A 69,097-nucleotide genomic window follows, 5' to 3' on the forward strand; every position below is an offset into this window, starting at 1 on the left:
GACTAATATGGTAAATTGGTACTGGGAATGCGGCCCTGCTGAAAAGATACTTGAAAATGTGGAAGTGACTTTGGGACTGGGTAACAGGTGGAGTTTGGAACAGTTTGTAGGGCGCAGAAGAAGACAGAAAAACATGGGAAAGTTTGAAACTCCCTGGAGATTTGTTGAATGGCTTTGACCAAAATGCTGAAAATGGCATAGTCAATGAAATCCAGGCTGAGGTGGTCTCAGATGGAGATGAGAAATTTGTTAAGAACTGGAGCAAATGTGACTCTTGCTATGTTTTAGCAAAGAGATTTATGGTATTTTTCCCATGCTCTAGAGATTTGTGGAACTTTGAGAGACGATTTAGGGTATCTGGCAGAAGAAATGTTTAAGCAGCAAAGCATTCAAGATGTAACTTGGGTGCTGTTAACAACATAAGTTTTATAAGGGAAGCAGAGCATACAGTTTGGAAAATTTTCAGCATTACATTGTGATAGAAAAGAAAATCCCATTTTCTGAGGAGAAATTTAAGCTGGCTGCAGAAATTTGTACAAGTGATGAGAAGCCAAATATTAATCACCAAGACAAAGTGGAAAATGTCTCCTGGGCATGTCAGAGACCTTTGCAGCAGTCTTTCCCAACACAGGCCTGGAGGCCTAGAAGAAAAAAATAGGTTTCATGGGCCTGGCCCAGAGTTCCTCTGCTGTGTGCAGTCTAGGGACTTGGTTCCCTGCCTCACAGCTGCTCCAGCCATGACTAAAAGGGGCCAAGGTACAGCTCAGGCCACAGTTTCAGAGGGTGTGAGCCCAAGCCTTGGCAGCTTCCACATGGTGTTGAGCCTTCTGGTGCACAGAAGTCAAGAATTGGGGTTTGTGAACCTCTGCCTAGATTTCAGAGAATGTATGGAAATGCCTGGATGTCCAGGCAGAAGTTTGCTACAGGGTTGGAGCACTCATGGAGTACCTCTGCTAGGGCAGGGTAGAAGAAAAATGTGTGGTGGGAGCCCTGACACAGAATCCCTACTTGGGGGAGCTATGGAACTATAAGAAGAGGGCCACTGTCCTCAAGGCCCCAGGATGGTAGATCCACTGACAGCTTGCACCGTGTGCCTGGAAAACCTGCAGACATTCAACACCAGCCAGTGAAGGCAGCCAGGAAAGAGACCGTACCTAACAAAGCTGCCCAAGACCATGGGAACAGGGGTGGAGCTGCCCAAGACTATGGAAACCCACCTCTTGCATCAGCATGACCTAGATGTGAGACATGGAGTCAAAAGAGATCATTTTGGAGCTTTAAGATTTGACTGCCTTGCTGAATTTTGGACTTGCATGGGGCTTGTAACCCCTTTGTTTTGGCCAATTTCTCCCATTTGGATGGACTGTATTTACCCAAGGCTAACAGCAGAACAGGTGAAGCTGAGGAAATAATCTCAGAACTCAAAGACTGGCTTTTTGAAATAACTTAATCAGACAAACTGAAGAAAAAAAGAATTTAAAAAAATAGACAAAACTTCTGAGAAATTGGGATTATGTAAGGAGAACAAGTCTATGACTCACTGGCATCCCTGAAAGAGATGGGGAGAAAGGAAGCACCTTGGAAAACATATTTCAGGATGTACTTTATGAAAACTTTGCCAACATTGTTAGAGGGAAACACTCAAACTCAGTAAATGCAGAGAACTCATGTGAGATAACACACATGAAGAACATTCCCAAGGCACATAATAATCAGATTCTCCAAAGAGGAAATGAAAAAAAAATGTTAAAGGCAAGTATAGAGAAGGGGCAGGTCACATACAAAGGGAAATCCATTGCACTAATAGTGAACCTTCCAGCAGGAAACCATACAAGCCAGAAGAGAGGCCTCTATTCAGCATTCCTAAAGAAAAGAATTTCCAAACAAGAATGTCAGATCTGGCCAAATTAAGCTTGATAAGTGAAAAATAAAAACAAATTATTCTCAGAAAAGCAAATGCTGAGGAAATTTGTTACCACCAGACATGCCTTACAAGAGGTTCTGAAATGAGCACTAAATGTAGAGAGACTATTATAGCTACTACAAAAACACACTTGAGTACACAGACCAGTGACACTGTAAAGGAACCACACAAATGGAGCTGCTTAATAACCAACTAACAACACAGTGACAGGGTCAAATACCCACATGTCAATGCTAACCTGGAATGTAAATTGGCTAAATGCCCCAATTAAAAGGCACAGAGTGGAATGCTGGATTAAAAAAAAAACACACACACACAACAACAAAGAAAACAAAAAAAAACAAGATCCAATGTTATGCTGTCTTCAAGAGATCCATCTCATATGCAGTGATACCCAGAGAATCAAAGATATGGAGTAAAATCTGCAAAGCAAACTGAAAACAAAAAAAAGCAGGGGTTCTAATCCTAATTTAAGAAAAAATAGACTTTAAACCAACAGAGATCAAAAAGACAAAGAAGAGCATTGCATAATGGTAAAGGGTTCAATTCAACAAGATCTAACTATCCTAAATATATGTGCAGGGAACAATGATGCATGCAGATAAATAAAATAAGTTTCTAGAGACCTGCAAAGAGACTTAGGTTCCCACACAATGATAGTGGGAAACTTCAACAACCCTCTGACAGTATTAGATTATCAAAACAGAACACTAACAAAGATATTCAGGACCTGAACTGAATATCTTGACCAACTTGATCTAATAAATATCTACAGTATTCTCCAACACAAAACAACATAACATACATTCTTATCATCATATGGCACAAAATCTAAAAACCAACTGAACATACAACAACACTCAGCAATTCAATAAAACTGAAGTCATATCAACACACTTTCAGATTTTCTCAACAATAAGAAAATTACACAAACCTTACAATTAATGAAAATTAAACAATTTGCTTCTGAATGACTTTTGAGTAAATAAAGAAATTGAGGAAGAAATCAAGAAGATCTTTGAAATTAATTAGAAAAAAATACAATTTACAAAAATCTCTGGTACACAGCTAAGGCAGTGGCAAAAAGAGAAGTTTATTGCAATAAATTCTCTTCTCATTAGGTATGTTTGCCATACACAAAGCCTTAAGCTTTCCATTTCACTCTGGTGCCTTCTTTGAGCTGAGAATTTAAAATATATACTGATTAATCAGAAGCAAAGGAATCTCGTTTGTGCAACTTTGTGCTTTTTTAATAAGGGATTTGCTCTTTAATGTTACAGTGCTATTTTTTTTTGCACTTAATTATCCTAAAGTATTTGTCCAGGAGAAACTTCTAAAAATATAGAATGCCCTGGAAAGATCATGTGGAAGGGCTTGGTTCTCTGGGGCATGATTCCTCAGTGAATTAATTTGGAACAAGCAACCTTGGGGACAAGCCGAACAGCCCAGTGAAATATTTTGCTGTTCATTGTTGATTAAGTCATAGCTTCTCTTACCAGGGAGAAGATTTCTTGTCAGCTGTTAATGTTACTATCAAAATAGGAAATAAAAGCCAATACCAGATATAGGTGATGTGGGGATGAAGGCAGCAAACCACCTTGCCATGTATGTACCTATGCAACAATCCTGCATGATTTGCACACTTAGCACAGAACCTAAAGTACAATCAAAAAAAAACTTTAAAAAAAGCATTACCTTACTAGACACGAACAATACTAAAGCAGTAATATAAACATATGGGTCCTTTTAAAATATTCAAAACAAAGCCCAGTTTTTAGACTATTTTGTACACTATTGACTAAGAATGTTATAAAAAGTTCATTCAACGAATGACATCAGTAAACATAACAATGGGGTTTTAAATTTCTTTAATTTTAATATATATATATTCTCAATGACAACTTTCCAATTTGGTGATTTCTCAGTCGTATCAACTGTTTATTCCTGAAACCAACTCCTGATAACCCCATAATCCAAATGAAAATGTTTATGAAAGTTGAAGAAGATAACCACGCTTTGTTCAGGCAATACATCACTGTGTGACAAAGCATTTGCAGCTTCAGTGACCATGTGCCTTCTTTTCTTTGCAGTCACGCCTGTATTTATAGGGTTTCAATTCTGACTTATCTTCATCAAACTAGGCAGTAATTTTCTAGGAACAAAGAAAAACACTGCAGAACCCTGGATTTGGAGCAAGTGACCAAGGAGGACATAGAAAACCCAGGTAACAAATTTAAAAAGTTTTTCACTGCTGTTATGATAGAGGCAAAATAGACTTTATTTGAAAGAGTTATGTATGCTTCTTAAAAAGTAGATTTTATTATTTAATCTCAAGTATCTTATGCCAGAACCTTCAAGAATAAAACAGCATACACATTTTTTTTTTCATTTTATAGAATATTATTAGTATAAGTACAATGGTAATAATTTTCTCCAAATTTTTAATTAGAATTGTTTAATTATATATTGAAATAAAATGCATGGCACAACATAACAACATGACTATATTTAGTATTTACAGTAACTTCATTTAGATTATATAATTTAGAGAATACAATTATTTATCTTATATCTTAATACATTGATAATAACAGTAAGGATTACTATATTTCTTTTTTTTTTTTACCTTGTATAAAGTATTTTTAAATGTCCTGGTTCTGTGCTGATGTTTTATTTGTGTTGATTTTTTTATTATGATAAAATATACATAACACATTGTTATGCAATTATCATCACTGCCCATCTCCAAACCTTTTCATCGTTCTAAACTGAAATTCCATATTCATCAAACAATAATTTTTCCTCGCCCCCTCCTCTTCGTCCCTGGTAACCACTGTTGTACTTTCTATGTCTATGAATATGACTATTCTAGGTGCCTTATAAGAGTGAGATTACACCATATTTGTCATTTTGTGTTTAGCTTAGCATGTCTTCAAGGTTCACCCATGTTGTAGCATTGTATCACAACTTCATTGCTTTTTAAGGTTGAATAATATCCCTTTGTCTGTATATAATACAATTTGTTCATTCATTAATTGAGCATTTAAGTTGTTTCCATCTTTTGGCTATTGTGAATAATTCTGTCATGAACATCAGTATACAAATATTTGTTTCAGTCTGTGATTTCTGTTCTTTCGTGCATAGCCCTCAAATAACATTCACATTACCATGTAAGCATTCACTACCTGTCTTTCTCCATAGCTCATTCCCCTCTTTGATATTTATTATTAAAACTAATTTAATGAGATGCCTCTTTGTAGATTAGGGGATCAACTGGGTCCATAGCAGGTGTGTCCAGTTTTACTCACTACATTTTTAAAAACCTAAAAATAAGGACATATTTATGTAGTTAACTCACAGTCAGGAATTGATGTTGGCATTTTTCCTAGGTTTCTGTAGATCTTGTACCTAATGATATTTATAACTTCTGTTTCCGTGGACACTAAATTACCCTTTCTAACATGGTATATGTGTAGGTCCATAAATTTACCCAGTAACTAGACATTTTAGAACACGAGTTTTCATATTTTGTAAAGATTGCCATTGTGGGATACCTATCATAGATTCACATTTTTTGAGTATTTCTTTTTTCTTTTTATTATTATTTTTTTTTATTGCATTTTAGGTTTTGGGGAACATGTGAAGAACATGCAAGATTGTTGCATAGGTACACACATGGCAGTGTGATTTGCTGCCTTCCTCCCCATCACCTATATCTGGCATTTCTCCCCATGCTATCTCTCCCCAACTCCCCACTCCCCTCTGTCCCTCCCCTATTTCCCCCCAACAGACCCCAGATTTACTCAGTCTCATTTGAATATGTTAAGAAATTTGAAGAATCTTACTAATGTTTGAATCAAATATATATATTTTTCATGAAATATAATATTGATAAAATACAGAATTTGGAATCAATCTTTCAAAGTGATAATTTTCAATAGTTTAGAATAATAGTAATGCCTCTAAGAACATTTTAATAAGTGAAATATTTATTGAGTAATTGAAATACTGTAAACAAATATGTGTTATAAGTACAAAAAGGTCAACAAGAGAGACTGTCCTACTGGAAGTTATCTCTTGAAAGCTCAGACAGCTCCTATGAATTGTGAATACTCATTTTCTGTTATAAATGCAGAATAGTTTCATAATTGCCAGTACAGATATTTAATCATATATATATGCAACAAAATATCAGAAGTTCCGAACATGGAACTTCAAGGAAGCTGACCTTACCTACTGATCTAAAGTTTAAAATCGGATGTTTTCATTTTTCTTTGACCCAAATGTGTAAAGATTCCTCGAAGCAAGTGCTGCTACTGATGCTGAGTTACCTTCCAGGCCACCTCCTGATTGATAGCTCTGGGAATCTGATATCCTTCTGTTCTCAACTCATTCAGTTCCCTCAACCAAAATGCTTACCAATATTTCATTCAGCTTATGGCCTTTACTTATTTCCATCTGCCTTTGCTAAGTTATCTCTTATTTTGTTTATGTCTATGCTTTTACTCTCCCTCTGACACTTGAGTATGTCTTGGCTTGTCTTGACACATAAAAGATAGAATAATCTCCTTACCTTCACAAATGACAATTACTAATATAGACCACGTTTAAAATAATCCTGCTAATACAAACTTGCACACATTACACATAAAATTGGGCCTGGATCACATCTGAAGACCCAACAGATGATTTATTTTACTCAAGTGAGAATGAATATCTTGTATTTGAAATAAATTTATATAACCAAGAACTAATATGAAAAAACTCTCATGTATTGATTAATAATCAAATAACCTTTAGGACATACTAAGCCTGATTAACATAAAATGGTCTACCAGAAAAAATGTCATCATGTTGTTTAGGATAAATGTGTCAATGATAAGAATTCAGAAACTCGTTTATCTCGAAAGACCATTACATTTCAAATAAGGAATTATAAGGTGGGACATGATTTTTTCCAAGATAACTAAACAAAAAATCAATTATATTTTCAGATTTCTCGTATATAATTATTTCTACTACACCAAGATTTTGCTGGAGTCTTTATTTTTGGCATTCCAAATTCATCCATAATTAGCCATGATCAGTCTTAAACAAACGTAAAAAGTGGGGAAAATGTCTATGCAGTGCCCCTGCACTTTGATTTTTATTACCTATTTTTTTTCCCTCTAATGACCTAGGTTACAAAAGATGAAAATTCCGTGTGTGTGTGTGTGTGTGTGTGTGTGTGTGTGTGTGTGTTTGTGTGGTGTGTTTTCAAATAAAAAATTCCTTTCATTGGACCTTTATAGCTGGGAAGATTTTAATGCATTTATTTCCACCCACTTGCTCTCTGAACTTTGAAATTCATTTTAATTAAATAAAATTTAATAAACATTTAGTAAGCACTCACAATGTGTCCAGTTCTTTGAGTGAGTTATTCCTGGATCCTAGGAGCTCACAGTAGAGTGTTTCAGAATGGTAAATATCTGAACATTAGCCTGTAATTTTATGCTCCATATACTGGATACTATTTTACATAAACATATAAAAGTCAAGTCAACACATATGAGACTGTTTTGTTGATAGATCATGGAAGAACAAAATCTGTTCAAGGAAAAAAAAAGAGAAATACTATGTACATGTCAAAAATGCAGTCTTTTAAAGAGACATTCTCTAGAAAGCAGCTCTATTTTGATGTGTAATAGATTATCTTACGTATGTATCCACTCACACATAACTTCCAGTTAGAACCCTGAAGCCTCGTCATTGTGGTTAAAGCAATACATTTGTAAAAATAAAAAGGATAATTGTGGGAGGAGATTCTAGACACTCCTTTTCCAATGAGCTGCTTTATGTGAGGCCCTGGTTGGGGGAAACGTGGTTGAGGAAGGCATCACATTTTTGACATGGGGCTTGTGACAAATAATCTCAAATGTATCATTGATCCTTTTGTTTGTAGGCCCTGACACCTGAGTCCAATACTTTCAGAACACATGGAAAATAGGAACAATGTGACTGAATTTATCCTCTTGGGGCTCACACAGAATCCTGAGGGGCAAAAAGTTTTATTTGTCACATTCTTGCTCATCTACATTGTGACAATAATGGGCAACCTGCTTATCATAGTGACCATCATGACCAGCCAGTCCCTGGGTTCTCCCATGTACTTTTTTCTGGCTTCTTTATCATTTATTGATACTGTCTATTCTACTGCCATTGCTCCAAAAATGATTGTTGACTTGCTCTCTGAGAAAAAGACCATTTCCTTTCAGGGTTGTATGACTCAACTTTTTATGGATCATTTATTTGCTGGTGCTGAAGTCATTCTCCTGGTGGTGATGGCCTATGACCGATATGTGGCCATCTGTAAGCCTCTTCATTATTTGATCATCATGAATCGTCGAGTCTGTGTTCTCATGCTGTTGGTTGCCTGGATTGGAGGTTTTCTTCACTCATTGATTCAATTTCTCTTTATTTATCAGCTCCCTTTCTGTGGCCCCAATGTCATTGACAACTTCCTGTGTGATTTGTATCCCTTACTGAAACTTGCTTGCACCAATACCTATGTCATTGGACTTTCTATGATAGCAAATGGAGGAGCAATTTGTACTGTCACCTTCTTCACGCTCCTCCTTTCCTATGGGGCTATATTACACTCTCTTAAGACTCAGAGTTTGGAAGGGAAACACAAAGCTTTCTACACCTGTGCATCCCACATCACTGTGGTCATTTTGTTCTTTGTCCCCTGTATCTTCCTGTTTGCAAGGCCCAATTCCACCTTTCCCATTGATAAATCCATGACTGTGGTTTTAACTTTTATAACTCCAATGTTGAACCCACTAATCTATACCCTGAGGAATGCAGAAATGAAAAGTGCTATGAAGAAACTTTGGAGTAAAAAAGGAAACTTAGCTGGAAGAGGGCTGTATCCCTTATGAGAATGTGACATTCATTCTTTCACAGAAGCAAGGACTAATTTCACTATCCTACATAATTACATTTTGGTTATCATTCATTAGTTATTTAGCTTATTTATTCTGAAGCACTCATATAAAATAATATTTAAATGCAATGTTACACCCATTACAGACCAAGAGAATTGCATAGGTTTCACAGTGTATACTGTTTTTGTAATCATATTGTGTTAAGATTCTTTGGTAGATAACCATATTTAGTTTTATTTCAAGCTCTTTTTTATTTTAAAAATAACTTATTTATTTTTCTTTTTTATTTATTTTAAATTGACAATAATTGGGTATATTTACAAAGTACAATGTGATGGTTTGATATATGTATACATTACGGAAAAATTTAATCAGTCTAATGAATATATCACTTCTCCAATATCTTTTTTTTTTGTGGTGACAACATCAAAAATCTATTCTTGTTTGTGGGCTATGATACCTTCCTGGCACATATAAATGTGACCTATGAAAATTTGTTCCCTTTAGTCCAAGAGAATAATATTTTAAACTTGAAAATTCAGATTGTTAACAGAATGTTAATCTAACAGTAAAAATAAATGTTTTGGTCAAATTAATGAATTGAAAGTTTCATAGGTATATTAATAGCTGAAGCCAAACCTATGAGAAATAAACTTTGTTAATTTTGTACTGTGACAGGGTTAAGATGTCCAGATAGCACATAGTTGATTTTGTATATTTTGACCAACTTTTAAACAGAAAAATTGTTCAATCCCATACTGTATATCTAGGTCAATTGACCACCTCCAATAGTCAAAATATGTGTTTAAGTTACTTATGTAACAGTGGAGCCCACAGAATCTATCTACATTAAACTCTCAGAGTGTCCTTAAAAAATGCAATGAATGTTAAACATTTTGGGAATGGATTGTTTTGTTTTACACAATAAATGGCTTTCAGAATCTCTGTGGACTATATCTTCTCATTGACTGAAGTAATAAATCACAGATGTCTTCTCTGTTTACAGTTACTCTATGATAGGTTTAGAGTACTAGTAATACTGTATTACAAAGATAATTTTTAAAAGCTCTGTCATTACATATTGCCTTGTTGAAAAATCAACCTATAGCATCTATATTAAGGTAAAAAGTTGGTATTTTTTTCATTTTCCTTTTCTCAGTGTGTAATAGATTTACTTAATGCACTTAGCAATATTAATGCGTCCAGTTATTCAACACATATTGATTAAAAAGTAAGTCATGGAATTGTATTTATTCTTTAGTGAAGGAAGTAAAGGAGTTTTTTTTAAAAGATTTTTTTTTTTTTTTAGTAACAAAGGAATCAGAACTTCGTAATCATTGGAACTGGAGAATCTGGCATCTGGATACTGGAGGGAGCACATTTGGGATGAAGGATTCACCATCCAAGCTGTCATGCAGAGATAAGGATGCTAAGCTCAAAAAGGAACTCCTCTTGTCCTCTGCACATGCTTCTCAAAGTCCTTTCCTGCCTTGAGTTTTATATAAAGGTAATTTTCTCTAAAAATTTAAAGTTTTGTTCTTCACACTAACTTGTCTGGTCTCATTAATCCACATAAGGTTTGAATTTCCAGGTATGGTATGAGGTGGAAACTCACTTTGCTTTCTTATCATGGAAATAATTTTCCCATCACATTATTGAATAATCATTTAGTTGTCTACTAACTTGAAATACCAGAACTTTTATATATAAAATACAGATATAAAAGTTGTTCTATTTCCTAGTTTTCTAGTTTGTTCAATTAGTCTAATTGTCAATTCAAGAGCCAATACTACAGTGTCTAAACTATTGAGTGTTTCAGATACTATTACTATAAAATGAATCACCCAATATTAAGTGGTTATAACACTAACTATCGTTCAATTATTTCAGATGGTTCTGTGGGTCAGGAACTTGTTAGCAGCAGCTCAGCTGGATACTTTTAGCTCAGGGTGTCTCATGAGGTTGCAGTCAGATATTGGTTGGTGCTGAAGTCATATAAAACAGTTTCTTCAGTCACATGTCTGGTATGTAGGCCTGAAACTCTTGAACAGTGAGGGCTAAAATAGTTGGTACTTCTTGGGCATCTTCTCCTTTTTGTATGTAATTTTCCCATATGACCTCTCAAACATGCTGAATTCAGGGTAATGGGAACATTTTACATGGTAGTTCAGAGCTCTAAAAAGCGGGTGTCTCAAGAGAGTGAACCAGCCAGAAGCTGCGGTGTTTCCTTGACCTAAACTTAGAAGTCACTTAGAATGAGGCCGGGCGCGGTGGCTCAAGCCTGTAATCCCAGCACTTTGGGAGGCCGAGGCAGGTGGATCATGAGGTCAATAGATCGAGACCATCCTGGTCAACATGGTGAAACCCGTCTCTACTAAAAATACAAAAAATTAGCTGGGCATGGTGGTGCGTGCCTATAATCCCAGCGACTCAGGAGGCTGAGGCAGGAGAATTGCCTGAACCCAGGAGGCGGAGGTTGCGGTGAGCCGAGATCGCGCCATTGCACTCCAGCCTGGGTAACAAGAGCGAAACTCCGTCTCAAAAAAAAAAAAAAAAAAAAAAAAAGAATGATTCTGCCATATTTCATTAATCAAGATACTCATAAAGTCCCTCCTAAATGAAAACAGAGAGGACAGACTCCACCTCTTGGTTGGGAAATGGCAATGCCTGGAAGATCATATGCAACAGGACATACTGTTGTAGAAACACAATCTGTTACAGTCTGCCCCTGCTAGAAAACACACATCCTCCCATAAGCATTGTACATTCAACTTCCTTTTCTCTGGGCCCCCTTCCCAAGTCTCATTCACATACAGCATGAGGCTCAGGCTGAAGGTCAGGACCTCATCATCTAAACCATGTCCAACTGTGGTTTTAGAGGCTCCTGTGGTGTGGTTCCTCCTGCGGTGCAGTTCCGTGAGTACTATTTCTTTTGACTGAAATTTTCAATTGGAAGACCTTTGAACTAAAGACAGAGGTTATCTGCCCCTTCTCTTCTCATGCCACCAATGTACACTGGTGTGACAGATATGACATAACTTGTGTAGATACTTATGTTCAGGAAGGAGAGGAAAAAAAGTAATACAGTGGCTGTTCCACAGCAGTTCTGAAATTCATCTAGTTACATGTCTTTTCAGTTCTTTGATTATTGTCCAGCCTACTTATGGCAGTGATTTTTACATGCTCTTGTTTCTTCTCTTGGCTTTGAATTCTGTCTTCAAGCTATCTATTCTTTTCCATAATAAACCTGTATTCCATAAAAACCTGTGTTTGTAGATTAGTAGTTTTCTCAGCCTGCTTCTTATCTATAGAAGTTTGGTGGGCCAAAGTCCTTTGATCACTTCATTTTAAACTATCCCTTTTTGCCCAAACTGATATAATTCCTAATTTTTCTATAAATATTATAGGGGTCGATTTCATCAGACAAAAGCTACATACATAATTATCATTGAGATAGGTCTTTCTTTTCTGTGGGCTCCCTGTAAAGATGCTGTGAAACAGAACTTTTAAGATTCTTACAAGCCTTATTAATTAAAGTGAGAATCTGTCAGCATGTCCCTAGTATTTTTTTTTTTTTTCTGAGAAACAGGGTCTCACTTTGTCCCCCAGCCTGGAATGCAGTGGTATAGTCATGGCTTACTGTCCATTGACACTACAAAGAAACTGCATCAACTAATGGGCAAAATGACCAGCTAGAATAAAAATGGCAGGGTTAAATTCACACATAACAATATTAACCTTAAAGGTAAATGGGCTAAATGCCCCAATCAAAAGACATAGACTGGCAAATAGGATAAACAGTCAAGACCCATCGGTATGTTGAAGTCAGAAGACCCATCTCACATGCAAAGACAAACAGAAGCTCAAAACAAAGGGATGGAGGAAGATTTACCAAGCAAATGGAGAGAGAGAGAGAAAAAAAGCAGGGATTGCAATCCTAGTCTCTGATAAAACAGACTTTAAACCAACAAAGAAAAAAAGAGACAAACAAGGGCATTACATGATGATAAAGGGATCAATGCAAGTATTTTTGTTGTTTAAATACAAGTCCTGATTCTTTAATATTTAGTAATTCCTTCTTTAGCATTTCTCTTGAATTCTACTAGATGCAGTGAGAATAAGCTAGAAACACTTTCAAACTCCTGTGTAGAACCTGCGTAGGTCATCAGGTTCGTTAGGTATATTTCCTATTTTTTGTGTTTCCACAGGCAGCAACACTGCAAAACTTTTCACCACCACATCTGTAGGATGCTCTTTCCTCTGGCCTCCAATAGCCTTTTTCTCTCTTTTTTTTTCCCCTTTCTTTCTTTCTTTCTTTCTTTCTTTCTTTCTTTTTTGTTTAGAAGCTCATTTTTATTTTATGATTTAAAAATGAAATAATCTTGGATAGTCACTTACAACTCCGACTTTCATCACCCGATGAAACCCACCAGTTTTCTGCAGCCTCAGATCTCCATAAGGGTCTTCTTAAATTGGCTCCCCTCATTTCACCACCAGCTTTTGTGGGCCAAGGTCCTAAGATTCGGCTCTTGAGGCCAGGTTCCCACACTGATATGACCCCCGTTTACCACATGGGGATCAATCAGGCTAGGTGCTACGCAGATGACGAAGACAGTCCAGGCCTCCTGGGGCTTAGAGCTTGGGGGTGAGAGTAGGGGTGGCAAACGTTAACAAAATCACTCATGCAGTGTGATCAGGATGGAATCCTCTTTACTGAGAGCCATTGATACCACAAAGGTTGGTGGCCTGATTCTCATCTGCACCCATTGGTGGGACAGCTGGGGTTGCAGGATTGAGGAACCCTGCTAGCTGCTCTGCATCCCAAGCCTCTGAGGCTGAGGGAGTCATGTGTGAGGTGTTAAGTCCAAGCCAGCCCACCCTAAGTAGCAGGAATCTGGAACCTGAAGGAAGCTGGTGCAGTGTCCATCAAATCAGTTCCCACAAAGCCATTCCCTGTGCACTCTTCAGTTTCTATGAGGCCTTGTCCGAGGTATTTTAGAGACTTACAACGATTGGCTGGCATCAGATTCCCTGAGAAGCAGCAGTTAGGATGCATGGGTCCTCTAGAACTTAGATGGTTTTCTGAAAGCACTCAAGTATTTCCTCATAATCATGTTCATCATCATCTAGATCCTGTGTTTGGGGCTTCGTGGGCCTGTGGCCCTTCTTGTGGCCAGGAATCTTGCTGTACACACTGGAGCTACCTTTGGTGAACTCTAGCAAGGTCTTCGCCTTGGGTTTGGGTAGCAGAGGGGGTTGCTGCAATCCTAAGACTTGAGAAGACTTGATGCCTCCCTTCTCGCTGCTGTGTTTCCTCTGCCCGCTGAGGCCCTGACTTTTAGGGGGCCTTGGTGGAGGGGCTTGGATCTCACAGGCTGCTAACTTCTGAAGAGTGTAATAGAAGGTGTCTGGCAGCTCCTCCACTGTGGCTATGGGCACAGACCCCACCTGGCCGGTCTGGCTGCACCTCAGCCTCCACCACAGTCGGATCCAGCCACCGGGAAGGGATCTCGAAGTACATTCCAGGCTCAGAGTCCAGGCTGACCACCAAGAAGGGCTCTGTGATCTTCTCCTCCAGCTGCAGATCCAGTACAGCAGTCAGAGGGTCACTGGGGTAACTGGGATCCTTGACCATCACCCTGACCTCAAAAGGCAGTGAGAACTGGGCAATCAGATCTGCCAGGCTGTACCACCGGCTGTAACTCAACTCTTCCACGAAGCTGCCAGGGAAGTGGAGGGGCAGCAGGACCCGCTCTGGGCTCTCTGCCTCCTCATACTCATCTCTCAGCCGCTGACGAACCAAGACATCAATGACACTGCCCAGGGCCCCATGGGCCAGACCCCGCGGCAGTACCTCCAGCCTGTCACCCACAGTCAGGGATGTGAACTGAGGATTCTTCTCTCTCTCGCCCTCACAGTGCTTTGTGGCCACCACCTGGAGTGGCTGGCCCAGCTGGAATGCACCCAGGTGGTCATAAGCCATGGGGAACTCCCTTGGCCGCTGCCATATCTTGCTCTGGTAGGCCCCTGACACCAGGAAGTACCTGGGCTCTCTGCGGCCCTTGTTTGAGGCCAGGACCCACCAGGGTGGTAAGGCTAGGCCATAGATGCAAAACCTCTGGCCTCTCTTTAAGGAGCACACCCATGGGCTGAGGAAGATGTGGCGCCCTTCAGAAACCTTCAGGATCTCCATGGATGGGAGAAGGGGACTTCCCGGGCCAGGACCTCACTCAGCAGCAGTGGTTAGACGAAGTGGATGTGCTGCGAGGAGGCGGTGACGTCCTCCACGTCGACCTTAAGGTTGGAGGGGATCTTGACGACAGCCCTGTGCATATGCAGAATGGCTTCAATCTCTTACTTGGGCCTCAGGGTCACGTGGTCCCAGGGCAGGGCAGGGCAGGTGAAGAGATGGTCCTTCGGTTCTTGCAGGGCCTGGAGCAGAGTTTGAGGAGCACTGGGTTCCAATATCCTGAAGTCCCCCTCTGGTTTAGGGGCAGGTGTAGGATGACTCGCTCACCCTCCGTGACCAGGACACAGCAGGCACAGGTGTGGTGGTGCCACACCACAGCCTCAAAAATGAGGACCTGGTCATCAGTCACCACCCTGCCCTCTGTGAAAATCCTGCAGGTCGGCGTGATGTAAATGGGCAGCTGCTGCTTGGAGCTCCGATCTGTGTTAAAGACCAGCTCCTCCAGGGTTTCGTAGCTCTAAGAGGTCTTGAGGGAAACGAAGTGGCCCTGGAAGTTGGGGTTGATCATTCTGACCACCATTGTTATCTTCGGGTTCTCATAGATCACATACTGGAGGCGAACCTGGGTAATCTTGATCAGGTCCCCCTTGCAGAGCCAGCACTCTTTCCTCCCGATGTCATAGATGGATCTCGAATAGTAGTACCCCAGGAGATCCTCAGCATGTGTGGGAGGGAGGTAAGGTCCAGGGTGCACATGAAATCCTCCAGAGGCATAGGTTCCATGGTGCCTGTGGCTCTCTGAGCGCAGACTTTCTCCCTTTAACTCCCCCTAACTTAGCCACATTGTAGCCGACTGTAGCCATGAACATAAGCTTTAAGCTACTGAATTTTGGGTGGTTTCTTACTTGATAATGTTCTGGTAATACCTGTTATATAAAAAATAATTTGCAAATAGGATTATTTTTATAACTTGTTTATCAAAACTTCTGTTTTATTTCTGTTTCTTTTTTCAGATGAGGGTCTTCAATACAATGGAAAATAATGATGGGAGGTATACTAGTCTTGATCCCAACATTATCTGAAGTGATTTAAAGTGAAAAATTGCAAATAACATTTACTTAAAAAATATAGATATCTTTGTCAAGTTAAGACAATTCTCATTCATTTTAGTTATAAGGATATGAGACTCAATATCTGTGCCAAAATCTTTCTAGTTTTACTTCTTGCGTTTTAGTGAGTTAAAGCTAAAATGATATCCCTTAGGCTCTTTATAGATGGGTTAGCAATGGGATTTAAGTTTTAACAATAAGGTTCATTTGTATGAAGTCTGGAACGGACGTGAGTTGGAGGCTGTAATCTGTTACTTCTTCTGTTTTTGCTGGAAGTATGGATGTGAACATGTTTGATTTTCAAAAATATTCCTCAGAGAACTTAGCATCTGATGACTAGCTTTGTGGATATTGAGAAATACATGTAAAACATTCACTTTTTTGGTGCTATTCCATGTAGGTATTGTCTGTTTCTGGAACTGGCAAAAGTAGATGCAGCTTCCCAGTAATGTAGGTGGCTTCCTTCTCACAGAATAAACATATGAGTTATTCCTGAAAGACAACACTTTGCTTAGTCGGCTTACCCGAGATTCAGTAAGTCATATAATAACCTTCAGTAAATCCTCTTCTTATACACCCTAGAGTGTCTTCTGCAATTCATCACTGATTAATTCCATAACTGACATCAAGTGTGGTGGCATGGACAGACTTTAGAGTAAAAAAGGTTGAAAATATGTTTGCATTGTAAGACGGAGATAATCTGGTTAAGATTTAATGTTTTTTAGTCTATGGTAGAACTATGAACTATTAACAGGAATGAATTGTCTTTAACAAGTTGGTCATTAAAGAATGGAAGACAGCACATGTGTGGTTTACTCCAGGAAAGTGGGCAAAAACCACGAACATGTACTTCTCAAAAGAAGACACACAAGCAGTGAACAAACATATAAAAAATGTTCAATATCATCAATCAGCAAAGAAATGCAAATTAAAACTACAGTGAGATACCATCACATACCAGTCAGAATGGCTATGATCAAAAAGTAAAAAAGTAACATGTTGGCAAGGTTGCAGAGAAAAGGGAATGCTTATACACTGTTGGTGAGAATGTAAATTAGTTCAGCCCCCTTGGAAAGCAGTTTGGAGATTTCTCAAGAACTAAAAATAGGCTATGATCAAAAAGTAAAAAAATAACATGTTGGCAAGGTTGCAGAGAAAAGGGAATGCTTATACACTGTTGGTGAGAATGTAAATTAGTTCAGCCCCCTTGGAAAGCAGTTTGGAGATTTCTCAAGAACTAAAAATAGAACTACCATTTGATGCAGCAATCCCTTTACTGGGTGATATGGTTTGGCTGTGTCCCCACCCAAATCTCATCTTGAGTTATAGTCCCCAGAATCCCCACATGACATGGAAGAGACCTGGTGGGATATAATTGAATCATGGGGGTGGTTATCCCCATACATGCTGCGGTTCTTACGGTTTGAGTGAGTAAAGGTTTGATGGTTTTATAAAGGGATTTTACCCCTTTTGCTCAGCACTTCTCTTTCCTGCCACTATGTGAAGGAGGACATGTTTTCTGCTCCTTCCATCATGATTAGAAGTTTCCTGAGGACTCCCCAGCCATGTTGAACTGTGAGTCACTTCAACCTTTTTTCTTTATAAATACCCAGTTCCAGGTATGTCTTTAGCAGCAGTGTAAGAATGGACTAATCCAGTAAATTGGTACCAAGGGTAGTGGGGTGCTCCTGTAAAGATATCAAAAAATGTGAAAGTAACTTTGGAACTGGGTAACAGGCAGAGGTTGGATCAGTTTGAAGGGTTCAGAAGAAAACAGAAAAATGTGGGGATGTTTGAAACTGCTTAGAGACTTGGAAGGCTCAGAAGACAGGAAAATATGGGGAAGTTTAAAACTTCCTGGAGACTTGTTGGATGCTTTTGAACAAAACGCTGATAGAGATATGGACAATGAAGTCAAGCTGAGGTGGTCTCAGATGGAGATGAGAAACTTGTTGGAACTGGAGTAAAGGTCACTCTTGCTATGTAAAGAGACTGGCAGCATTTTTGCCCCTGCCCTAGAGATCTGTGGAACTTTGAACTTGAGAGAGATATTTAGGCTATATGGCAGAAGAAATTTCTAAGCAGTAAATCACTCAAGAGGAAACAGATCATAAAAAGTTGGAAAATTTGCAGCCAGACAATGCAATAGAAGAGAAAACCCCATTTTCTGAGGAGAAACTCAAGCTGGCTGCAGAAATTTGCATAAGAAACAAGGAGCCAAATGTTAATAGCCAAGACATTGGGAAAAAATCTTCAGATCATGTCAGAGACCTTCACAGAGTTTCCTTCCATCACAGGCCTGGAGATCTAGGAAGGAAAACTGGTTTCTGGGCTGGGCCCAGGGTCCCCCTTGCTTATTTGAAACACAAGGCATAGATTAGGGAAGAGAAAGATCCCTTGTATTGGAATGGGAGCAGAGTGAGTTTGAGTTCCCAAACTCTACTTGAGTTTCACCAACAGAAGCAGTTCTTCCTCCCTTAATGACAAACTGGGTCTTGCATTGTTTGAAATAACTGTTATGTTGGAAATGATTTTGTTCACTTGGTTCTTTGGACTGAATTGAAAACAAAAAAGCTTTTTGGATGTATAATTTAATGTGCCCAGCCTACTCATCTATTTCCTATGTCCACTCTGAAGGTCCAAAGAGAACTTTCTTGACTCAGAAATTAAGAAATTCAATAGTGAACAGACTACTAGCATCACTGAAAACTAATTGGGTGCTAACCTTTTGTAGGTGAGAAATGAACACATGCGACCTTCCATTGAAGTGGCCCCCTGATTTTAATGAGAATGACAGGATTTTGGAGTGTTTATACACAAAAATGTATAATTTAACCACTGACGATAAGGTAGGCATGCCATCACAATAATGCCAGAATTTAATCAGAATTGTTAAACCTAAAGGGACCTCTGGTGTTAAAAACTGGTCATGGAATCCTTTATGTTTTACCATATCTGAATGATGATGCTCATGGTTATGGGCTGAATTGTGTCATCCCCTAAATTCATTTGCTGAAGCTTTAAAATCCAATGTGCATGCTTGGGAGATAGGGCTTTAAAAAGGTAATTAATATTAAATAGGGTCATAAGGTGGGGGTAATCCATTAGAACTCATATCCTTATAAAAAGAGGAGATTCTGCCCTCCCATGGACACAGATAAAAAGCAATGTGAGAACACAGTAAGAAGGTGGCCACTGCAGGCCCAGAAGAGACCCCTAAAGCCCTCACCAGTAACCAATCATGCCAGGACATTGATCTTGGGCTTCCAGATTCCAGAACTATGAGAAAATAAATTTCTGTTGTTTAAGCCACCCAGCCTGTGGTCTTTTGTTATGATAGCCCCAGCAGACTAATACAATGATGATGATAACGGGGGTGATAATAATATGAAATCTAGGTTTGGTGAACAGAGGTCTGAGGTAATTCACCATGATGAAAAGTCATGGCTCCTCACCCAATCTCAGATGTGCAATTTTCAAATCCAAAACTTTTTGAATGAAGGTTCGAAAAGCTTAAATAAGAACGTTATGGAAAAGAAAAAAATAAAATAAAAAAGAACCCTGTGATATCATCAGAAAAAGGTGGTATAAATCTTTATTCTAAGCTTCCTCTGAGGAATCTGAGACCATTTACAAGAGTAATTTTGCTCCTGGAAAATAAAAATATGCAAATCTTTCTAGAGATGAATGGAAAAAAGGTCTGAGCTAAAATTCATTCTCAGGTGGAAAAAATGCGACTGTGGCCCACTGGCCAGAAAGCAGACTTGAAGGTGGAAGAATATTGGCTCAAAGCTCTCATGGTGTTGAATAGTTCTTGAATTCATAGACTTCATGAATTCTGCAGGATGTGTAAATATCCATATAGATTATCTGATCTCAGATGTAAAGTTACTTTAGTATGACGGACCAAGTAGAATTATTTGGAATGAACATTTTCTCACCAAATAGTAAGCAAAAAGCAGCACCATATCCTTGGGCTACTTGCAAAAGTTAGAGCTAACAAGAAATCTGACAGAAACAGATAGTGATTCTTACCACATTTCCACTTAATTTACTTGTTTATCTTAGGAATAAGATGGAGAGACAGGCTTAATCTGTGTGGAAGTGGAAGTTTAAAAATCTTGTATCATTAATCCTTACTTTTTGTGATTTGTCTTTATAATGGTCCCCTGATATAAGCAGGAGATACATTCCAAGACCCCCAGTGGATACCTGAAACTGAGGATAGTAATGAGCTCTATTACTATAAATCAGAATATGATAATGTTCATGTGTTCTACCTACGAACTTAATGTCTTTCCCATATTAACTAAGCACTTAGAGATACAGAAAGGCTGGGCTCCTGACTAAACCCTTACACCTGGAACTGCAGCCCTAAGTGAAAACAGCTGGCCCGTTTTTCCACCGAATCATTGTCTTTTTGGTTGCCCCACCCCTATTCTGTGCCCATAAAAGACTTGATCTGGCAGGGCAACACAAGCAGCTGAGCATGGGAAGATACAAGCAGCTGAGTGGTGAGCAGAGAAGCAACTGAGTGTTGGAGACTATGGATCGACGCGGCTAACTTCAGACGGTATGGCTTTAGAAAAAGATCACCTTCCCACACCCTTTCCAACCTCACTTTCCACTGAAAGCAACCCACCACTCAATAAAACCAAAAAGCAAAACCTAAACCAAACCAAATAAACCAAAACAAAAACCTCAGATAAGAGAGGACTACTATATATAACAAAACCCCAGAGGAAAGAGTCAAAAGATGTATTTGGTTGTAATTTCTCAGTATCTTCATTTCTCAAAAGGCATATCTCACTTGAAAAACAATGAGGCTAGTTGAAGCAATTATATAGATCAATTGAGCAAACAAAACGATGTCTTTTGTTTTGAATTACTCTAAAAGATTGGAACTCAGGAAACTTGAAATTTTTCTTATTTTTTTAATTGTCAAATAATAATTGTACATATTCATGGGGTACAAAGTATGGTTTCCATACATATAATGTATTGTACTTAGATCAGGGTAATTAGCATATTAAACATATCCGTCGTCTCAAACATTTATCATTTGTTTGTGTTGGGAATAGTCAATATTCTCCTAGCTATTTTGAACTATATAATTCACTGTTGTTAACTATGATCATCCTACAGTGGTATACAACACTAGAATTTATTCCTCCTATCTATCTGTAATTTTATAGCCTTTAGTGAATCCCTTGCTATCCCACCCTTCCCCCTGCCCTTCCCAGCCTCTAGTATCCTCTGTTCTACTTGTGATACCTATGAGATCAGCTCTTTTTAGCTTCCACATATGAGTGAGAATATGTGGAGTTTAACTTTCTGTTCCTGGCTTATTTCATTTAATTTCTTCCAGTTCCATCTACGTTGTAATGAAACTCTTTAGTTTAATTAGGTACCACTTGTTAATTTTTGTTTTTATTGCTTTTGGGGGCTTAGCCAATTTTTTTTCCCAAGGCTGATGTCAAGAAGAGTATTTCTTAGGTAGTCTTCCAGGATTTTTAGGGTTTGAGTTCTTTCATTTAAATCTTTAATCCACTTTCAGTTAGATTTTTGTATATAGTAAAATGCAGGAATCCAGCTTCTGCCTTCAGCATATGGCTAGCTAGTTATTCCAGCACCATTTATTGAATGGGGAGTTCTTTCTCTGGGGCTCATTTTTGCTGTCCTTATCAATGGATGTAGGTGTGCAGCTTTATTTTGGAGTTTTCTGTTCTGTTCCCTCGGTCTATGTGTCTGTTTTTGTATCTATACCACGTTGCTTTGGTTCCTGTGGCTTTGTAGTATAGCCAGAATCAATAGGAACTTAAACAAATTGACAAGCAAGAAACAACTCCAAATGGCCAAAGGACATAAACAGATACTTCTCAAAAGAAGATATACAGTGGCCAGAAAACAAACAAAATGCTCAGCATCACTAATCATCAGAGAAATGCAAATCACAGCCACAATGAGACACCATATCACACCACTCAGATGGCCATTATTAAAGGGTTGAAAAACAACAGATGCTGGTGAGGTTGCAGAAAAAAGGGGATGTTTATATACTGTTGGTAGGAATGTAAATTAATCCAGCCACTGTGGAAAGCATTCTGGAGATATTGCAGAAAACTTAAAACGGAGCTACAATTGGACCCAGCAATCCCAGCAATGCACTTGTGTGTTCATTTCTGTGCTATTCACAATAGCAAAGACATGGAATCAGTCCTTGTACCCATCAATGGCAGATTGGATAAAGAAAATATGAAATTTATACACCATGAAATACTATGCAGCCATGAAAAAGAATAAAATCATACGCTTTGCAGCAATATGGATGGAGCTGGAGGTCATATACCTAAGCAAATTAATGCAGGAGTAGAAAACCAAATACCAGATGTTCTCACTTTTTTTTAAATTATAATTTCTTTTTTTTTCTTTTTTTATTGCATTTTAGGTTTTGGGGTACATGTGAAGAACATGCAAGATTGTTGCATAGGTACACACATGTCAGTGTGGTTTTCTGCCTTCCGTCCCCTCGCCTTTATCTGTCCTTTCTCCCCATGCTATCTCTTCCCACCTCCCCACCCCCCGTCCCTCCCCCATTTCCCCCCAACGGACCCCAGTGTGTAGTGCTCCCCTCCCTGTGTCCATGTGTTCTCATTGTTCAACACCCGCCTATGAGTGAGAACATTCGGTGTTTGATTTTCTGCTCTTGTGTCAGTTTGCTGAGAATGATGGTTTCCAGGTTCATCCATGTCCCTACAAAGGATGTGAACTCATCGTTTTTGATGGCTGCGTAATATTCCATGGTGTATGTGTGCCACATTTTCCCTATCCAGTCTATCATCGTTGGGCATTTGGGTTGGTTCCAGGTCTTTGCTATTGTGAACAGTGCTGCAATGAACATTCGTGTGCATGTGTCCTTATAGTAGAATGATTTATAATCCTTTGGATATATACTCACTTTTAAGTGGGAGCTTAGCATTGAGCACACATAGACATAAATATGGGAACAAAAGACATTAATGACCACTAGAGGGTGATGGAGGGGAGTGAGTTAAAAAACTACATAACGAGTAAGAAAATACTTTTTGCTCACTACCTAGGCGATGGAATCTATACTCCAAAGCTCAACATCACACAATATTCCTATATAACAAATTTGTGAGTGTATTCCCTATATCTAAAAATTGAAACTAAATAAAAATCAACAAAAAATTAATTGCATTTAAACCTATGCAAAATTTTTAGTGTCTTTATATGATCACGACAGCCATGTAAAATTGAAATCTAATTTTCTTATTTTACAGAAGAAATAGAGGATCAGCAAGATTAAATAACTGAATCACAGAACATGTACATTGTCTTTGAGCCCAAATATTCTTACTCTGTATGCTGTGATACTTTCATTAGGCTGAATTCCTTGGGGCTAGTATTTGATTGTGGTGTAGTATATAAAACTATTTTTTGATACATATCATAAAAAATAAAAAGTATTAGATGAAAAATTATTAGTGTCAATAAATGAATATTTTTCAGCAGTACGTGGTAAAATATAACTATAAAACAATTTCAATATTAAAAAGCTGGCTTTAGGCTTAGCTCCTTGAATACAAAAACTGCTTTAGAAGATGGTTTATGAAGTATATGGAAAGAAAACAGGAGTCATTCGTGGTTGATGAACAAAATATTTCTCAGTTAAACAACTTACCTTTCAAGATTTTGTTAAGAATAACTTTTGGATCTTTTAATAATGCAGTCTGTTACCAAAATATAAATATATATCTCATAGATATGTTTATAGCTACCTCTATTGACAGATCCAGCCTCCTAACTCATGGTTACTATATGTTTTATTGAAAAAATCAGTCTGGCACAGAGCCAGATCAGAGAATTTGTATGTATTTACAAGGTCATCATGCCTAACCCAATAAAATACCAAACTCTATTCACGATGGCCATCCAGTCTCTACTTAAATAGCTAAGGGTGGTAATAGACAAGAGTTCTTTGGAATCCCTACACCTTTCTAGTCAAGCTTTGTGATGTGACAATATTTAGCAAGCATATTGTGATTGTGGAAACATGATGGAAACACCAGCTTCAGGATCAGGAGACATGAATTTATTTCTTACTGTTCCACTATGTTCATTCCATGACCTTAAATATTTCTATTTCTGCAAGTAGTTTACTTAGAACATTTGGAAGGTGCTTACAAGTTCTCTGATTATGTCCATAATAAGATATTTATTATCATATATATTGCTATATTTTCTTCTACAACTAGAAGAGGAAAAATTGGAAGTGTTTTGAGTAATTGTGTGTCTACAGTCCAGCATTGGAATACAATCCTAAACTTTTCAATTTTTAATAAACAACTTAGGAGATGTCCTCCTGGGATGAAAGTGTTTTTAGATTGGACAAATAAAATACATGCTCTGCCCTTGAGTGTTTTGTTGCTTTGATAATATGTTCCTGGGTCTATTGAAGTACATTAAACTGCCCCTAAGAACACTGTCAGACACTTTCTTTTTGTTTAATTAGCTCCTGACCTGGATCTGTCAAATGTTAAATTTACACCTCAACTGGTTTCTTACCAACTGTGATCTGATCCATATTGAATTTCTTTTTTTTTTCGATATTTCTGCAAATTAGATTTTTATTTTCTTCATATGAGTAGAATCACTTGGGAATATGTCCTGATAGATATAGGCCTTTAAAAATAATGATGAATAAGTGATGACAAATAAAAGCTAAATTAACAGGATAGACCAAATGAGCAGAATTATATTAGAAAAAAGCAGGAAAATGACCAATTTAGGTGCCTGCCCCGTGGGCTGTAATATGTCTAATGCTGTTGTTCACAGTGCTTCATGTGTTCCCGGTGGTCAGTGAAAGTTGAAAACACAATCAGAAACGAATTTCTTTGCTTATTCTGGTTTGCCTTTTTAGTTAGAAAAATCTGTGTTGCTGTCTCTTCAATGTTTTTCCCACTCACTTTTTGGACTTGGATTCTGGAAACAGACTTTTTCTTATAGCTCCAGGAACTCCTTTTTTGAAAGTTACCTTTATGTTCAACCCTCTTTGACTGGGACCTAGCTCTGTAGACTGTCCCTTCTTCACTCCATGCTACTCTGGGATCCGGGGAGCTTGACTAGAAAGGTGTAGGGATTCCAAAGAACTCTTGTCTATTACCACCCTTAGCTATTTAAGTAGAGACTGGATGGCCATCATGAATAGAGTTTGGTATTTTATTGGGTTAGGCATGATGACCTTGTAAATACATACAAATTCTCTGATCTGGCTCTGTGCTTTCACTCCAGACTTGAAAGACAGTTCAAGACATAGTCACAGATGACACCTTAGCAAAATCCACATTTATTATAGTTCTTTAGACAGTTTTAAGTCCTTATTCAAACTTTCTTTGTCACTTACCACCATAAATATTATCATGGCACTACACTGTCTAGTCAAACTAGGTTTGTCATGTGGTCCCAGTTTTTATAAACTATTTTATTTTACCGTGACCATGCTGTTCACTTTGACCACTTTCTTCCAAGCCAATCCAGAGTTATGAACAGTTAATTTTTTAATCTGATTTTGGAAAGCATATTTGAACATGGGTGAGTGAATGTGGTTCTACATAGGAATATTTCTGAATTGAATTTGAGCGGTTTTAAAAATATTTTCAAATATAGGTCAATGTTTCTACTAGCAGATAATTCTAGTATGCTTCACAGTTGGCAAGTTAGTTGTAAAATAATAATTTAAGACTAAGAATCCTGGCTCAGAATGTAGGAGGCTTGACTTGGCAGATGAGGATCTGATTCCTTGATTTAGTTTTCCATGTTGTAAAGTAGAAATACTGATGCCTATATCTTTCCCATGCCATAGGGATATTGTTAGATTAAATTTAAATGACTGAAATAAATAGATTTTACAATTCTGAATATAATTTAAGAATGTAATCATTTTCATAATTGTCCTGTTAATCTAATTATGGAATTAGCATGAGAAACAACTACTTTGAAGTATTGTAAGCTACAACTAATGTAAAGTACTGCTAATATAATAGAAGTCATTGCTGTCACTTAATTTTCATCTGAAAACAAATTAAATTTATGATAACCATGAAAGATAGGTTATTAAGGAAATATTCTAATAAAAAATGTAAAAGTCAGTTCCCACCTGAATGTTTAATTTATACGACACCAAATTAGACTCCCTACTAAGTTTATTTGATATATTATCAAATGTCCAAATTTATAAGTGGTCAACATTTTTTGTTTCGTTTTTTTTTTTTTTTTTACACAGTGATTAATCTTCATACAGACCTAAGCAAGGAGTTAAAACTAAAGCTAAATGCTTTAAGCATTCTCTAATGTTCAGTTTTAAGCAACATGAACTAATTGGGCTGTAGGCAAGGTCTGCTAATAATTGTGAAATACCCTTGAGATCTAATTAATCACAGCTAAGAAACTTTGCAGAATTTGCCTGCAAAGAGGATATGTGGTAGCCCTTCTAAGACTCAAGAGAAAGGTGCTATCTAAAGATGCCACTTATAAATCCACAAAGATCTACTGGAGCTGAGCTAGTTGGCATTTTTCTTCTTACAACTTCACTTCTTGATGAACTAACAGCTGCCTGGGGCTCTGTCCATGGAGCCGTGTCAGACAAGTTAATAGGTGAGATTTGTTTTTTAAGAAATCATATAAATATAGAATCTCAGGATTAAATGGACCTTCAAAATCACCCTTCTTCCCCAACAGCCTAAGGTTTAAGTCTCTTCTTCCTCATGTAAATTATCAAGAAAGACAGAATCAACTATAATCCCACCACTTTAGAAGTAAAAATATTTTAGGGTCTTTTATTTTTCCCTATTCATATATATTTGAATTAATTAGAATCACATTATGTATTCAAATTTGTATCCATATTTTCCCCACTTAATATTATAACATAAGAATTTTCCTATATTACATAAATTTTAAGAACATCATTGTTAAAAACTACACATTTTTCTAAGACATACACTATATTTTACTCCCCCACTTCTCGAATATGAGACATTCCTTGGAGTTTCTAATTTTCTGCAGCTCTTAATAATTTTGTTGAACATATTAGTAATGAATGATTTTTCTCTTTTTAAAATATTTTCCTTTAGGATTTATTCTTAGAAAAAACATTGTGAAGTTCAAGGAAAAAGATAGGGTGACTTTAATTTCTTCATAGTTATTTTTAGGTCATGTTTATTATGTCTTCTCTTACTTTACACACACCATACTCTTTCAGATCTGTTGGGAGTCGACCTCAGAATAAGAGAAAACGATAAAGCAGGTACACTTTGTTTTCACATATGTACACAATTTTTGTATTGGAAAATTAAAAAATAAACCCCTTTATCCACTTACTATTCAAAGGAAAAATATTTTTCATAAAATACATTTTGTTATATTTATGTTTTTGGTTTTCATATTTTGGGGAAATTTATGTCTCCAAACTGGGAGGAGTTTTCCTCTTCTATTAATACTGGAGTTTTCTCAAACCAAGAATGATGTACGATGGATATCAGGGAAGGGTGGGAGAAGCAGGCATGAGAACATATGCAACAGAAACAAAGTAGTAGAAGGGATTATTCATCATGTGAGCAGGTGGATTGTTACATGATAACAAAATGTCAGAGGAGGGCCTGCAAAAGGGCTCTGTGAGGAACATGTTTATGGTTTTATATGGGCAAACATTCATTAATATGTAGAGTGTCCAATAACTATTTGCTGAATGAGTGACTATGTAAGTCATAGATACCTACTTATAGGAACTTGTAGATGCTATAAGTACATGTTTGTGTATGTGTGTGTATATATCTATATAGTACTTTATCTTATCTAGCAGTCTATTTCTGTTCTCTACATTGAGTTTCTATTTTTAAAACTTTGAAAATGATAAGTTCTTTGACTTTGACAGATTATGGATGGAAAAACTTCTCCAAGACTTTTTTTTTTTTAAGTCCCCGTCTATTGAAGTTTTAAATTTACTGAGTTGGTACTGTGTTAAATTGTATGTGGAACATAATTTTGAGGAATAAACAATATTAATTAAAGAACATGTCTGAGCATGGTGGCTCATGCCTGTAATCCCAGCACTTTGGGAGGCTGAGGCAGGTGGATCACCTGAGGTCAGGAGTTCAAGACCAGCCTGGCCAACATGGCAAAACCCCATCTCTACTAAAACTACAAAAATTAGCTGAGCCTGGTGGTGTGCACCTGTAATCCCAGATACTCAGGAGGCTGAGGCAGGAGAATTGCTTGAATCTGGGAGGTGGAGGTTGCAGTGAGCTGAGATCATGCCACTGAACTCCAGCCTGGGTGACAGAATGAGACTCCATCTCAAAAAAAATGTATAATAATTATCCTGAAAGTAAAATTTCCCAGTAACGTAGTGTTTCCTGCAGGCAATTGATACGTCCATCCTCACTTTGCAATATAGGCTAGAAATTATTAAACTGGAATATCTCTTCCTTTCAAAAGTTTTTTTTTAAATGCTTTTCATAAGGTAGAGAGCCTGAATAAACAGAGTAGGAGAATAAGAGTACTTGAATTCCTAGGTTTATGGACTGGGGAAACACATACATCCTTACACATGGAGATGTCGGAAGGGAAGATGTAGGGGGGAATTCACAGCATGTATTCATTGCTTGATAGGTGCCAGGCACTGAAGATACTATGTCAAGCACCACATAGGCACAGTGAGAAAAGCAGCATGAATAGCATATTTGTTATGGTGGGTGCTAGGGAGAGTGTGTCTCTAATGACTTGTATGTTTCCCTAATCTGCCTGCTTATGATAGATATTTCTTCACCACGTCTTTCTTCCAGTTGGAGCTGTGGATTCAAATGTAAATTCTGTGAGAAGAGGGAATAACCCTTACCTGTGAGCAGCACTTTACAGCTTACAAAATCAATCTCACAGCTACAGTTTGTAAACTCACAGATGTGGAGGTAGGCTCAGAAGCATGGGACACTGGAATAATTTAGCAAAGTCACATGGAGTTGGAACAAGAGGAAGAATACAGATCTCATGTATAGCGTCAAGAATATTCTCTGCAATTACACAGGAACTGTTGCCTTATAGAGGTTTTACAGATGATAATACTAGATACCTAAAAAGTTTGAAAGCATCGTGGAGGAAGTGAAATTTAGGAATTTAAGTAATTACTGGGGTGAGGGAAGCCAAAGACATGCCCTGCAGTTAAATACCCTATCTCTATACTGTGAAATTCAGACTGTAATCCTTTTATGATGAATAGGTCATCTTTATCTCTTATAGGTAATTCAGATCCCTGGTCATCTTTCTTTATCACTTGTAGGTTACTCCCTGAATGGATCACCTCATGCCTCCCAACAATGTGACTGAATTCATTCTCTTGGGACTCACACAGAATCTACACTTGCAGAAAATACTCTTCATTGTTTTTTTATTTATTTTCCTGTTTACTGTGCTGGCCAATCTGTTCATTGTCATCACCATCTCCTCCAGCACCATGCTTTCATCACCCATGTACTTCTTTCTCACTTACTTGTCCTTTATAGATGCCTCCTACACCTCTGTCACCACCCCCAAAATGATCATCGACCTGCTTTACCAGAGAAGAACCATCTCCTTGGCTGGCTGCCTGACTCAGCTGTTCGTGGAGCACTTGCTGGGAGGATCAGAGATCATCCTCCTTGTTGTCATGGCGTACGACCGCTATGTGGCCATCTGCAAGCCCCTGCACTACACAGCCATCATGCGACAAGGGCTCTGCCACCTTCTGGTGGTGATAGCCTGGATTGGAGGCATCCTGCATGCCACTGTGCAGATTTTCTTCATGATCCACTTGCCCTTCTGTGGTCCTAACGTCATTGACCACTTTATGTGTGATCTCTTCCCATTGTTGAAACTTGCCTGCAGAGATACCTACAGACTTGGGATGGTGGTGGCAGCCAACAGTGGAGCCATGTGCTTGCTCATCTTTTCCATGCTCCTCATCTCCTACATAGTCATCCTGAGCTCCCTGAGATCCCATGGCTCTGAAGGATGGCACAAAGCCCTCTCCACCTGTGCCTCCCACTTTACTGTTGTGGTACTCTTTTTTGTGCCTTGCATATTCACCTACATGCGTCCCGTGGTCACCTACTCTGTGGACAAGTTGGTGACGGTCTTCTTTGCAATCCTCACCCCCATGTTAAATCCTATAATTTACACAGTGAGAAACACAGAGGTAAAAAACGCCATGAGGAGTTTGTTGAATAAGAGAGTAACTTAGTCTGTGCATAAAGGCAAGAAAGCAATTAAATGTATAAAGAGGGAGAAATATGTCTGTGGTAAATTGTGCAAGATAATTCAGATATTTTACAGATCATTGACAAAAACTAAGCAAACAAATATTTAAAAAAACAAACAAACCCAGAAACTAACATTTATTGAACACTTAACATTGGCTAGGTCTTTTGCTAGGTATTTTGATAGCTTTTAACATACTTTACCAAAGCTCTAATGTTCATGTACATTGATTCTGGATATTCCATGGAAAGAACAACTATAAATCCCTAGCTTGATAATTCTAGAGTATGTTTTTCTCTAGAGTCTCACTGTTACTTTGCTAAATTCTTCATACATATGTTACATACATGAAATTGGCTTTTGCACAGAATCTTGATCTCAGAACTTTGAAAATTTTGCTTGGCTCATGGTAAAGCAAAAAAAGAGGCTAGAAGTCCTTAGATATGGGTAGATGCAGGGTGACAATTGAGGAGTGAAAGAACCACCGGTGATTTTTTTCCTTTGTCCCTCCCTCCCTCCCTCCTTCCCTCCCTCCCTCCCTCCCTCCCTTTCTTCCTTCCTTTCTTTTTTCTCTTTTTCCTTTCTTTCTCTCTTTCTCTTTTTCTTTCTCTCTCTTTATTCTTTCCTTCCCTTCCTCCCTTCCTCCTTCTTTCTTCCTTCTCTCTCTTTCTCATTCGGAGTCTACTGAAAGCAAAGAGAGATGCCTACAAAAAAGAAAGACATAATTAATAACATCTTAAAATTTTTTTCCTCAGCACAAAAAATATGCTAGAACTTATGAGATTACTCTTAATTTGTTCTGATTTTCTTAAATCTCTTTATAGCTCACAGTTTTTCTTGAATATAAAGGACTTTGTTTTGTTTTCTTTGCCAATATTTGAGAAGCTATTTGAATCTGCAAAAGTAAACTTTCTTTTATTTAATCTCAATAAAAAGGCATATGCTAAGTTTCTAAAGTTATTGTTCATTATATGTGCCACATATATTTATAAATGAGTGTCTTTTTATTTATCAGACACATTCACTTCAGTTAGGTGACTTAAATCACACACTAAAATGCCAGTTTCAAGATTACTGTCCCCATTTTATAGAGAAGTGAATGAAAGCTAAGAGAGGTACATAGATTTTCTTGTCTCAGCTCATACCTCTGAATTTCAGCAACAAAATTTGAATCTAGGTCTTCCAAATCTGTCCTATTTCAAATAAAACAGTTGTTTATGGTAAGTTTATGTCCATAGATAAGAAATTTATATGTAATCTTGATGATTCACTTTGCCCTTCAAGAAAGATGACGCCAAATTTGTTGTGGCCATTTCTTACATATAGTATATAGTCTATATGTAGTTCCTATATGCACATGAATTATATATTCTTATATGCAGTATATATTTTACATGTAGTTCCTATATGCACATGGAAAATACCACATCATTCTATGTTACTACATAACATTTCATGAATCAAAGTTTCTCTGACAGTAACACAGTTACTTCTCACAAATGATTTTTTTTTCTTAAGCTCATTGATCATCTACAGCTATTTCTTCCATAATTTGAGCATATAGTAATGCCAGAACATGGGCTATTTGTTCTACCTGTTTTTTTTGTGGGAGGCAGGGCAGGGGATGACTGTATTTTAGCTTATGCACGAATGTTCACATTAATAAGAAATAGAACTTTTTCCTCACAAAATCTAAGCTTGAAAGATTATATAATAAGCACTTGATCTAATAAAAATAAATTTGCAATTGCTAGTGAAATTTAAATATTTCAACAGAATCTAGATGAAATAATTTGTGATTCGCTTTGCATTATGATTGTTAGATAGGAGATGAGGGTAAGCCAGGGACAGGGATAGAAAAAGTATTGAGAAATGTTATTTCTATTCTAAGACAAAAAGAAAGGTCTGAAGACAGAAACTAAGGGCAATGATTGTGTCTTAGGGGGTACACCAAGTACTCAGTGGAAGGGTGAGAAGATTAGTTAGACACAAATTATAAATGAGACATAAATTTTAAATTGTCAATAGCAAACCTGGAAGGTGTAGAACTGAAAGAAGACATGTAGTAAGCCTGGCATTCTCAGTGGGTGAAGTCCTGCTGGTTTGTAAACAATGTTTAAGAGTGTTAAGAAATTCTTTTGCACCCATCATCAAGAGTCTCTCATGAAGACCAACTTCAATCTGATTATTTCTGGTGCTTAAAAATAAAATGACCTAAAAGCAAGTATGCACATTTCCCCCTATAAATTAAACAGAAAAATAATATTTGGATCTGATGCATAAGAATGCTTTGGTTTAATCTGAATATTCAATTCAGTAAAAATACTAGGCAGTATTTAGGTAAGGGGAGTGATACTATTGTTAAGGCCAACTATGAAGCGCATGTATTGTTAGGTTTTTTACATATTTTGCCTTCTGCCATGATTGGAAGCTTCCCCAGACCTCCCCAGAAGCAGAAGCTGCTATGCTTCCTGTATAGCCTATAGAACTGTGAGCCAAGTAAATCTCTTTTCTTTATAAATTACCCAGTCTCAGATATTTATTTATAGTAGTGTGAGAACAGACTGATACAGATAAAATAAAATACATAAATTGGTAGATAGTATGTCTGTGGTGCTAAAATTTCAGGGGCAGGGTCATTAGGAGAATAAAAAACATCTAAAATGCCTCCTCAGAAGGAAAACAAAGAAGGAAAAAAGTTGAGGATCATTCCTGTTATCCATGTCTACATGGTTAGGTAAGAACACAGTTACCTGCTTTTAGTAACTTTAGAGAACTGAGCAGGTAGTTCAAGTGCAGAGGTCAGACCATCACCTGTGAGCCCAAATCCAGTAAAGTTGAGAGACTCTCCTTTCGCAAGATACTTTAAGGTATTCAGCCAAATATGTCAGTGAACCAGTTGTAATCTAGGAACTATATTGCAAATGTTGAATAATAATATTTCTTTTACTGAAGGTAGAAAAGGAATGAAGGTTATAGGCCAGACATGGTGGCTTACGACTGTAATCCCAGCACTCTGGGAGACGGAGGTGGGTAGATCCCTTGAACTCAAGAGTTCAAGACCGGCCTGGGCAACTTGGCAAAACCCTGTCTCTACTAAAAACACAAAAATTAGCTGGGCATGGTGGTGCCCGTCTGTAGTCCCAGCTACTCGGGAAGCTGAGGCAAGAGGATTGCTTGAGCTTTGGGAGGTCAAGGTTGCAGTGTGCCATGATCCTGGCACTGCACTTCAGCCTGGGTGACAGAGTGGGACCCGGCTTCTTCAAAAAAAGAAAAAAAAAAAAAGAATGAAGGCTATGATTCCAAATATTTTAAAAATTAAAGCCATACCATTTGACTTACTGGTTATGGAAGGAGAAATTTAGTCCTTAATATTTTTCTGGCTGAAGTTCATTAAAAAAATTTTTATTAATGGCAGCTATCCTGCAGTTAGATGTGACACAATTTCAAGAATAGTCTGAAAACATTAACAGAGTATCAGACGAGGTATTAAAAAATTCTGTCCTGACACTTGCTAGGTGGCCAAGAGAAGTCATACTCCCATTTCTTCATCTGTATTGTCAGGCAGAACAAGAACTGTGTGGCTATTCTGTTACTGAAGGACAGAATGTAGCTGAGGAGCAACTCATTGAATGGGGAACACAGTGATCTAGTTTTGCACTTGTGAAGCATCAGCTTGGCTTGACTCCAGCGAAGCTCTGCCCCTGGGAAAAACCCAGTCATTGCAGGGGTGAATGTACTGTGATTAGCTTTTCAGTCAGTAGAAACAGCCTCAAAGGGATGTGGTTGGAATGAGGCAAGCCTGCACATTGTGGAGTTCTGTGCTAGTTCACCACTCTTCCCTCCTGTAGCCCAGGCCCAGCACCCAAAGGAGGACATCTCATTAATGATGTTTCTTCTGAAACGTGGATTGGAAGCTGTTTACAAATCGAGCTCAAAGAGCAGCCACAAGGCAAGCACAGTCCCATGAATGATTCTGTAGACAGCTTAGCTGGCTACGTTTTTTGGTAAAACGTTTCCTATTTAGATAAAATTTACGCTTCTCTGCCAACCACAAATGTTGTTTCCCATTTAAGTTCTTGGACACTTAGAACAACTATTTTAAATATTTCTTTGAAATGCTTAGAAACTTAGCCCTATCACATCTCCATTAAATGATTATTTTTTCTGCAGGTCCTGATTTACTTTGACACTCTAATGTACCCTGGTTCCTAGCTCTTCTGAAGAAGAAAATTCATGTGAGTACTCCTGGATGAGGCCAGACTCTCGGTCCCTCTAACATGATCATAAGAAAATTTACTTGCATAATCTCTGCCTTTTACTTAGTGGGATCATCAGGTAACTGGCTTTTGGGGATCACAGAGATGACACCAAACACCAAATGAACTTTGGAGATAGCCTTAAATTTTTATTTGAGCATTAAACGTATTCCTATTAATTTGAGCTACTATTTTGAAACTGTTAAAATAATGGAATCACCTGATTACTTGCACTCTTATATTATGCTTAAGATGTCCATTAATTCACTTGTTTGTTTTATTTGTATATGCAAATTCTGCTCTCAGAATGGAGAGACTTGATTTGTTTTAATTCGTAGCTTGATTTGTTTTAATCTTTTTTGGCAAGTTTTCTGAAATTGTCTACTTTCTGACCTCTGTCCAGATAATTAAGATTAGAAAATAAAATAGTGTATTTATATTCTAGAGATGTACTCTTAGGAGAAGAGGAACCAGAATAACTGGTATGCCTCATATGGTATTCAGAGAAATCTTCTGTTTCTCTTCTTTCATTTGACTCTCTCTTTGTGTATATATATATATATATTATATGCATTTCTTCTTTTCTCTTGTTCCAACTTCATTTAATCTTTATTTTTCTACTAATCAGTTTTGAGAAAGAAATTACGTGATGTCTGTCTATTTTAGTTGGTTAATGATAATTCAAATTCAGGTTTTCATTTTTAATGAAAAGATAAATTGAGTTGTAAAAATTTATTAATATAAAAACATGCAGATTTATTTGTGAGCAGCCCTGCCCACAGACATGATGTCAGTGCTGAGGATGATGCTGGTGCTTTGTTTTGGAATGGGACAGTGACATCAAGAAAGCTTGTTTAGGGACTCAGTCCTCTTCCTCTGGAAGCATTCTAAGAAAACATCAACTTTTTATCTACAGTAGTATAGTAATTATCATCCTATAAAAGTGCTATTGTAGATAATTCTCTCTTCACTCATTTCTCAAGGAAAGAAAAGTGAATTAAGAAGATTTATTAAGAGTAATTGTCTTTCTTGATTTGGCTCTCTTTAAGTCTATTACTGGTGTATAGGAATGCTTGTGATTTTTGCACGTTGATTTTGTATCCTGAGACTTTGCTGAAGTTGTTTATCAGTTTCAGGAGATTTTGGGCTGAGATGATGGAGTCTTCCAAATATACAATCATGTCATCTGCAAATAGAGACAATCTGATTTCCTCCTTTCCAATTTGGATACCCTTTATTTCTTTTTCTTGCCTGATTGCTCTGGCTAGAACTTCCAGTACTATATTGAATAGGAGTGGTGAGAGAGGGCATCCTTGTCTAGTGCCAGATTTCAAAGGGAATGCTTCCAGTTTTTGCCCATTCAGTATGATATTGGCTGTTGGTTTGTCGTAAATAGCTTTTATTGTTTTGAGACACATTCCGTCAATACCTAGTTTATTGAGGGTTTTTAGCATAAAGTGCTATTGAATTTTGTCAAAAGCCTTCTCTGCATCAATTGAGATAATCATGTGGTTTTTGTCTTTGGTTCTGTTTATGTGGTGAATTACGTTTATGGACTTGCGTATGTTGAACCAGCCTTGCATCCCTGGGATGAATCCTACTTGATCATGGTGGATGAGCTTTTTGATATGCTGTTGCAATCGGTCTGCCAGTATTTTATTGAAGATTTTTGCATCTATGTTCATCATGGATATTGGCCTGAAATTTTCTTTTCTTGTTGAGTCTCTGCCGGGTTTTGGTATCAGGATGATGTTTGTCTCGTAAAATGATTTGGGAAGGATTCCCTCTTTTTGGATTGTCTGGAATAGTTTCAGAAGGAATGGTATCAGCTCCTCTTTGTATGTCTGGTAGAATTCAGCTGTGAACCCATACTGCCATTCACAATTGCTACAAAGAGAATAAAATACCTAGGAATACAACTAACAAGAAACATATAGGACCTCTTCAAGGAGAACTACAAGCCATTGCTCAACGAAATAAGAGAGGATACAAACAGATGGAGAAACATTCCATGTTCATGGTTAGGAATCAACATCATGAAAATGGCCATACTGCCCAAAGTAATTTACAGATTCAACGCTATTCCCATCAAGCTACCAATGACCTTCTTCACAGAACTGGAAAAAAGCACCTTAAACTTCATATGGAACCAAAAGAGAGCCCGCATAGCCAAGTCAATTCTAAGCAAAAAGAACAAAGCAGGAGGCATCACACTACCGGACTTCAAACTATACTACAAGGCTACAGTAATCAAAACAGCATGGTACTGGTACCAAAACAGAGATATAGACCAATGGAACAGAACAGAGGCCTCAGAGGAAATACAACATACCCACAACCATCTGATCTTCGACAAACCTGACAAAAACAAGCAATGGGGAAAGGACTTCCTGTTTAATAAATGGTGTTGGGAAAACTGGCTAGCCATGTGCAGAAAGCAGAAGCAGGACCCCTTCCTGACACCTTATACCAAAATCAACTCCAGATGGATTAAAGACTTAAACATCAGACCTAACACCATAAAAACCCTAGAAGAAAATGTAGGCAAAACCATTCAGGACATAGACATAGGCAAGGACTTCATGACCAAAATGCCTAAAGCAATGGCAACAAAAGCCAAAATAGACAAATGGGACCTAATCAAACTCCACAGCTTCTGCACGGCAAAAGAAACAGTCAGTAGAGTGAATCAGCAACCAACGGAATGGGAAAAAATTTTTGCAGTCTACCCATCTGACGAGGGGCTGATATCCAGAATTTACAAAGGACTAAAACAGATCTACAAGAAAACGCAAACAAGCCCATTCAAAAATGGGTGAAGGATATGAACAGACACTTTACCAAAGAAGACATACAGGAGGCCAACAAACATATGAAAAAATGCTCATCATCACTGGTCATTAGAGAAATGCAAATCAAAATCACATTGAGATACCATCTCACACCAGTTAGAATGGCAATCATTAAAAAATCTGGAGACGACAGATGCTGGAGAGGATGTGGAGAAATAGGAACACTTTTACACTGTTGGTGGGAGTGTAAATTAGTTCAACCATTGTGGAAGACAGTGTGGCGATTCCTCAAGGACCTAAAAATAGAAATTCCATTTGACCCAGCAATCCCATTACTTGGTATATATCCAAAGGATTATAAATCATTCTACTATAAGGACACATGCACACGAATGTTCATTGCAGCACTGTTTACAATAGCAAAGACCTGGAACCAACCCAAATGCATATCAATGATAGACTGGATAGGGAAAATGTGGTACATATACACCATGGAATATTACGCAGCCATCAAAAACGATGAGTTCACGTCCTTTGCAGGGACATGGATGAACCTGGAAACCATCATTCTCAGCAAACTGACACAAGAGCAGAAAATCAAACGCCGCATGTTCTCACTCATAGGCGGGTGTTGAACAATGAGAACACATGGACACAGGGAGGGGAGCACTACACACTGTGGTCCATTGGGGGGAAATGGGGGAGGAATGGGGGGTGGGGAGGTGGGAAGAGAGCACGGGGAGAAATGACAGATACAGGTGAGGGGAAGGAAGGCAGCAAACCACACTGCCATGTGTGTACCTATGCAACAATCTTTAATGTTCTTCATATGTACCCCCAAAACTAAAATGCAATAAAAAAAAAAGTTTGTTTCCTAATGCAGGGAATGCTGGCCTAGGGCACTGGGTGACAGCAGAGTTGATATCTTGCTTATCCACTTTTTTAAAACCAGTGACCGGCTGGGCACGGTGGCTCACGCATATAATCCCAGCACTTTGAGAGGCCGAGGCGAGTGGATCACGAGTTAAAAGATCGAGAATATCCTGCTCAACATGGTGAAACTCCGTCTCTACTAAAAATACAAAAATTAGCTGGGCATGGTGGTGCACACCTGTAGTCTCAGCTACTTGGGAGGCTGGAGAATTGCTTGCACCCAGGAGGCGGAGGTTGCGGTCATCCAAGATCACGCCATTGCACTCCAGCCTGGGTAACAAGAGTGAAACTCTGTCTCAAAAAAAAAAAAAAAAACCACAAAAACAAAAACAAAAACAACAACAACGAAAAAAAAACCAGTCGCATTATTTTTGATCCTTCTTGTTTTCTGTTATCCTCTCCAGCATCCATTTTATTTCTCCTCTTTTTTACCAGTACCTTTGGTGTGCCTGAAGTACCTAACATCTCCACACCCTTGTTCATATGTGGCTACTGGATATGAGAAGGGTTAACTTACTATAGGCTAAATAGAAAAAAAAAAAAAACAAAAGTTAAATCTGGTTAGCAAAAGAAGGGAATCTTTAGGGAATAATTCTCTCTAGGATACTAATCTCTTACGTCATTATGCATTAAACTATTCTCTCAAGGTTACAGAAAGAAACATTCAAAAAAAATTTACAGGAAGGCTAGTTTCAAAAAGGAATGGACAGACAACACTAAGGGACTCTCCTAACAGGTAAGATTATTTCCATCTTTGGGAGCTCAGAGAGTTATTACAGATTAATTCACAATAATTTCATATGTCTCATAACTATGCAGTTCTCACATTCTTCGAAAAAGAGAAAAAACCCAAATTTCTAAAACTTACTGTTAATATAGGAAATAAGTGGAATGAAATATCTCTGGAATAAAATGATCTTTTGAATTCAACAAATATTTTATGAGCACCAGCCATGTGAAAAGCCATGATTGTGTGGGGAGTAAAGGATGCATTTCATGTCATAAGTTTTATTACAGTTTCTTGAGATGGCAGAGTAAATAATGTTCACTGTTTTTTAAAAATGCAAGCCACTGGGGCAAGATAGTCTTCACTAAGAGTTGACAGGTCCTAGAAGCTTAGAAGAGATTATGTCTGATAAAGAATTAGAGAAAAGGTTAATAGAGAAAGTAACCTTGATAAAGTTTTTGGAGAATACCAGATTTTTCATCTCCAAATGACAGATTTGAAGAAAATATTGTCTATCACAGCATAGAATTGTTACTACTTGCTTGTTTTGAAAATATGATAAGAATATAATTTGAAATTGGTACACATCTGAGAGTTAGTATGAAAAGTTAAATAATCCTCAGAAAATGTTCAGAGTAAGCATGAAAACATGGAGGCTAAATTTTATGTATCAAAGGGAAAGATAATATGCTATATATGTGGTAGGGACATTGCTCAAAATACTTTGGGTAAAAAAAAAACTTCCCTCCTTTGCCCAACCTCCTTCCACATGCCATCTTATCTATCCTTGCCCCACCAGAATGCTCATGCTCTCTGTGTAGTATGATTTGGAAAGATGGACATTTAAATTTTAATTTCATGTCATTTGGGGCAACCAGATATAGGAAGCATAGATAATGCCTACTAAATATTATAATTTGATTCTATGGCCAGATTGTTTTAAAGAGCATTCCTTGATTGGGTAGCAGAAATCATGAGACTCAGTTATATATGGGAAGAAACTCAAGGAGAGTAGATTATAATACACTTGGATTTAAGAATTTGGAGGAATACAGCAGCTTGGAACAACCTGGTTTATTTACTGCAGAGAATGATAAATTATGCAAAGATATTAGTGAGGATGGGGATTCTCTTAAATATAGAAGTCAAGTATAACTGATTTAGGGAGAGTTGGGTGGTTTAAGAGATTTCTTTTTTTTCTGCTTTATTTTATTTTATTTTATTTTTATTTCTTTATTTTTTAGTTGTACTTTAGGTTCTGGGGTACATGTGCAGATCATGCGGGATTGTTGCATAGGTAATGCATGGCAAGGTGGTTTGCTAGCTTCATCCCCTTGTCACCTATACTATATCTCTATATCTGGTATTTCTCCCCACATTATCCCCCCCATCCTCCCCAGCCTCGCTGTCCCTCCCCTAGCACCCCCCAACTGACCGAAGTTGTGATGCTCCCTTCCCTGTGTCCATGTGTTCTAATTGTTCAACACCCACCTATGAGTGAGAACATGTGGTGTTTGGTTTTCTGTTCTTGTGTCAGTTTGCTGAGAATCATGGTTTCCAGATTAATCCATGTCCCTATGAAGGACATGAACTCATCATTTTTTATGGCCACATAGTATTTCATGGTATATATGTGCCACATTTTCTTTATTCAGTCTATTGTCATGGACATTTTGGTTGGTTCCAGGTCTTTGCTATTGTAAACAGTGCTGCAATGAACATAGGTGTGCATATGTCTTTATAATAGAAAAATTTAAAAGTCTTTGGGTATATACCCAGTAACGGGATTGCTAGGTTAAATGGTATTTCTATTTCTAGGTCCTTGAGGAATCGCCACACTGTCTTCCTCAACAGTTGCACTAATTTGCACTCCCACCAACAGTGTGAAAGTGTTCCTATTTCTCCACATCCATTTTTTAAGGAAAACAATGCTTCTCGTGTGGCCTCTGCAATACCACAAAGAAGCATAGGAGGAGCCTCCTAACCCTGGATTCCACTCCTATCTGTCCTTCAACACTTTCAGGTCACTTTTCTTTCAGCTATTCTCTGTTACCTCCAACATAACCACATTGTCTGTTTGCTATTGTTTTGATCACTGTATCCAGGCATCTAAAGTTGGCTTATCTTGTTTGAAGAGTTGTGGAGAGTGCAGGAGTTATAAGAACATGTGCTGTATTACCGGTGATGCTTTGTCTCCAGACCATTGTAACCCACTTTTGTGTCTTTTCCCTTGAGAATTTGATGACAGATGTTAACACTCCTCTGCCAAGAAAATGGATTTAGAGTCATACACATAGGCATACACAAAAGTGTGCAGCAGTATCAGAAGGCTATGTAAAACGTTAAGGCTCTCCTTGAATCTCTTAAGAGCCAAGGATTCATATAAAGAAAAATACCCAACAAATTCTTGAGATGATCCCTTTTATGGGAGTCAGAGTCCCCAAGTCTTTCTTAGCCGTGTGGTGCCTTGCAGAATACATCTTCTACTCCAAGTCATGGAGCTAATGCACGGAGTTATCTGAAATTGATCTCCGGCTTTTTTTTTTTTTTTTTGCTTTTTAATTGAGGAACATATTTGTCATTAATATGAGGAACATATTTGTCTCCCATTCATAATACATAGAAATCTCCAATAAGCCATGATGTGGATGTGTTTTGCCATCAGAATAGTACTAATTAGATACTATTAATACATTGTTAAAGGAAGAGAGAATGTTCAATTAGGAAACACTAAGCACCATTAGAAATAGCACAGCAATAGCACAGAAAACAAAACGCAACACTAAGCACCTACATTATAATGGAGATTGGGTTTGATACAGTGGAGAATAACATCCAGAGAACACATACCTTTCCAGTATTCTTATTCCAGAATGGAAGCTAGGCATACATAAATAGTTTAGTTTAAGCAATTATATATAATAGCATGAGAAAAGAATAAGGGAAGCCTTTAGAAATCTGCAGAGATTTATTACGAGGCAATGAAGGCTGCTTAGATGAAGTTATTTCGCAGTTGTATTTTGAAATGTTACAATAGTTGATGTAGGTAGAAATGGAAAGGAATTCCCGGGAAAAAGACATACTCTGATTATTGACTACTCTATTGACTAAATATTTGATGAAGACCTATAATTATTACCAAGTTAATTACATTATATATTTATAATCCTTAATTTATCTAAAAAACTTTATGTTCAAATATGTAAGGTAAATAATATAGACTATCTAGAAATGAAGTCTAATGGGATTGCTGATATACAGACCAAAGGCTATACCCTTAAAGAAGTGCTCAAAATCATAAAGTATTAGAGATTAAAAATATTTCTAAATTATCAGGCCTCCAAAGCCTACCACATTTTCAAGCATAAATACTTAATGATGAATTACCCTTTGAAATGAATAAAGGAAAAAATGAGCTTATTGTAATGATTAAAATACCAACTTAGTTCCCTTACAGTTTAGGATATGTTTCAAAGATTACATAGTCCAAAGAGTCCAAAGATACCAAAGATATACATATATGTGTGCATCCATATAGATAAATATGTGTGTTTTTTAGAGCTGCATTCTGCCTTCCCTGGACTGTACTTGAGAATAAATGTTACAGGTGTGTTACAGGAGTGTGTGTGTGTGTGTGTGTGTGTGTGTGTGTGTGTGTGTATACTGTTTTATTCTTAGCATGCCAAAGTGAATAACTTCATCAGATGTTTTCCTGGGGGTATTTTTTTTAATTTAGAGGAAGATAAGGGATATTTCAAATCTGGTGAGGAGAAGAAAATTCATCAGGGGAGAGAAAGTAATATATATAAAGGGAATTTTATGTCTATTTTGTCTATTGTATTCTGTTTTGGCCAACTTGTAACTCTCATCACAGTGTTTTGAAGGTATTCATGGGAATGTGGAGAAACACAATAGGCTTCCAGACTATATTTAAATAAATTACACTTTGGTTTATATATGCATATATGTACTGTCTAGTGTCACCTTGACAACAAAAATATAAAGAAAAAAATTTTTCTTTAATAAGAAGCCTTGTAATAATATTTGTTTCTATATTATTTTTTAAAAAACAAATCTTCATTGGCAAAAGCGACATTTCAAAGTTGAAGAAGGATTGACTTTTCCAGGACAGAAAATAAATTGAATGAAGAAGGCAGTTAATAACTACTCTCTCTTCTCTAAAATCACATCACCCTCTTTCTTCCAAATCTCTGCTCTGTTCCAGAAATGTGTGGTTTTTGAATGTCTGGATAATAAAAACGCTACTGGGCATTACAAACATGATCTGGTTCAATAATAACCCTTCAAACCACCACAGTTATAAAATACTTTCTTGTTTTCACGATTCAAGCTAAACACTTGAATCGTGAAAACAAACAATTGAGTAGTAATACTGTACTCAACCCTCATTTCATTTAAACATAACCTCAGGGATTCTGAGTGTTTTAGGGGTGCTTTTAATGAATTAGAGGAAGAAAATTAGAAATAGGGATATTAAAGAGATATCCAATTTTCTAAGAGCATTCATTTCTGTTTATCAGTGTATGTCAGTACTAAATATTATAAGGACACATCGATGTAGCAACAGATTATTTAGAGGCCATAAGTGTTTTACTTTTTGTAATCTGGGAGAAATTTTACAGAGAAGTGGAGCATACGAAGTATTCATAAATAGCATATTTATATAAATCTATACAATGAATATGTAATGTATAAACTATGTATTAATATTATCTACAGGGTGGTGGTGGTGTAGGTCTTTGTATCATGAAATTTCAAGAGCAGTCAAATATATATTAACTGATGCCAAAGCAAACCAAGACTTGCATTTGAAGAATGCTATAGCAAAGTATCATGTTCATAAGCACATTTGAGACTCATAATAACCCCATGAAGTGGCCATTAAAATTATGAAACAAAGTGTTGAAGTGACTTTTTAAGAAACCACTCACAGAATGTATCTGATAAGAAACACTTGATTTTGCATAAAACATTCCATAAAATCACATAGCACACTACAAATTAATTCCTTTATTTTTTGCAGGTAGACCATTTCACATTTATACTTCCCCTAACTCATGAGAACCATGCAACTGAATAATAATGTGACTGAGTTCATTCTGCTGGGATTGACACAGCATCCTTTTTGGAAGAAAATCGTGTTTGTTATTTTTTTGCTTCTCTACTTGGGCACATTGTTGGGTAATTTGCTAATTATTATTATCGTCAAGACCAGCCAGGCACTTAAGAACCCAATGTACTTCTTTCTTTTCTACTTATCTTTATCTGATACCTGCCTTTCTACTTCCATAGCCCCTAGAATGATTGCAGATACCCTTTTGAAGAAGACAACTGTCTCCTTTAGTGAGTGCATGATCCAAGTCTTTTCATCTCATTTCTTTGGCTGCCTGGAGATCTTCATCCTTATCCTTATGGCTGTTGACCGCTATGTGGCCATCTGTAAACCTCTGCACTACGTGGCCATCATGAACCACCAGGTCTGTGGTGTGTTGGTGGCTGCGGCCTGGGTGGGATCCTGCCTGCATTCTTTAGCTCAGATTTTTCTTGCCCTGAGTTTGCCTTTCTGTGGCCCCAATGTGATCGATCACTATTTCTGTGACTTGCAGCCCTTGTTGAAACTTGCCTGTTCAGACACCTATGTGGTCAACCTACTCCTGGTTTCCAACAGTGGGGCCATTTGTACAGTGAGTTTTGTCATGCTAATGTTCTCCTATGGCGTCATCCTGCATTCTCTGAGAAACCACAGTGCTGAAGGGAGAAAGAAAGCCCTTTCCACCTGTGTTTCCCACATCATTGTGATCATCTTGTTCTTTGGACCTTGCATATTTATATACACACGGCCTGCCACTACCTTCCCCATGGATAAGATGATAGCTGTGTTTTATACACTTGGAACACCTTTGCTCAACCCTCTGATTTATACCCTGAAGAACACAGAAGTGAAAAGTGCCATGAGGAAGCTATGGAGCAAGAAATTGATTTCAGATGACAAAAGATAAATGAAGATTTCAAATCCTTCTTCAAGTTTGGAGAGTGCCCTAGAAGAAATCAATAGAGCATATCATCTTATTGTTGATTTAATGTAATCTTGTCTTGGTGCATGAGGGTTAGTTCCTTTGGGAGAACAGACAGGGCGGATGAATAACACTGGTTAATGTTGAATTAGTTTTATGTGGCCAAAAAGGCAGCTTGCCATACGAACAGATATGTAAAGCTCATTGCCTTCACTGCTGTGTCTCTGGTACTCCTGGCTGCTTGGTGTCACTTGTGGTTTAGATCTGCAGTTTGCCTGTTCTTCTCCATGTTTACTTCTGGAATTCCCTGCTAATAGTTACCTATCTATATACCAACTGTTCAACAGGTTTTTCCTCTTCTTAATGGTTTTCTTTATTAGACATGTTAGATTCTTTATATCTCATGATCAACTTAGTTGTTCTTCCTGACTGAACAGAAAGTACCATATTTCAATAGTTGTAGAAGCTTTATGTTGTAAGGAATGGTATTCATGGCCTAGATAATCTCCCTTTCAATTCTTTGAGCTATATGCTAAAATCTTTCCATAAATTTACCTAGATACTTCTAGAATCATGACAGAACACAGAAAGTAAATTTACCCTTGATCTTAAGAAGACTCTCACTGAAAGAGTTCTTGATCTTAAGAAGACTGTCACTGTTGGGGTTGTAGTCATATAATTATTATTTTTATAAAATCACTTTTTGGTCCTAATTTGATCCCTTCTAATTTGGGGGACTATTAATGTTTCTCTTGAACCATAGTAACTACAGTATTTTGTTTATATTAGAAGGATATTATGACTATAGGATAAATAGTTCAAATTAAGGCAGAGATACTATGTGGGCTGGAAATAAAGGGTGTAACCAGTTGATTGTAGGAAATTTGAAAGTATCAACAGATTCAATAAAGTATCTGATAACCTAGAGGCATATTTTTGGAATTAGAAAAATAGTTTATCAAGATATAAATTATTGTAGTGAGATTTTTATACAATGGAGAAGAGAGGAACTTAGACAAGGTAGAGATGTTTGGATGAGAGGTATATTTCTGCAGTGGAAATTGCTATCACCTTTTGTCTCTTTTATTAACTTGTTTGTTTCATGCTAAAAGCACATGTTTTATGATGGAAAATAATGATGTCTCTATCAGTGCTCCTTTTCCTGAGTACTTTATATTCAATTTGATTATAGAAATGTCACTAGGTAAATGCATACTTCTCTCCCTTCATATAGAGAGGATAAAACAAGCTCACTTGTACATAACAAGTATAAGAGATACTGAGTGACTGACCAAGAATATTAAAAAAAACTTTTCAACCTCAACTGAAACCCATTATGGAATTGATATTGTTGAATTCAACAAGACTTAATTAAGTTCTTGAGGGTACACCAGCCAAAAGTGGTAAGACCCGGGACTGAGTGTGTCATAAGGCAAGAATACTTCATGAACAAATGGATGATTCTGATCCTATTACACTGTAACATGCTAAATCAATGCCCCTGTCTCAACTCACATGTATGGGCTCATTGGGAGTACTGTATAATCAACTGACAGAGAAGGAACTGATTTTGGTCTGGTTTTCAGACAAGTCACCTCAATTCATTGACATCAACTGTATAGAACAGCTGCCCTTCCCAGAGCAATTCCAAGGAAGTCTCACAGGTAAGAAGCATAGGGAAATTATGCTAGTGGACAAAGACCTGACAAACTCTTTTTCTGCTTTGTATATAGGGAGAAATATCCTAAATTAACAATATACATTGACTCAAGGGTAGCAGCAAATAACCTGGGTTTTTTTTTTTAATCCAACTGGAAGATGAAAACACTGGGCAAGGTAGTCTATGAAACATTTGTGTGAACAGACCTATTGGAGTGGGAACTAACTAGAAAGTTGTAGAAGAGAAAAGGCTTTAACTAGCCAGGTGATCAGAGTGAACTGTGTTCTATCTATCCAGCCTAAGGCTATCCAAATGATAGCACATGAGCAGAGTGTCTGTAGTGACAAGCATGCAGGTTATTCCTAGTCACAGTGTTATGGACTCCCTGTCATAGATGCTGATCTGCCTTCTGCCACCTCTGAGTGTGCAACCTGCCAGTAGCAGATACCATGCTGAACACTCAATATGATGCTGTCTGCTGGGAAAATGGTCATCACCTGGCAGCAAGTTGATGATATCAGACCTTTTTCACCCTGAAGGTGACAGTAATTTGTCATCAGAAATGATAAATAGTTTAGATACAGGTTTGCCTCCCATCTCCAAAAATACCTTCACCTACACCAGCAATTGGTGGCTTGCAGCCTGATGGATATATTGACATAATATCCTTTAATCATTGCTGAGAACATGTTACCAATTTGTGGACAAAGGAGATAAGAAAGTGTTCTCATGATCTCAGAATTCACTGATTTTACCATGTAACCTGTCAGGCATAAGCAGCCACCCTGATAGAAGACAGAAAAAGCCTGTTAAGAGTTTGATTAAGAAACTAGCTAGAAGCCATCTCTGTGAGGATTTGGGATGCTGTCCTCAGGATTCAGTATATGCATTGAACACTGAACTGATGCTTATATATGGTGTGGGGTCCCCATTTGCCTAACAGACTAACATACATCATTCTTAGACCCAAGTGGTGAAAGCGAAGTGTCAACACTCCCAGGAACTCACTTTTAGAGTCTTTAGTTTGGTCCTGGTTTCTGGAGAGGAAAACATATTTGCCAGGAAAGCAGTAGAAACACAGTAGGAACCACAAAATAGTGCCCCTTATATGAGTAAATCAGCAGATAAAAAAGAGTTACTGTTCTGGCGGCAGTACTTGGTTCTGTTTGTTGGGAGTAGCTAGAGTTGTTAGTATAGATTAGGACAGAGATTACTTTATCTAGAATACAGAGAATGTAGTGGAATCTCTCTTAGCACTTGCACAACCAAGGATAACTGTAACTGGACAATTATTGCAACTATAGCCAAGTCTTCAGTGTATTGGGAGTTTTTTTGTTTTGTTTTGTTTTTAGATGGAGTCTTACTCTGTTGCCCAGACTGTAGGACAGTGGCATGATGTCAGCCCACTGCAACCACCACCTCCCAGGTGGAGGTTGAGCTACTTTCAAGTAGCTGGGACTACAGGCATGAGCCATCATGCCTGGCTAATTTTTTGTATTTTTAGTAGAGACGGGGTTTTGCCATGTTGATCAAGCTGATCTCAAACTCCAGACCTCAGGTGATCCACCCACCTCGGCCTCCCAAAATCCTGGGATTACAGGTGTGAGCCACTGTGCCCAGCCCATCTCGGGAATTTTGCAAGTGAACTAGCTTGCTAGTTTTCTCTGTTTACTCAGATGACTGCAACTTCCCCTGCCCTGCTAAGTCAGTTATCTAATAATGCCCATTTCCATGTTTCCAAAAATGCAACAAAATCTTTCACCAGCTGGTATTTTCTATCTGGTTCTTTTTATCATTGCGTATTAACCCACACTTTTTAATTTTACTCTTATGTTAGTGACCATTCAGATGGCACAGGAAATACATTTGTATGGATATCAGAAATCCCAATTTTTAAAGCAGACTTTCATTAGTTTTCTTTTCATAATACAATGACATGAAAAGAAGAAAACCAAAAAGTACATAATATAACCAACTGGATGATCTGTCTGCATTAAACTATAAAGGAGCACATGCATAAGTTGATAATTCAAACATATCAATAATGCAAAAAACAAAAAACAAGGCATGAGCTGTGGTGCCTGGCCACAACAACAACAACAACAACAACAACAACAAAAGCTTATGTCTTAAGTTTGAGAAAATTATTTTGAAATTTCCCCTCTAAACTTTTAAATTATTCCTCAAAATGGATGCTGTTGTATTGTGACCAATACTTTTTAAGAGACTTCATAGAGGTACCTAAGGCTTCAATGTACTTATTCCAAATTACATTATTCCTTCATTTCTAAAACACATTCTTCTCCAGCAGAACAGAAGATGTCTGCATACAAGGTGTTAACTGCTAGTTTAAAAATGTTGGTATGCCCATATTTGCTCTGTTCATAGAGAAATTCTCAAATGGTTCTGTTCAGTTCCTCTTTGGCTGGGGAGTGATCTTACCCCCAAACCAGGTGACCAAGGCAACACCTCCTTTCGGATGACTTAAACACATTTTTAGGACTATTAAATATGGGTAGTGAAATTAAACATATCCTTAACATTTGGTCTTGTCAGTGTTTTGGATTTTAGCTAGTCAAGTAGGTATATGTGATAACTCATTGTCTTAATTTGTAATTCCCAATGACATCATTTTATATCCTTATTTCTTATCTCTATATATCTTCCTTGGTGAGGTGTCTTTTGAGATTTGCTGACTAGTGTTTTTAAAATTGGGTTGCTTGCCTTTTTAATTGTTGAGTCTTAAGGGTTCTTTGTAAATTTTGTTTAACAAAATATACAGGTGTGAGCCATGGTGCCTGGCCCTTCCATGTCTTTTTATGACTTAATGGCTCATTTCTTCTTAGCACTGAACACTATTTTATTGTGTGGATGTACCATAGTTTATTTATACATTCACCTACCAAAGACATTTTGATTGCTTCCACATTTTGCATTTCTGGGTAAACTTGCTGTAAACATATGAGTACCAGTTTTTGTGACATAAGTTTTCAATTGCTTTTGGTAAATACAAAGAAGCATGATTGCTGGATTATACGGTAAGAGTATGCTTAGTTTTGTAAAAAAAACCTTCCAAACTGTCTTACAAAGTGACGATACTATTTCGCCTTGGTAGAGAATTCTCAAACCAAGAGTTTCTAATAACAATAGTTCCTAATAAGAGTCTCTGTCGTTCCATACCCACACCAGCATTTTGTCTTGTCAATATTTCAGTTTGGTATCCTAAATAGGTGTATAGTAATCTCCTGTTGTTTTAATCAACAATCCTTTAATGATATGATGGTGAACATCTTTTCATGGTTATTCAATTCTTTTTTCCCATTTTAAATTAGATTATTTGTTTTTGGAAATTAAGTTGAAATTCCTTATATATTTTGAGTATCAGTCTCTTATCAGATACATCCTACGTAAATATTTTCTCCTTTTCTGCTGTGTATTAGTCTGTTCTCAAGCTGCTAATAGAGACATACCTGAGACTGAGTAATTTATAAAGAAAAAGAGGTTTAATGGATTCATGGTTTTATGTGGCTGGGAAGTGCTCACAATCATGGTGGAAGGTGAAAGGCATGTCTTACAAGGTGGCAAACAAGGGAGAGTGAAAAACCTAGTGAAAGGGGTTTCCCCTTACAAAACCCTCAGATCTTATGAGACTATTCACTACTAAGAGAACAGTATCGGGGAAACTGCCCCCATGATTCAATTATCTTTCACCAGGTCCCTCCCACAACACATAGGAATTACTGAAGCTACAATTCAAGTTGAGATTTTGATGAGGACACAGCCAAATCATGTCATGCTGGTTATCTTTTACTCTGTTGATTGATTCCTTTGCTGTATAGAAGTTTTTCATTTGGCATCATTCCACTTGACTTATTTGTCTTTAGTTGCCTGTGATTTTGATGTTGTATCTATGAAATCACCGCCAAGACCAATGTGATGAATCTTTTTCTGTATGTTTTCTACTAAAAGTTTTACAGTTAGCCGGGCGTGGTGGCTCAAGCCTGTAATCCCAGCATTTTGGGAGGCCGAGGCAGGTGGATCACAAGGTCAAGAGATCGAGACCATCGTGGTCAACATGGTGAAACCCCGTCTCTACTAAAAATATAAAACATTAGCTGGGCATGGTGGCACATGCCTGTAATTCCAGCTACTCAGGAGGTTAAGGCAGGAGAATTGCCTGAACCCAGGAGGTGGAGGTTTGCAGTAAGCCAAGATCGAGCCATTGCACTCCAGCCTGGGTAACAAGAGTGTAATCCCAGCACTTTGGGAGGCTGAGGCGGGTGGATCACGAGGTCGAGAGATCGAGACCATCCTGGTCAACATGGTGAAACCCCGTCTCTACTAAAAATACAAAAAACTAGCTGGGCGTGGTGGTGCGTGCCTGTAATCCCAGCTACTTAGGAGGCTGAGGCAGGAGAATTGCCTGAGCCCAGGAGGCGGAGGTTGCGGTGAGCCGAGATCGTGCCATTGCACTCCAGCCTGGGTAACAAGAGTGAAACTCTGTCTCAAAAAAAAAAAAAAAAGAGTGAAACTCCGTCTCAAAAAAAAAAAAAAAAAGTTTTACAGTTGTAGGTTTTTGTCTTTAAATCTCTTAATTAATTTTGAATTGATTTTTAAATGATACTGTACAATGAGTCTCTTTTTTATCATTTGGCTTATGGATATTCAGTTTTCCCAGTATCATTGTTTAAGAGACCATCTTTTCCTTATGGTGTATTTTTGTCATTCTTGTTGAAGATCAGTTTACCATATCTGCCTGGATTTATTTGTAGGATCTCTATTCTGTTCCATTGGACTATATGTCTAGTTTTATGCTAGTGTCATACTGCTAAAATTAGTATAGTTTCGTAAAATACTTTGAAGTCAAGAAATATGGTGTCTGCAGCTTTGTTCTTTCTAAAGATTCCTCTCAATCTGAGTTCTTACGGGGTCCACATGGATTTTAGAATATTTTCTTTTGTTTCTGTATAAAAAGCCGTGGGAATTTTGATAGGAATTGGATTGAATGCTCCCTCTGTTATATGAACTATTAACAAGGTCAAGTCTTTCAATCTATGAACATAGGGTGCCTTTTCATTTATTTGTGTCTCTTTAATTTTGTTCACCAATGATTTGTAGTTTTTTGGCACAAGTCTTTTCTTTCCTTGGTTAACTTGGCTAAGCATGGTGGTGCATTCCTGGGCAACAGAGTGAGAACTTGTCTCTACAAAAAATTAAAAAAAAAAAAAAAGCTGGGTATGGTGGTGCATGCCTTTAGTCCCAGCTATTTGGGAGGCTGAGGCTGGAGGATTGCTTGAATCTAGGAGATTGAGGCTGCAGCGAGCCACGATTGCACCACTCTACTCCAGCTTAGGAAACAGACTGAGACCCTGTCTTACAAGAATAATAATCAAAGTAAAATAAAATAATTTTATTATTTTTGATGCTATTCTAAATGAAATTGTTTTCTTAATATCATTTTCAGTGACTGTTATTAGTGCATAAAAATTCACCTAATTTTCATATATTAATTTGTGTTCTGCAACTTTACTGTATTTTTTGATACTGTCTAACAGGTTTGTATTTGTTTTTCTTTTTTGTTATGTCATCTGTAAACAGTGATAATTGTGCTCCTCCTTTCTCATTTGAGTCTCTTTTATTTATTTATCTTGCCTAATTGTTCTGGCTCGTACTTTCAGTACTATGTTAAATATGAAAGTAAATTGTGAGAATGGGCATCCTTGTCTTGTTTCAATGGATCTGATCATTTTTAAACATATGATACTATTATTTTATTGCAGACTCTCTCTCTCCCTTCAGAACATTTGATAATTGCTTTATAAAATTATTTATTTATTTTTATTTTTAATTTTTTCAATATTTAATATTATTCAAATTATTTATTTTTATTTTTTGAGACAGGGCTGGAATCTAGATTGGAGTGCAGGGGTGCTATCACAGCTCACTGCAGTCTTGAACTCCTGAACTCAGTGATACTTCTGCCTCAGCCTGCAGAGTAACTAGCACTACAGATATGAGTCATTACACCTGGCTAATAATTTCTTTATGTATTTAGATGCTCTGCTGTATAATGCATATATAGTTAATTGTTGTGTCTCTTGGTGAATTCATCCTTTTATCATTATATTAATATAATTATCTTCTTTGTGTCTTTTTATAGTTTTTGACTAAAAGTTTATTTTGAGATATAAATATAGCTACCTCTGCTCTCTTTTTGGTTTCCATTTGCATGGAATATTTTCTTTCATCCCTTCACTTTTAGTCTATGTCTGTTCTTACTGGTAAAATGAGTCTGTTATAGGCAGCATATTGTTATATCTCATTTTTTAATCAAATCAGTTGCTGTATATGTTTTACTGGAGAATATAACTCATTTATATTTAAGGTAATTATCTATAGGTAAGAACTTGCTACTGCCATTTATAATTTGTTTTCTGATTTTTTTTTTTCCCACAGATCTTTTGATTCTTCCTCTCTTATCTCTTTTGGTAGTTTCAAGGTTGTATGTGGTGGTATGCTTTGAATCCCTTCTTTTTATGTTATGTGCAATGACTATAGGTTTTTGTTTCATGGTTACCATGGGGCTTACATAAAATATCTTATCATTATAACAGGATACTTTGAGCTGATAGCAACTTGCCTTTAATTACCAACAAAAACTACACTTTAATCCTATTCACCTTTTATGATTTTGATGTCAACATTTACATTTGTTTGTAGTAATTTTTATGGCTTAACAATTTATTGTAGCTACAGTTGTTTTCAATAGTTTCATCTTTTAAACCTCAAGTAGTAATGAAATTGCTTTACATATTAACCTTATAGTATTGGAGAATTCTGAGTATGAATTACTGATGCCAGTGACATTTTTTAGTTTCATGTATGTCTTGTTATTAATTATCAGTCTTTCAGCAATTCCTGTGAAGACTTCCTGGTGATGAATTCCCTTAATGTTTGTTTGTCAGGGAAAGTTTTTATTCTCTCTCATTTCTGAAGAACAGCTTTGCCAGATAAAGTATTCTTAGTTGGCAATCTTTTGTTTTATATTTTTAAAAACTTGTTGAATATATAATCCCAATTTCTTCTTGATTAGAGAGCTTCTGTTGAAAAATCTTCTGAAAGCTGTATTTGGCTTTCTTTGGATGTGAATTTTTTTAAACTCTTACTATTTTCAGTACACTTTTTCTTTGATAATTTGATTATGATTGTCTTGGTGAATTCCTCTTTCAGTTGAATTTGATTGGTGACCCCTGAGCTTCCTGCACCTGGATGATCTTGGCTTTCCCCAGATTTAGGAAAGTTTTAGCTATTATTTTATTTTCTTTTTTTTCCCTTCTGTCTCAGCCTCCTAAGTAGCTGGGATTATGGGCATGTGCCACCTCACCTGGCTAGTTTTTGTATTTTTTAAAAATTGTACTTTAGGTTCTGGGATACATGTGCAGATCATGCAGGGTTGTTGCATAGGTACATACATGGCAAGGTAGTTTGCTGCCTCCATCCCCCCATCATCTATATCTGGCTTTTCTCCCAACATTATCTCTCCTCACCTTCCCAACAAAAACAATCAATGGGGAAAGGATTCCCTGTTTAATAAATGGTGTTGGGAAAACTGGCTAGCAACATGCAGAAAGCAGACACTGGACCCCTTCCTGACACCTTACACTAAAATTAATTCCAGATGGATTGAAGATTTAAACATAAGACCTAACACCATAAAAACCCTAGAAGAAAACCTAGGCAAAACCGTTCAGGATATAGGCATAGGCAAGGACTTCATGACAAAACACCAGAAGCAATGGCAAGAAAAGTCAAAATAGACAAATGGGATCTAATTAAACTTCAGAGCTTCCGTATAGCAAAAGAAACCACCATTAGAGTGAAGCAGCAACCAACAGAATGGGAAAAAATTTTTGCAATCTACCCATCTGACAAAGGGCTAATATCCAGAATCTACAAAGAACTAAAACAGATTTGCAAGAAAAAAATAACAAACCGATTCAAAAGTGGGCAAAGGATATGAACAGATACTTTTCAAAAGAAGACATATATGAGGCCAACAAACTTATGAAAAAATGCTCATCATCACTGATCATTAGAGAAATGCCAGTCAAAACTACACTGAGATACCATCTCACACCAGTTAGAATGGCAATCATTAAAAAATCTGGAGCCATTACTTTCTTAAATATGTTTTCTGGGTCTTTTGCTATCTCTTCTTCATAAACTTTTAAAAATACAAATGGTAGTTTGTCTGATGATGTCCCATGATTCCTGTAGTCCTTCTTTATTTTTTTATTCCTTTTTAAATTTTGCTCCTCTAATTGGATAGTTTCAAGGGTCTTAGCTTTGAGCTCACTGATTTTTTCTGTTTTTTTTTTTTTTTTTTTTTTTTTTTTTCAAGTTTGCTTTTGAAGCTTTCTATTGAATTTTTCAATGTAGTTATTTTATTCCTTATCTCTAGGATTTTGATTTTTAAAAAATTGTTTCTATTTTTTTTGTAAAATCTTTCATTTTGTTCAAAAATAGTTTTCCAAATTTTATTTAATTTTGTGTTTATGTTTTCTTAAAGTTCTTTGAACTTCTTTAAAATGAATTTTTTGAATTATTTTGTCAGTTGTTTCACAAGTCTGTACTTCTTCTGAGTTTATTATTGGAGCCTTATTAGTTCCTTTTGTGGTATCATATTTACCTGATTTTTAAATAATCGTTGTGTCTTTAGATTGATGCCAGTGCATTTAAGAAGATGACCATGTCTTCTAGCCTTTGTGACTGTTCTTTGGTGGTGATAGACTTTTATTATTTGTCTAGTCTGGATTCTGAATAAACTGGCCGGTAGCAACTCCAGACAAGCAGACTCTAGTGCTGGGTTATTTAGTTGTGCTGGATAATATTTTATGTTTCGTGGTCAAATGATACTGCTGGCTATGCTCCATGGACTGATGAGATCATGCTGACACCAAGTGAAGCTGCTAGTTGGATACTGCAAACATCTCTGATTAGACAAGGTGACAGGTTATCTTTCCTAGCTGTGCCATGGTTGTCTGGAATCTGTAGTTTTGCAGAGCTGTGTGCTGGAATCTGAAACTGTGTGAGGTCTATGGGCTTGCTGCGAGGCCACACAAGTATGGCAGGGCCTAAAACTATGCCTGATATATGTTGACTTGGGCTTGCCTCCCAGCCTACGGTAGTCTTAAGCAGGGTACTGAGGCTTAGTGGAGTCATAATGCAGCAGCTGGGATTGGATGGGGCTAGATGCTCTCTCTACAGGTAATACTGACTCTCAGTTGGCTCCTGGGTTGAGGAAGATGTGAAAATGTGGCTTTTCTCAGTTCTCTGGTCCAAAAGGGTGTCTTAGACCCGCTGTTGAGTTCTGGGATACTTTTGATAGTATTTTTTGCCCATGGATAGTTGCTAGTTGGATTTCTGTCAGCGTCAGGAGAGTGAAGCTGGAGAACTCCTAGTCTGCCTGCTGCTAACATGACTTTCCATAACCTGTTTGCCTTTTCATTCTAACATTTTATTTATAATGTGTCTTTATGATGATCTTTTTAGGTTATACCTATTTGGAATACTTTAAGCTTCTTCAATGCCGATTTTTATTTCCCTCTCTATGCAATGTATAAGAGTTCCTGTTGTTTCATATCCTTGTTAACATTTAGTGTTGTCATTATTTTGAATTTTGGTTATTCTAATAGGAGTGTAGTTGTATCTCATTGTTTTAATTTGCAATTCCCTAATAACATATAGTGTTGAGCATGTTTTCATATGCTTATTTACCCATATATATTCTCCACTAATTTTACTTTGTTTTTACAGCCTGCCTCTCAATGGTGTCTTCTAAAAGTGTTTATACAAAGCATGATAGAAAATAGAGGGGAAGGCAAGAGAAAAGGAGGTCAAAAGAGGAAGGAAATTTTATTAAGTATTCAGTAGTCCAATCAATTAACCAAAAAATTTTCTTGTGGGACTTCAATATAAATAGATTTTCAATCCTCTGTCTCTTGCACCTTGTGTCAGCATTCAGGTAAAATGAGGAATTGAGATGGAAGCAGAAGAGTGAAAAGTAGAATGCACTATGCCAGGTTACGTGCTATTAACTGTTTGTAAATGATATTCTAGTGTTTGTTCACCTCTTATCTCTCCTATTTTAAATCTCAGTTACCTGCCAGATACCAACCTAAATGGATGTTCCTTTGCCCCACTTTATGATTACCCTCTTATACATTCATACCAGAAGGCTGCTCCTCTCTTTCCTTTATATATGGACTATTTAAAGTTGATGATGCTAAATGTTCAGATACTGAAACATGTTCCATAAAGACTCCCTCTTTTTATTTTTGAGTGATATCAATAAAATTCTCTTAGGTTTCTATTTAATCCAATTAAAACAAAACTTGACTGTTAACCTATGCAGTCCCAAATCTAAGGACAGGATAGAGAGGTGACTTCCTATAGCAGTAGTGGATTCTCTCTAAACCCAGTAGAGACAAGTGTCCTGGGTGTTTTCTGAATGCCTATAATAACTTTATTTATTTCATTGACATCACCCAACTTTAAACACAATGAGTTATACCATTTTTGGTTTTAACCATCTTCTACTCTTCTGCACTTCAAGGTCAGAAAATATATTTTATCTCTAGTATATTAGCTTCTGACACAAAAATATAGAGCTTTTCAAATACAAAATAGTGATAAAATGAAAAGGGCATCTTGGCATACTGAGTTAGTTCCTTTGCCCTAGAAGTGTTCAGGTGGAAGGTTGATACCTTATTGTAAATGTGTTATGGAAGGAGTTTGATATTTCTTTGTGGCTGCTCACAAATTTGAGCAGTTGCGATTGTGTAAATTTTTTTTTTAAATTAAACCAGAGTGTAGACAGAGTTGTGATGTGTTGTTCACAATCAGTAACGGCAGAATTGAGCTCTTAGGAAAAGAAGGAGCCAAACTGAAGATTTCAGTGACGTTATGAGTCTATGATCAGTAGCACAATGAAGTAAGAAAATTCGATACATTAGCCTAGAGTGCATAGGGGTAGTCAGGCTTACACCTTAGAAAATGAATGGCTGGAAAGGAAGATAATCTGAAAAGGAAAGACCATTGGTCCGTAATAACCTGAATTAATCTATACCTAGTTTTGACACAAAAGGCAATGTCTTGGTAATCATAGCTCTGTTAACTAGAAAACATAGGAACCCACAAACATATATGATGCCATATTATTCCCACAATATGCAGATACTTTAATATTTGATATCTATACTTAGTTAAATCATGATTTGACTGAATAAGTACTCAGGTTATCCTTTGTTTTCTGAAATAATTTTGACATGCCACAACTTTCTCATGGCATTTTTTACTTCTGCATTCCTCAGCGAGTAGATGAGTGGATTGAGAAAGGGTGTTCCAATAGTATAAAACACTGCCACCATCTTGTCCATGGGGAAAGTGGTTGGGGGACGTGTATAAATGAATATACATGGGACAAAGAATAAGATGACTACAATTATGTGAGATGTGCAGGTAGAGAGAGCCTTTTTCCTCCCTTCTGCACTGTGGTTTCTCAGAGAATGCAAGATGAAAATGTATGAAATTATCAAAATCATGAAGCTACTTGAGCAAATTGCCCCACTATTAGACACCAACAGCAGGTTGATCTTGTAAGTGTCCATGCAGGCAAGTTTCAACAAGGGCTGCAAATCACAGCAATAATGATCAATCAAATTGGGTCCACAGAAGGGCAATTTTAAGGCCAGGATAATTTGAGCTGTAGAATGTATAAAAGATCCTATCCAGGCAAGAATAATCAGGATGATGCAGATCTGCTGGCTCATGATGGTTGGGTAACGCAAAGGCTTACAGATGGCTGCATAGCGATCAACAGCCATGAGGATGAGAACAAAGATCTCCATGCAGCCAAATAAATGTAGTGCAAAGACTTGTGTCATGCACTCATTGTAGGATATAATTTTCTTTGCAGAGAGAGTATCCACAATTAATCTAGGGGCTGTGGAAGTTGAAAAGCAAGAATCAGCAATGGACAAATAAAATAGGAAGAAGTACATGGGGCTTCCCAGGGTTTGGCTGGACTTGATGGTCACAATAATGAGCATATTCCCCACCACAGTTCCCACATAGAAAATTAAGAATATTATAAACACGATTTTCTGCCTCAAGGGATCCTGTGTTAATCCTAACAGTATGAATTCAGTCACACTGTTATTTTGCTTCATTATTTCAGTTGATGTGGAGAAACCACAGATTAGAAATAGTTAATCTGCAAGGGGAAAAAAAAGGAAAATCAATGCTAAATTTGGGGGTCAAATGCATGTTCTTAGCAATGAAATTGCAACTTTACAATGGGTTATTATTTACCATTCTGTGTATTTTTTCTAAAATGGAATTCATAGTAACTATTCAATATATTTACCAAATTACTTTTTTTTTTTTTTTTTAAGAGTGTTGCACTGTCGTCTAGACTGGAGTGCAGTGCCAAGACAAAATTACACATGAAATGCAAGGAGAAATAGAAAAATAATTTAATGCAATGAGAAACAGAAAAATAATTTAATGCAATGAGAAATAAAAAAATAATTTAATGCAATGAGAAATAGAAAAATAATTTAAAAGCAAATGATTTTTTAAGACAATGTAAACATTAATTTAGGGGTTTGGTATGAGTAGATATCTTTCCAAGCTGAATGTGTTTCTTTAGCTTATAACCAGGGATAATAAATATTTTGTACTGTATTGTAATAACAGAGGAAAATGTACATGACTTACTTCAATAGGCTTTCACATTATTTGAACCTGATAGTACCATTGTAATATATTTACTTAGTAAATATACTAATTATTCTAATAAAGATTGTTTAAATACTTGAGAATACCTTTGTTAATAAAATCTAGATATATATGCACACATACACACACACAGAAGAGAGAGAGAGAATAAATATAACATTTTTGCAATGAGCAACAAGTCATTCCAGTCCAAATTGAGACTTACTTTAACCTCTTGCCTTGACTGTCTTTATTTCCTTTTAATTTACCTCTGAAAATTTTCTAATTTTTTTCAGTTCTAAATTCAGTCTATATTATGCAACTTTGTACTGCTTTGTTATACTGTGTTGTCCAAAGTTAAATTTCTTCCCTCTTTCATTATTTTTTCTGGGTTCTTCAAAAAGTTTTCTTAAGAGACAAGTAAACACTGACAATTGACAAATAAATCAGGACATTTTTCCAGGTTTATAGGTAAGCATCAGAGATTTGGATAATGATATCTATATGCACCAAATCAGGGCTGATAACTTCAATAGAATTTTTAGTTTGTGTGTTCTTGAGTATTTCATATCCTGACTGCAAGAAGGAGAAGATAAATATATAAAGGCAATTAATATTATGTGCATATTTCAAATACTGAACAAATTGCTCCATATACCTTTTCACATATATATTCCAAGTAGTAACGCAGTAAAAAATCAAAAGGTAAAGTGCCAATATGATAAAATACATTTACAACACATATGCCAGACAAAAACATAATTTTTTCAAATGTAAATGGATTTCACTGGTAAGTTTCTGAAAAACATGACACAAATAAACATCAGGAAAAGAACCCATTTTAAAAGAGACTGTTCTCCTTATTATAAAGATTAAGCATATGGAAAGATGCTCAATTTCATTAACAGTTCAATACATTCAAATTAAAATTCCAGTTAGCTAATTTTCACCTATCAGGTTAATAAAGCAATTCTTTTTATAAATATCTTAACAAACAGTGTTGACAAAAGTGTGGGAAACACTCAACCCTATGAACTTTTGGTGGGAATGTAAGTGGGTGCAACCCTCTAGGAAGCGACTTGAGTATCTATAATGTAACAACTTCATATAGATATTGATCCAGTTATTCCATTTCCTATAGACACACTCATTCATAGAAACAAGGACAATCATTGTGCCTTTTTGAATGGTAGCAAGAGGTAGGTAACAACTTGAGTGACCACCAGAAGGGACGTTAATGAATCAGGGATGGTATTTTTAGGCAAAAATTAATTAGAATGAAGCAGATACATATATCTGTGTGTGTACACCCACACAATCACACACACAATGGTCCCTGACATACAGTATAAATTGAAATGTAAGAGATCAATACTACCTGCTTAGAATGGTAACATTTTCCTAAACAGCTGTACAGTATAAACTACAAATACCTACATATTTACATACATGAATTATAGTAGAAGAGAATGAAAAAACTATAATGTCTCTGAGAGGGAAAATTGCATTCTTGACACTATAGATGGGAGAAAGACCCTACTTTAAAAAATACTCACTTTGGTAATATTTGAAAGTGTGTCATAATAATGTTACATCAAAAACAATGCTTTAAAAACTTTACCTTAGGAGATGGGTTGTTATTCACCTTGTGATGGCATATCACTAAGTCATCACAACTGTCTTCTGTTGTAGACAGGAATTATGGTGGTATTAGGGCCACATTAAGCTTCATAAATTTGAGTAAGTCAGGTATAGAGTAGTTTTGAAACTCAGTGCTCTGTAAATACAACATATGCAGACACACTGTCACTAACTGGAGCTTCACTTCCTGTATTGAAGGTTTGTGAAAGCTCTTTAGCAAACAGAAATAAAAAACTGTATTTGTCTTCGATAAATTAAGTATTATAAAAAGACACACATGCACACACATCTCCAGAACAGATTTGAATAAACAGGAATAAACAGGCATAAATAGAAATCATTACACATTTTTATGGTACTATACATTAGAAAAAAGCAACATAAGGAAGATAATTTTTATCTGTCCACTGCCGAATTTCAGCATTTATAAAAAAGAGGATGTTTGATAAATATCTGTTGAATAAATCAAATAATTAAGAGAATTTCCTATACATCCAAATCATGAATGTTTTATGCTATTTTATACTTAGTTGGCATTAGGGAGAAGGAAAGCTGGCATCCTACCATCGGCGGCATCGTCACCTTCATGGAGCCCATCCTGCAATACCCCAATCTATTTTATTCCTGTTTATTTATTTATTTTATTACTGCTCCTTGCAGAGCAGAGCTACCCATAGGCAGTGTGCCCAGAATAGCCTGTTTCTGTTTAATTATCTCCTACCCACATCTACCAGCAGCTCTTACCTGGTAGTGCCCATTTCCACCAAGAAATGCTATGCATGAGTTTTATTCCCATGTTTTCACTTTACACTGTAAAGCACTCCTAGAAAAGTCCTTGAATTTCCCCACCTTTCACCAGTGTCTTGTATGTGTTAGTTCCTGGCTATTGTATTTATCACATCCATCTTCTCTGAACATTAAATACAACCAAATTGTTCTCCTAGAGAGACCTTATAAGCTTTAGTTAAAGAATATGCTACATTAGGATATTCAATTGCCCTCTTTTCTTCTCAAAATAATTTAGAGGCTCATTACTCAAATTTTAAATTTTGATTACTCAAATGAGAATTTTAAACGTGCTTATAAATTAATATCTGACTATTCCAATATTAGGATCTCTTTGATCTCATAATGAAGCTTACATTCCCATCCTAATGTTAGAAGGCAAACTAAATTGGTTCCAGAATCGTCCAACACTTTCTGAAATCTACCCTCACACAGGATTTTGACTGGGAAAATTTTCTCTTTTGCCTTCCCAGGAGAAGAGCTTAATATAAATTATATGTAAAACTTAAGAGTCGGGGGAAGGTCATTCCCTCAAGTGTCCCTTCCCTCCCAATTATGGAACATGAGCCAGATGTGATAAATAACTTAATCTTTAATTTGACTTTGATTATGGGGAAGAGATAGCTCGTTCTTGCAATTAGAGATGTTCATTTGGGTGATAAATGACATTTTTTGACTAGAATTAAAAATGATCATCTATCAGCCAAATCTTTGTTTCTACCATTCTCCAATAAAATGATCAGGGTTTCTTGAAGAAATATTTGATTCTAGATTTTGAACTGAGCGTGTTAAAAATAAATGAGTGTTTTGTAGTAGAAATATGGAAGTGCTAAAACATGCACACACACAGTGATGAGGACACAGGAGTCAACTGAAAGCCTACAATGGCCAAAGCTGTAAAAATTTTTAGCAACAAAATAAATAAAACAGTATTAAAATAGAACCTTAATTATAAAATATACATCAAAAAATTCACGTTTATAAATAATTGAATAAATAGTTAAATAAAATGGAATTAGAGGATAACTACTTTTCTTTCATTTTTTAGTTGATATGTAATAATTCTATTTATTGGATTCAAAGTGATATTTTCACATCTCTTTATGTTAAATAATAAAATCAGGGTGATTAGTATGCCTATCACCTCAGATATTTATTCTTTATTTCATCATTTATGGGTTCAAGTTTTTTCATCAGAGTTTTCATATTATCTCTGTGGTTAAAATGATATTATTTTAATGACTAAAATTATCCTCACTTGACTTTTCACTTTTCCTTTTACCTCCGCTATCAACAGCAATGATTAATCATGTTCTCTTAAATACTCCATAATAGATTAAGAGGTAGTAGAGATTAACTGCCAGTGATGATCTAAAAAAAAGCAATGATTCCGATTTAGGAATTTACATTTCGGTAAACAGAAGGGAAATTATTTTAATATGATTTAGAATCAGATAATTCTGAAACACATATTTGTATTAAATATACATTATTTATTTATTTATTTATTTATTTATTTATTTATTTATTTAGTTTTTGAGACGGCGTCTTGCTCTGTCACCAGGCTGGAGTGCAGAGGCGCAATCTCAGCTCACTGCAACCTCTGTCTCCTGGGTTCAAGTGGTTCTTTTGCCTCAGCCTCCCGAGTAGCTGGGACCACAGGCGTATACCACTACGCCTGGCTAATTTTTTTGTATTTTTAGTAGAGGCGGGGTTTCACCATGTTGGCCAGGTTGGTCTCGATCTCTTGACCTTGTGATCCACCCACCTTGGCCTCTGAAAGTGCTGGGAATACAGGCGTGAGCCACCACACCCGGCCGCAATATTATTTTTATATACATACTCAGGAAAACAGGTGGGGTATTCTGGTAACCTGACACTTTGCATATTTTTCTCTCCAGAAATGAGTTTTCAAAGTAGTTACAAAATAGTTCAAAATAAATGAGCTTTCAAAATAGCCTCCATGAGACACTTCCCTCCATCCCACTCTCAAGCATGGTATGCAGCCCCAGCAGGACTGAGAAGGAGCATGTATGTCTTCTGACATCCATAACATATAACTTCAGATCATGGGAAACTGCTTAGATCTCTTGATTTGAGTTTCTTTTATTTAAAAAGCAGAGGTTTGAGGTAATCAAATGATTTCCACTTTTAAATTGTTCACAGTCTTCTTATATAATAAATCTTTTAAAATCAAATTGTTTTAGGTACATGCATGTATGTGAAAAATTAACACCTCAGAAACAAAGAATCATTATCAGGGGTAATAGAGAGAAGAATGTAAAACACGTGTAAAACACCCTTCCATCCCAATTTTTCAATACTTTTAAATTACTGGGAACTTCTGAATATTGTGCAATAATTATTTTTGTTTTGTTATATAAAGGAGGCTAGAAGGCCTTACAGTGATATTGATGACAAAGTAGGAACAAACTGAAAATTCTCTTTGTTAAAGCTGGAGGTTTGAATATTGAGATGGAATTGGTTTCCTATGATATAGAACAGCATTTAAATGTCAGAACTGTTACTTACTTGCCATCTGCAATAATCTCAAGCACTATAACACAGATACTGATTTATGAATTACTAGATTTGATGTCTTCTAAATTAATTAATGACCTGTTGAGGGCCAAAAATCATTTCCTATGGTAATTGTGTGTTACAGGTTTCTGCCTTGCACTTCTTTGGAGGACTTGAAGTCTTTATTCTTACTGCCATGGCATTTGATCACTAATGCTGCCACCTGCAAACTTCTCCACTACATGATTATCATTAAAAAAGACAAGGTACAATCTCCTAGCCTTAGCTGCATGGGCTGATGTTGCTGCCCATTCTTTTTCTCAGTTATCCATAGCAATTCAGTTGCTTTTCTGTGGTCCTAATAAGATTGATCACTATTTTTGTGATATTTTTCCTTTGCTAGAAGTTACCTGTACCAAACCTACATCACCGGTGTCTTTGTGGTTGCCAATTCAGGTATATTTTCCTTAGTTAATTTTGTTGCCTTATTTGTTTCTTATGTAATTATCTTATTCATTTTCAGAAATTGTTCAGCTGAGGAAAGATGCACAGCTCTCTCTGCCTGTGGGTCTCATATCACTGTGGCTGTCTCATTATTATTATTTTTTTGGTCCTTCCATATTTATCTACCTTAGGCACTTTCTTTGATGATAAAGTATTTGCACTTTTTTTTACACAATCATTGCTCCAATGTGCAATCCCTTAATCTATTTTCTGAGAATAACATTTAATTAATTATGATTTTAAAATTCTTAGTCCTATTTCCTTCATTCATTCCATTCTAGTTAGTGAGGTAGCACATTTGTAAGTTTTTTTTTTAGCCTTTTTATTCCTATCTAGCCCTTTTAAAAATAAAGTTGCTAAGTCAATAAGATTCTGTAAATTCATTGTGTGCTTTGTTTAAAAATAATGTTTGACATCAAACTTTTCTCTTGGTGTTTTTCATCTCTGTATTTCTTAGAGTGTGAATATTTGGTAGAGTTCAGCAGTGAAGCCATTATGTCTTTGATGGGAAACATTATTATTGATTCAATCTACTTATTTGTGGATCAATATCCTTGTTCATAGACCAGACAACAGGACTTTATTATGACATATATTATACTTCCCTTTAATTAATCTCAAAGCAATTCCCATCAAAAACAGAGCAGGCATTTTTTTCTTGAAATATTAAAGTTTATTCTAATATTTATATTGACATTGAAAAGATACAGATAGCATACACAATGCTTTAAACAAACACAATTAATGAACTTGCACTACATAATTTAAATTTATATCAGTAATATAAAGATACAGTAATCTTTTTAAAGATACAGTAATCAAAACTATGATATTTTCACAAATGTAGGCAAGTATCAATGAAAGAGACTAGATAGTTCAGAGATAAACTTACGCATTTATGGTCTAATTCTCAGTAAAGACTTGTAGGCAATTCTACAGAGAAAATACACTTTTTCAACAAATGATGGAACACTTGGACATCTATATAGAGCAAAAGTAAACCTGTATCTGTATATTTTATATAAAAATCAACTCAAAGTTGACAATGTATATAAAATACAAAATGATAAACCTTTAGAATTAAACAGAAGAAAATATTCATTATTTTGGGTTAGGCAAAGAGTTCTCAGATATAATACCAGTAGTATTATCCTAAAAAGGAAAAAAAAAGTGAGTGGAACTTCATCAAAATTACGTTTTTTGCTATAAAAATGAGATCATTAATAGAATTACATAACCATACTACATGCTGGAAGACAGTATTCTAAAATTACACAATAACTAAATAACTACTATTCTGATTGCATAGAGATATCTCAAAAGTAACTATAAGAAAATGAACAACGCGGCTAGGTGTTGCGCCTCACACCTGTAATCCCAGCACTTTAGGAGACCAAGGAGGGCAGATCATGAAGTCAGGAGATTGAGACCATCCTGGCTAACATGGTAAAACCCCATCTCTACTAAAAATACAAAACATTAGACAGGCATGGTGGTACGTGCCTGTATTCCCAGCTACTAGGGAGGCTGAAGCAGGAGAATCACTTGAACCTGGGAGGCAGAGGTTGCCAAGATCATGCCACTGCACCCCAGCCTGGTTGACAGAACAAGACTCCTTCTCAAAAAAATAAAAAAAAATAAAAAACATAAAATAAAGAAAAGAGGAGGACTTTCAAGATGGCCGCCTAAGAACAGCTCAGGACTTCAGCTCCCAGTGAAAGTGCAGAGGGTGAGTGGAGGCCGCATTTCCAGACGAACTCTTATTGCCCACAGACCAGGAGATACCCAGGCAGAGGGGTCGCCAGCGTCGCAGTCCCAGCCGGTGCGGCTGTTTTGGCCCCCGCGGGGCTGATTCCGCCCGCGCGGCTGCTGTGACCACTCCCTGTTGCTGCCTTTCTCCGTAAAAAAGCCACTGGTCTGGGAGCCCTCTTAGCTGGCGAGCAGAGCCTTGAGACGGCAGAATAGCCCATTCATCTGAAATAGCGAGTCAGGCCAGGAGATTCCTAGGCAAAAAATCCGCCAGGAGCCGGCGCCGCGGTTCGAGCCGACTCCGTGAGTCGCAGCACGGGAGATCCCGGCGCCTTTTCAACAAGCGACCGGAACGCGGGGTCGTTCAACTTAAAAGAAAAGACTCTGAGTCAGGGAGCCAGGTGATCAGGCTCGGTTGGTCCCACCCCTCCACCCCCAACAACAACGAAAACAAAAACAGTAATTGGAAACCCTCTGGGTTGAGCCCTTCAAACCAAGCACAGCTGAACCGGGACGGTCCGGCTCCCTGGGGGAGGGGCTTCCGCCATTACTGAGACTCTCCACGGCTACGGAGGCAGGCTGCCGTTGCCGAGGCAACCCGCCGTTGCCGAGGCAACCTGCCACAACAGAGAGAGTCCGCCATAACAGAGGCGGGGCCACCATTGCCCAGACAGTTCTAACTACGCCCAAATAAAAAGGACTACAGGGAAGAGCTCAGGGCAGCTGGGCGGAGCCCACAGCAGCTCAGCAAAGCCCCTGCGGGCAGGCAGAGGCTAGGCGTGCTGCTAGCTGGGCGGGTCCGACCTGAAAAAAAGAAATCAAAAAAGGCAGTAGTGCAACGGAAACTCATAAAGCTCCAACTCCCTGGGACAGAGACAGACAACAGGTGGATAAACCCACAAAAATGGGTAGAAACCAGCGTAAAAAGGATGAAAACTCCCGAAACCAGAACACCTCTCCTCCTAAAAGTGATCACAACTCCTCACCAGCAAGGGAACCAGACCGGATGGAGAAGGAGGGTGATGAAATGACAGAATCAGACTTCAGAAGATGGGTAGTAAGAAACTACAATGAGCTAAAAGAACATGTTCTAACCCATCGCAAAGAAAATAGGAACCTTGAAAAAAGATTGGACGAACTGCTGACGAGAATGGACAGCATAGAGAGGAGAATAAGTGAATTGATGGAGCTGAAAAACGCAACACGAGAACTTCGTGAAGCATGCACAAGCTTCAACAGCCGAATTGACCAAGCAGAAGAAAGGATATCAGAGGTCGAAGACCAACTCAATGAAATAAAAAGAGAAGGCAAGAACAGAGAAAAAAGCGCAAAAAGGAATGAACAAAATCTTCAAGAAATGTGGGACTATGTGAAAAGACCGAATCTACGTCTGATAGGTGTACCTGAATGTGATGAAGAGAATGAATCCAAGCTGGAAAATACTCTTCAGGATATTATCCAGGAAAACTTCCCCAACCTAGCAAGGCAGACCAATATTCAAATCCAGGAAATACAGAGAACACCACAGAGATATTCCTCAAGAAGAGCAACCCCAAGGCACATAATCGTCAGATTCACCAGGGTTGAAATGAAAGAGAAAATGCTAAGGGCAGCCAGAGAGAAAGGTCGGGTTACCCACAAAGGGAAGCCCATTAGACTCACAGCAGATCTCTCAGCAGAAACCCTACAAGCCAGAAGAGACTGGGGGCCAATATTCAACATCCTTAAAGAAAAGAACTTTCAACCCAGAATCTCCTATCCAGCCAAACTCAGCTTCATAAGTGAAGGAAAAATAAAATCCTTTGTGAACAAGCAAGCACTCAGAGATTTCATCACCACCAAACCTGCTCTACAAGAACTCCTGAAAGAGGCTCTACACATATAAAGGAACAACCAGTACCAGCCACTACAAAAACACACCAAATGGTAAAAAAGCAGCAACACAATCAAGAATCTGCATCAACTAACCAACAAAACAGCCAGGTAGCATCAAAATGACAGCATCAAATTCACACATAACAATACAATCCCTAAATGTCAATGGACTAAATGCCCCAATCAAAAGACACAGACTGGCAAATTGGATAAAAAGCCAAAACCCATCAGTGTGCTGTATCCAGGAAACCCATCTTACATGCAAGGATACACAAAGGCTCAAAATAAAGGGATGGAGGAAGATCTACCAAGCAAATGGAGAGCAAAAAAAGGCAGGAGTTGCAATTCTCATCTCTGATAAAATAGACTTTAAA

The 69,097-nt window shown here is 37.1% G+C and overlaps 4 protein-coding genes and 1 pseudogene across 4 annotated transcripts; 3 read left to right on the top strand and 2 right to left on the bottom strand.

Annotated features, from left to right (window-relative positions):
- The first annotated feature begins 7,812 nt into the window (after positions 1 to 7,812).
- LOC101041770 (olfactory receptor 4A15) lies at positions 7,813 to 8,844 on the top strand. The gene has a single exon (XM_003920434.2). It carries the CDS (start codon positions 7,900 to 7,902, stop codon positions 8,842 to 8,844), a length of 945 nt encoding a protein of 314 aa, XP_003920483.4. The 5' UTR covers positions 7,813 to 7,899.
- A 5,076-nt stretch (positions 8,845 to 13,920) lies between these two features.
- On the bottom strand, positions 13,921 to 15,823 carry LOC101035192 (protein THEMIS2 pseudogene; annotated as a pseudogene).
- Positions 15,824 to 29,518: 13,695 nt separating this feature from the next.
- On the top strand, positions 29,519 to 30,445 carry LOC101042093 (olfactory receptor 4C3D-like). Its single transcript, XM_003920435.2, has one exon. It carries the CDS (start codon positions 29,519 to 29,521, stop codon positions 30,443 to 30,445), a length of 927 nt encoding a protein of 308 aa, XP_003920484.2.
- A 13,815-nt stretch (positions 30,446 to 44,260) lies between these two features.
- On the top strand, positions 44,261 to 45,193 carry OR4C16 (olfactory receptor family 4 subfamily C member 16). The gene has a single exon (XM_003920082.2). The coding sequence runs from the start codon at positions 44,261 to 44,263 to the stop codon at positions 45,191 to 45,193; it is 933 nt and encodes a 310-aa protein (XP_003920131.2).
- A 12,972-nt stretch (positions 45,194 to 58,165) lies between these two features.
- On the bottom strand, positions 58,166 to 59,098 carry OR4C11 (olfactory receptor family 4 subfamily C member 11). The gene has a single exon (XM_003920083.3). It carries the CDS (start codon positions 59,096 to 59,098, stop codon positions 58,166 to 58,168), a length of 933 nt encoding a protein of 310 aa, XP_003920132.2.
- Positions 59,099 to 69,097: the final 9,999 nt, after the last annotated feature.

The sequence above is a fragment of the Saimiri boliviensis genome, chromosome 6 (assembly GCF_048565385.1).
Source record: "Saimiri boliviensis isolate mSaiBol1 chromosome 6, mSaiBol1.pri, whole genome shotgun sequence".
NCBI lineage: Eukaryota > Metazoa > Chordata > Mammalia > Primates > Cebidae > Saimiri > Saimiri boliviensis.

Bases quoted from the DNA above. Each gene is read 5' to 3' on its own strand.
- OR4C11 (XM_003920083.3), bottom strand. From the start codon at position 59,098: ATGAAGCAAAATAACAGTGTGACTGAATTCATACTGTTAGGATTAACA.
- LOC101042093 (XM_003920435.2), top strand. From the start codon at position 29,519: ATGGATCACCTCATGCCTCCCAACAATGTGACTGAATTCATTCTCTTG.
- OR4C16 (XM_003920082.2), top strand. From the start codon at position 44,261: ATGCAACTGAATAATAATGTGACTGAGTTCATTCTGCTGGGATTGACA.
- LOC101041770 (XM_003920434.2), top strand. From the start codon at position 7,900: ATGGAAAATAGGAACAATGTGACTGAATTTATCCTCTTGGGGCTCACA.